The following is a 72,089-nucleotide window of genomic DNA, read 5'->3' as shown; positions in this document are numbered from 1 at the left end:
AAGAGAAGAATGCCTTGAAAAGCAGAATTGGCCGAATAGAAAGAAAAAAAAGCATTCACTGAAGAGAACTCCTTAAAAAGTAGAATTGGCCATATGTAAAAGGGAGTACAAAAGCTCATTGAAGAAAATAATTCCTTAAAAATTAGAATTGGGCAAGTGGAAGCTAATGACTTTATGGGACATCAAGAAACCATAAAACAAAACCAAAAGGATGAAAAAATAGAAGAAAATGTGACATATCTCACTGGAAAAAACAACTGACCTGGAAAATAGATCCAAGAGAAAGAATTTAAGAGTTATTGGGTTACCTGAAAGCCATGATCAAAAAAGAGCCTAGACATCATCTTTCAAGAAATTATCAAGGAAAACTGCCCCAATATTCTAGAAATGGAGGGTAAAATAGAAATTGAAAGAATCCATCTGAAAGAAATCACAAAATGAAAACTTCCAGGAATATTATGGCCAAATTCCACAGCTACCGGGTCAAAAAGAAAATATTGTAAGTAGCCAAAAAGAAACAATTCATGGGGCCATAGTCAGGATAGCACAAGATTTAGCAATTTCTACATTAAAAGATCAGAGGGCTTGGAATATGATATTTGGGAGGGCAAAGGAGGTAGGATTACAACCAAGAATCACCTACTCAGAAAAACTGGGTATAATCCTTCAGGGGGAAAAATGGATATTCAATGAAATTGAGGACTTTCAAGCATTTCTGATGAAAAGACCAGAGCTAAATAAAAAAAATTTTTTTGCAAGATTCAAAGGAAGCATAAAAAGGTAAACAGAAAAGAGAAATCATAAGAGATTCAATAAGGTTAAACTGTTTACATACCTACATGGGAAAATGATGTTTGTAACTCCTAAAAACTTCTCATTATTAGGGCAATTAGAAGGAGTATACATAGACAGAGGACACAAATGTGAGTTGAATATAATGGGATGATTATCCAAAAAAATTAAATTAAGGGGTGAGAAAGAAGAATGCACTGGGAGAAGGGGAAAGGGAGGGATAGAATGGGTTAAATTATCTGACATAAAAAGACTGAAAGAGATTTTACAGTGGAGGGGAGGATGGGGGAAGTGGTGGGGTTGGGGGGAGCAAGTGAACCTTACTCTCACTGGAAGTGGCTCAAAGATATATATATATATATATATATGGAGAGGAATACATAGTTGGTAATCATTACTGTGAAAAAAAATTTACAGCAAGTTTCTCTGATAAAGACCTCATTTCTCAAACATATAAAAACTGAGTCAAATTTATAGCAATAAGAGCTACTCCTCAATTGATAAATGGTCAAGGGATATGAATGGGCAATTTTCAGACAAAGCAATAAAAGCTATCTATAGTCATATGAAAAAATTCTCTAAATCACTATTGATTAGAGAAATGTAAATTAAAACAACTCTTAGCTGCCACCACAGACCTATAAGATTGGCTAATATGACAGAAAAGGAAAATGACAAATGTTGGAAGGGGATGTGGGAAAATTAAAATACTAATGCACTGTTGGTGAAGTTGTATACTGATACAACCCTTCTGGAAAGCAATTTGGAACTATGCCCAAAGGGCAACCAAGCTTTGCATACCCTTTGAGCCAGCAATACCACTTCTAGGTCTGTATCCCAAAAACATAAAAACCAAAAATATGTAGAAAAATATGTATAGCAGCTCTTCTAGTGGTGGCAAAGAATTGGAAATTAAGGGATGTCCATCAATTGGGAAATGGTTGAACAAGTTGCTGTATATGATTGTAATGTAATACTATTGTGCTATAAGAAATGACGAGCAGGATGCTCTCAGAAAAACCTGGAAAGACTTACATGAACTCATGCAAAATGCAACGAGCAGAACCAGAAAAACTTTGTATAAAGTAACAGCGATATTTTTTCACTTCTTCTTTTAAAATTATTTATTTTTCCCAGTTACGTGTAAAAACAATTAACATTCATTTCTAAATTGAGTTCCAAATTCTCTCCCTTCCTCCATCCCCACCCACCTCACTGGGAAGGCAAGCAATTCGATATAGGTTATCCATGTGTAGTCATGCAAAAAATATCCATTATCGTCATGTTGTGAAAGAAAACATAGACAAAAAAACCTCAAGAAAAATAAAGTAAAAAAGTACTCTTCGATCTGTATTTAGACACCATTATTTCTTTCTCTGGGAATGGATAGCATTTTTCATCTTAAGTCCTTCAGAATTGTCTTAGATCATTGTATTGCTGAGAATAGCTAAGTCATTCACAGCTGATCATCTTGCAGTAACAGCAATATTGCATAATGATCTATTGTAAATAACTTAGCTATTCTCAGCAATACAATGATCTAAGACAACTCTGAAGGACTTAGGATGAAAAGTGCTATCCATTTCCAGAGAAAGAACTGGTGGAGCCTGAATGCAGATAGAAGATATTTTTTCTTTACTTTCTTTGTTGGGGGGGGTGGAGGAGAAATATTTTTGTCTGTGTTTTCTTTCATGGCATGGTTTACATGGAAATGTGTTTTACATGACTATGCATGTATAACCTATTTCGAATTGCTTGCTTTCTCAGTGGGAGGAGGGGGAGGGAGGGAGAGAATTTGGATCTCAAAATTTGAAAAAGAAGAATGTTAAAAATTGTTTTTACATGTAACTGGGGGAAAAATATTAGATTTTTAAAAATTATTCAAAGATTGGTCTAAAAATATATAAAAATCTCAATGGATCTCAAATTTGTCCTGAAGAAGAGACTTTTAATTACTTCAAATTAAAGGCTTTAAGATTGCTTGTAGAAAATTATGCGCACTGACTTTTCTATTAAAACTTTCTTCTATGTATCTCTCGTTGTATTATTGCGCTTTTATGTGGTCTAATTAGCCAAAAGGAAAAAGAATACAAATAGCAAAAACCATTCTGAGGAGCTTTTCTGAGTCTTCAGAAAGAAAGTCTCTTTCTGCCTTTCTAACTCTGGCCAACTTATAGAGACAGACAAGAGATACAGATAAGAAGGAAGGGAATCTTTGTTCCCAATGTATGGCATTGTAAAATTAATTAGAGACTAAATTTGTTTTCTCTACTATAAATTTCCCAACTGTGGCTTGAATGTTTCTACAAATGCTGAAATGGGGCAGCTAGGTGGCACAGTAGATAGAGTGCCAGGCCTGGAGTGAGGAAGACCTGAATTCAAATTTGGCCTCAGACACTTACTAGCTGTGTGACCCCGTTTGCCTCAGCTTCCTCATCTGCAAAATGAGCTGGAGAAGGAAATGGCAAAGCACTCCAGTATTTTTGCCAAGAAAATCCCATACAGGGTCATGAAGAGTTAGACACGACTGAACATCACTAAACAACAGCAAATAAATGCTGAAGTGTCTTTGTGAGTTTTGGGGCACCACTCTGCAGAATTTGTTTTAAGGAAAAATAAGAATAAAACTCTGTGAAAGTTACACAGAAACAACATTTAGACATCTTTATCACTCTTTCCCCAGGGAGTGACTGATTTTAGTTTTAGTGCAAGGGGAAAAGGTGATTTCTCTGATTAGAGAGAGAGAAATGAAACTAGTATGAAAGTAGTATCAGTAAAGTTCCAAATTGGGATGGGGGGAGATAGATTTGCAGTTTCCAGTTTAAATTTATCTGGCACTTAAGAACTGCCTGTTATTAACTCTTTTCTAGAAACATGTTTAAATCAGGGAGCAACTTAAAAGTAAGTAAAGTTTAATTTGGAAAAATGTTTTGTGTTACCACTGTACTTCTTCTGTGAATGATATAACAGAAATTAATTATTTAGGTAAACTAGTGGCAAAATCACCAAAAGGTGTTGGAATAGACGATGCATTGGTAAGCTTTTAAGAACCCCAAATGCAACAGTTTTGCAATTAGTTGGTTTTGTGTAGTAAAAACTTGTGCTGAATTGTAAGGGAAAAATTCAGTGGACTGAAGTTAAGTTCTACAGATAGCCTGGGAAATGAAGACTAAAGGATTCAAGCAAATAGAAGAAAGTAAAAGAGGTGTTTTATCAGAATATAAAAAGGAAAAAATAAAGATACAGTTCTGAAGGGCTTTAATCACAGTCCATTAGAGGATTTTATAAAAATAAGTAAGAGAGAAAGTTCAAGCAAGTAGGGATGAGAGAAGAATGGGTAGAAAGTTAAAGAAAGTTGGAGTCTGCACTAACAGTGTGAATGGAGGGTTTGAAAGCAAATGGGGCTTTGGAATTTTGGAAAGAGATGTTTGAGGGAGGTTTTGATCTTGTTGAGATAAGGATATGGGAAACTTTAGTTATTCTTTATTATACGGAAAATATAGAAATATGTTGCAATATTGAAGTGTTTGAGGATAGCATCCTCTTTCTTTTTCAATAAGTAGTTTTTTCTGCCTACTTGCCCTGTCCTCTTTGACCTTCCTGGAATACAAGTGAAAGGTTTCAGGGAAAGTTGGGGCTGCATTAAGAACACAAAGGAATTAATTTGGCTCTTTGGGTGATTTAAAAAACAAATAAAGAAAAATTTATGGGGAGAAGGGAGTGCCACCACAAATTTTTTGAACATGAGCTAACTGAAAACAAGCCCTTGGGAAAACTGAGATTCAAATGTTACCACTAGTGATTATAAATCTGGATTTGATTTGGTTGAAATTTTGTTCTGAAATTAAATCATTATGTGGTCTTACAGTGAGATATATTGTCTTATTAGGATCATTGTGGTAAGTCAGAACTTAATACAAACCAAAATCCGGTCTCAGAAATTTATTAGCTGTGTGACCTTAAGCAATTTACTTCATCTCTGTTTGCCTCAGTTTCCTAATCTGTAAAGAAAATACTAATAATAGCACTCACCCCCCAGGATTGTTGTGAGGATCACATAATTGCAAAGTGCTTGTTATTATTATTATTACTTAATTGAATGTAATTACTCCATACTGGATTACTCCATACTTAGTTTTAGATATGATTGATATAGAATACCAAAAGGGATAAAGTAAATGATTTTCTATGTAAGATAATTTGGAAATGCATTTAACTGAACTGATTTCACCTGCCTGGCAAATTTGTTTCATGTTTTAAATACATGATATCATATGTGCTATTATTGTATTTCTAAGATGTTTTCTTATATTATGTAATTTGGGAAAAGTAACTTCCCTTTTCATTTGAATGCTGTTAGATATGAATTTCACTCTTAACGAATGTGGTAAAAATGAAAACTGTTAAATATTTAGTTGAGTATATTTTGCTTTAAAATGGATAATAATAACGTTACTAGTTAAGAAAAAAAATATATGGCAAAGATGTCTCAAGTTATGCTTATCTGTGAGGTTCCTTGGGACTTTCTACTTGGACAAGGTCATAAAATCTTACCACCCTTCTAATCAAGCATTGTAACAGTCTAAAGTACTGAAGTTTGAGGTACGCGGACCACACCCAGCCAAGGTGGGAAGCTTACTAGTTTCCTTATAGTAAAGAGTGATTTTTCTCTGATAGATTATTTGGCTATCACTTAGGAAAATTATGAGATTGTACCTGTTAATAAATAATCCGTATTAAAGTTATATCTCTGAACCAACTTAGTAACAATAGATCTTAGATTCAAAGATTTCAAACTTGCCTTAGGGGTTAACAAGCAACACAGATTTGAGGCTTACTGACTCCTCTGGGGTGCAGAGTCAACTATGATATATTCATTGTGTGAGTGAAACTCTGGAATGGAATTATTCTTAAATTATAAATGAAGGATAAATAAGATATCCTTATATGTGCTAATTGTTTACTGCTGTAATATGAAAAAAACCCTATGTGGCCCTGCAGTGGATTAGAGTGCTGGGCCTGGAGTCAGAAAGACCTGAGTTCAAATTTCACCTCAGATACTTCCTAGCTGTGTGACCCTAGGCAAGTTACTTAACCCTCTTTGCCTCAGTTTCCTTATTTGTAAAATGAGCTGGAGAAGGAAATGGCAAAACAAATTCTAAATTGCAAAGCAAATGCCGAGAAAACCCTAAGTGGGGTCATGAAGAGTCAGACACAACTGAAACAACTGAACAACAAAAGCTGCGATAAATGAAACTTTGCTATTTGAGGTAAAATCTCTTGGAATTGTAATTTGATATTGTTCTAAGTTTTGATTTCAGGTATGGTTGTCTGAACTGTCATTAAGCCAACAATGCATCATTTAATTCTGCCTTTCAAGGCATTCTTCTCCTCATTGGCTTTTTAGAGCTCTTTTGCCATTTTGGTTAGTCTATTCTTTAAGGTATTAGTTTCTTCAGTATTTTTTGGGTCCCCTTTAGCAAGTCGTTGACTTGTTTTTCATGGTTTTCTTGCATCACTCTCATTTCTCGTCCCAATTTTTTCTCTACTTCTCTTACTTGCTTTTCCAAATCCTTTTTGAGCTCTTCCATGGCTTCAGACCAATTCATATTTTTCTTGGAGACTTTTGTTGTAGGCTCTTTGACTTTGTTGACTTCTTCTGGCTGTATGTTTTAGTCTTCTTTGTCACCGAAAAAGGAATCTAGAGTTTGAGTTTGAGTCTGAGTTGGTTTTCACTGCCTATTCATGTTCCCAGCCAACTACTTGACCCTTGAGCTTTTTGTCAGGGTATGACTGCTTGTAGAGAGTACTTTGTCCCAAGCTTTAGGGTCCAAGCACTGACTGCTGTTTTCAGAGCTACTTCTACTCCACCGTCACCCTAGGCTTTGTCACACCAGTGCTCCTCCTTCCCCAAGAACCCGCCAACCAGGATTGCAATCCAGATCCAAGCAGGGCACAGCAAGAGAACTTGCCTCTGTGCCCACAAAGCACTCCTTGCACTCCTGCTCTGATCCACTGCTAGATTCCTCCCACCATGTGAGCCAGTGACTCGGGAAGCAGCTGACACTGGCAGCTTCCTGCTGCTGCTACCGCCACAGCTGCACCACCTCCTCCACCCCCAGAACTGGCAGCTGGACTGCTCTCACCTCAATCCCACAGTATCCCACTAACCCACTCTTTGGCATTTGTGGGTTGAGAAGTCTGGTAACTGCCACAGCTCAACGACTGACGGCCCTAAGGCCTGTTCTGCCCTGCTGACTCCCAGTCTGGTCTGTCTTGGCACAGACCACCCTGGGCTGCACTCCCCTCCTAGCACCATGCGATAGACCCTTCCCAGTGACCATCCAGGCTCTCCGGGGCTGGAGACCTGTTTCCCTCTGCTATTTCGTGGGTTCTGAAGCTCTAGAATTTGTTCAGAGCCATTTTTTACAGGTGTTGGGAGGGATTTGGGGGAGAGCTTAAGCAAGTCCCTGCTTTCCAGCTGCCATCTTGGCTCTACCCCCAATAGTCCATCATTTAAAGGGAATGCCATGTACTGCCCAAACAAAGTGTGATCCTGAATTACTACAGATGGATATCTAGAAAAATTGAGTAAAAGTTGAGGGGATGACCTTGGCATAGGCTGAGGTAAGATCCTCTTGATTCAGTTTCCCATTGAACTCTTTCTGGTTAATTCCGGTTAATTCTGAGCCTACTTTTTTTTTCTTTCTTTTTTTTATTTAATATATTTAGTTTTTGGCATTGATTTTCACAAGAGTTTGAATTACAAATTTTCTCCCCATTTCTACCCTTCCCCCCACCCCAAGATGGCATATATTCTGGTTGCCCTGTTCCCCAGTCAGCCCTCTCCTCTATCACCCCACTTCCCTCCCATCCCCTTTTCCCTTCCTTTCTTGTAGGGCAAGATAAATTTCTATGCCCCATTGCCTGTGTATCTTATTTTCTAGTTGCATGCAAAAACTTTTTTTGGTTTGTTTGTTTTTGAACGTCTGTTTTTAAAACTTTGAGTTCCAAATTCTCTCCCCTCTTCCCTTCCTACCCACCCTCCCTAAGAAGTCAAGCAATTCAACATAGGCCACATGCATATCATTATGTATAACCCTTCCACAATACTCAAGTTGTGAAAGACTAACTATATTTTGCTCCTTCCTAACCTATCCCCCTTTATTGAATTTTCTCCTTTGGCCCTGTCCCTTTTTGAAAGTGTTTGTTTTTGATTACCTCCACCCCCATCTGCCCTCTCTTCTATCATCTCCCCTTTTTTATTTTCTTCCTCCTTTTTTCCTGTGGGGTAAGACACCCAATTGAGTATGTATGGTATTCCCTCCTCAGGTCAAATCTGATGAGAGCAAGATTCACTCATTCCCCCTCACCTGCCTTCTCTTCTCTTCCTACAGAACTGTTTTTTCTTGCCACTTTTATGCGAGATAATTTACCCCATTCTATCTCTCTCTATCTCCCTCTCTCAATATATTCCTCTCTTATCCCTTAATTTGATTTTATTTCTTTTAGATATCTTCCCTTCCTTCAACTCACCCTGTGCCCCCCCTCTATATACATACACATACATATATACATACATATACACTCACATATACATATATATATACATAAAGATATATATACATATATGCATATTCCATTCAGCTACCCTAATACTGAGGTCTCATGAATCATACACATCATCTTTCCATGTAGGAATGTAAACAAAACAGTTCAACTTTAGTAAGTCCCTTACAATTTCTTTTTCTTGTTCTTTTTCTTGATTACCTTTTCATGCTTCTCTTGATTCTTGTGTTTGAAAGTCAAATTTTCTATTCAGCTCTTCTCTTTTCACTAAGAAACCTTGAAAGTCCTCTATTTTATCAGTTTTTCTGGGTAGGTGATTCTTGGTTTTAATCCTAGCTCCACTGACCTCCAGAATATCGTATTCCAAGCCTTTTGATCTCTTAATGTAGAAGGTGCTAGATCTGGGATTATTCTGATTGTGTTTCCACAATACTCAAATTGTTTCTTTCTGGCTGCCTGAATTATTTTCTCCTTGATCTGGGAGCTCTGGAATTTGGCGACAATATTCCTAGGAGATTTCTTTTTGGGATCTATTTGAGGAGGCGATTGGTGGATTCTTTCAATTTCTATTTTGCCCTGCGGCTCTAGAATATCAGGGCAGTTCTCCTTGATAATTTCTTGAAAGATGATATCTAGGATCTTTTTTTGATCATGGCTTTCAGGTAGTCCAATAATTTTTAAATTATCTCTCCTAGATCTATTTTTCAGGTCAGTGGTTTTTCCAATGAGATATTTCACATTGTCTTTCAATTTTTCATTCCTTTGGTTCTGTTTTATAATATCTTGATTTCTCAGCAAGTCACTAGTTTCTACTTGCTCCAATCTCATTTTTAAGGTAGTATTTTCTTCAGTGGTCTTTTGGACCTCCTTTTCCATTTGGCTAATTCTGCCGTTCAAGGCATTCTTCTCCTCATTGGCTTTTTGGAGCTCTTTTGCCATTTGAGTTAGTCTATTTTTTAAGGTGTTATTTTCTTCAGTATATTTTTCAGTATTTTTTGGGGTCTCCTTTAGCAAGTCATTGACTTGTTTTTCATGGTTTTCTCGCATCCTTCTCATTTGTCTTCCCAATTTTTCCTCTACTTCTCTAACTTGCTTTTCCAAATCCTTTTTGAGCTCTTCCATGGCCTGAGACCAGTTCATGTTTTTCTTGGAGGCTTTTGTTGTAGGCTCTTTGACTTTGTTGACTTCTTCTGGCTGTATGTTTTGGTCTTCTTTGTCACCAAAGAAAGATTCCAAAGTCTGAGACTGAATCTGGGTGCGTTTTCGCTGCCTGGCCATGTTCCCAGGCAACTAACTTGACCCTTGAGTTTTTCGGCAGGGTATGACTGCTTGTAGAGTAAAGAGAACTATGTTCCACGCTTGGGGGGATGTGCCAGCCCTGCCACACCAGCACTCCTCCTTCCCCAAGAACCCCCAACCCAGACTGGACTTAGATCTTCAGCAGGCTCTTCACTCCTGCTCCGATCTGCCACTTAATTCCTACCACCAGGTGGGCCTGGGGCCAGAAGCAACTGCAGCTGTACTTCTGTAGCTGCCCCACCTCCGTGGCCCTGGGGCGGAAGCTTAACCGGGAACTCCTTCCACTCCCGCAGCTTTTCCCACTAACCTTCTCTGTTGTCTTTGGTGTTTGTAGGTTGAGAAGTCTTGTAACTGCTGCAGCTCACTGATTCAGGGCGCTAGGGCACACTCGGCCCAGCTCCTGGTCTGGTTGGTCTGTGCCACCCATTCTGGGCTCTGCTCCGCTCCGCTCCCAGCTCCGTGCAGGATAGACCTCACCCAGAGACCATCCAGGCTGTCCTGCGCTGGAACCCTGCTTCCCTCTGCTGTTTTGTGGGTTCTGCAGTTCTAGAATTGGTTCAGAGCCATTTTTTATAGGTTTTTGGAGAGACTTGGAGGGGAGCTCACGCTAGTCCCTGCTTTCCAGCCGCCATCTTGGCTCCACCCCCTTGAGCCTACTTTTGATACTCTGTGAATAAATGTGGAACTTGCTGCATGATTGGCTGTCAAATATGACTCTAGCCTTGAATCAAACAGAGCTAAGAGAGTTGTTCCCCTGTGACAGCTTATGTCAAGTCAGTCTTTGCCCCCTGAAGGGACAGTTTTGATATCATCATAACCATGTCCCTCTTTTTCCTTTCCTAGTAAATTTCTACGATCAGAGCAGGTGAACTATAGAGTTTGGTATTGTACTAAGTTGTACTGGCAGATTCTAGCAGAATTACCTAGGAATTTCTGCAAGTGACTTGAAACCAGAGAAGAAGAAGATCTACAAGGAGGAGACCCCTCAGAGTCACCTTGAGAACAAGACTTGTTCCAGAATGTCCAAGGGAAGATGTTTCCAGGGACCAGACAACTACCTGGAACATCTGGGACCCAAGATGAAATGTGCTAATTAAATGGACATTGGGAGTAGGTGACCAAGTTACAAAGAGACTTGATGTTATTTCATGGTGTTTATGTTTGCTGAGTTTTCTTGGTTACCTTGGTGACATGTAAATCTCCCCTCTCAAATTAGTTCATGACGAGCCCTCTAAGTAGTTTGATCTGTAGCCTGACTTACTTTACCTGTAGAGTCTATTTAACAAGGTGTGTATTTCCTGAGGGGTGTATATATATATAAGCATCATGACTCTACTTGTACTGTTTGTGCATCTCAGATCCCACTTTTTGGTGCCCCTTAAAGGAGACTCTCATTCCATTTAGAAGACCCTAATAAAGCATTTAAATACATGATCCTAGGAGGTTGAGAACCCCAGGATCAATAAGGGGAATGTTACATTAAAAATTAACATTAATGACTCCATTTTGCTTTTGTCCACCATTTAGTGAAGTTAATTTTAAACTCCATGTAAGTCATCTGACTTAGGTTTCACAAGAGTATTCCTTCTCCCCACTGTCACCTGACTTAAAGAATATCACAAGAATACCCCTCTCCCTCTCACTTCCTGTTTCAACAATTTGGCTAGCAGCTGTTGTGGGTGTGAAGGACCAACACAATCCCAGCAATAAAAATGCTGCAAGCACAGGTTCTTTTGATCTGCTTTACTAAGGAAAGCAAAGTTAAGGGGTTAACAACCTTACTTTAATCCAAAATACAACTATCATTCACTCAGCTCAGGGGGAAAAGCCAGCACCCTGAGCTTCAGAGCAAATACAAACAGAGCAAATAAACACAAATCAACAGACAGATTTCCGTCTGACAAAATCACAATATACAGTTACCAGAGAAGCATCAACATCTGAGTTTTCTCCAAAGCCAGGGAGCTCATAACAATGGTGGCTCAGAGTCACGCGCCACTCATGCTGTGGCTCAGAGTTCCAAAAGAGAAAGCCAGCCTCTGGGTTTATATATCTTGTTCAGGGTCAAAGGTGAGTCACACAAGCGACTCACCCATGTGACCTAAAATCGTCACAAAAATGCAACTTAAACCCATGTGGTCTAAAAGCCTCTAATGTCACAAACATGTCACTCAAGCCCATGTAAACTAGGCTTTCCCTTGAGGCAAGGAGGTCATCAAGGACTCCTAATTTAATCAAGGAAACAAAGGCCAAACTCTTCAAGGGCACTTGGTTGAATAAGTGCTAAGAGCCCATCTTGATTGCCAATGCACTTCTGTATCTCCCAACCCCCCTCCACCAATGAGAAAGCAGAAGTCTCAATCCCTATAATCTTGTGTTTCCTGTTTTTCAGTCCTTCAACACTGTATATTAACCGTGAGAAACCAAGTTTCTGGGTCCTTGGCAACCAAGAGCCTTGAACCTGGCTTGTTTTTCAACTGCATACATTGTAAAATAAATTGTTGGCTGGATATTAATAACTCCATTTCTTTATTGCATAGTAAAAATTGATAGGTTCAGAGTGCTGATTGAAGCCCCCCACTTTTTTTCTCTTTCTTTATTTTTCTTGTTTTTTTTCACATCCTGGCTAATGAGGAAATATGTTTTGCATGATTTCTGTATATATAATGGGTATCATATGGCTTGCCTTCTCAATGGGTAAGGGAGAGGGTACAGGGAAGGAAAGAATTTGAAATTTGTAATTTAACAAAAAGAAAAAAATTAAAGAAAAACCAGGGAAAGGAATGAGCAGTTATATGGCACCTATTATACATTTGATCGTCACAAGTCTCAGAGGTAAATGAGCCAAATAGAGGTGAAATGACTGGCCCAGGGTCACATAGGTAGGAAATGTCTATAGTTGGATTTGAATTCAGGTCTGCCTGGCTGCAGGCCCAGCTCTGTTCACAGGGCTACCAGCTGCCTCAGCAAGGGGCAACAGAGGTGAGAACGGCTGGCATTGAGGACAGTCAAGTTGTTGGACTTAGTGTTGAGGGAAAAGGGGAGAAGTCTTAGCCAATCAGAGCTCAGCCTCAAGCTCTAGCTTATTCCCCGGTGGGGCAGAGCCTGCTCTAGGTCATGACCCCATATGGGATCACCCACAGTAAGAAGCACTGAAGGGGTCAAGTGTGGAAAACGTTTCAGAAGCCCTGTAGAGCGCCACCTTTCACCATCTAGAGGGACTCCAGGGGCGGGGCTAGGGGAAGTTCGACCAAGAGCCATACGGGGTCGACCAAGGACAAGTGGAGGGGCTGGCAGGAACAGTATCACTTGCTGAGTGGCGTTTCTTAGAGAAGGTAGGAAGGTGGTTGCTTGGGGGGGTGGGGGGGAAGGAGGGGGGAAGGGTGTGTGGTGAGGGAGGGGTCTGAAAGCACATTCTAGCCTTAGTTCTGCTGGGATAGAGGGGCTGCCCGACGACAGCAGATCTTACCGTTGAGGATCGACTTTTCTCTCCACATTCTGAGGCCTCTCCCGCCTTCCGGGAGCTGCCAGCCTCGAGACCGCCATGGAGACCCTGATCCCCGTGATCAACAAGCTACAAGAGATCTTCAACACAGTGGGCACGGAAGCCATCCACCTCCCGCAGATCGTGGCCATTGGCTCCCAGGTGCTGCCCGCTCTCTTGCCCTGGGAATGGGGTGGTGGGGGTCGGGGAGGGCCGTGGGCCTAGTTCCTCCCTCCCTCCCCTCCCCCTCGGGCCTAGCTACCGCTGTCACTGCTCTAGGCTCTTCTTTCTACCCTCCTCCCCCAGCCTCGTCGGGGCGGACCAGGCTACTCCTTGGCCCCTCCCACCTTGCTCCTCGAGCTCCTCCCCGCCTTTTTCATAGCCCTGGATTTTCCTGTTCACCTTCTCCCCCTCACCCTCACTGGCTGGTCCCTTGAGGTGGCAGCCATAACTGGCTAAGCCCTCAGGTGGGTCTCTGAGGGTGACAGTACCGGAAAGTGCGCCCCCATCTGGTGGGCCTCAGCCACGTTTAGCCCTGTATGGGATGAAGCACCTGCTGGGTTGGGTATTAGCAGGGAGGCCCAGGGGCCTGCTTTCATATGCAGGCAGGCCAGGGAAAGGCATTCCAACCGCCCCAGCCCCCAGCCCCATTGAGAAGGTTCTGAGGGTGTTGGGAGCCTCCCTTCTTTGGAAAGGCCAGGAATAGCCACAGTAGAGTTGCTGTAGGATCCCAGATTCAGACTCGCTAGAAGGGGTCTGAAAGGCTACCTAAACCAACCTCACTTTACAGATGAGGAAACTGAGGCCCAGGGAGACTTGTCCAAAGTAGCAGAAGGACGACTTGAACCCTGACCTCCTGAATCCAAATCCAGTGGTTTTTTTCTGCTGTACCCTACTGCAGCCCTATATTTAACTTGAGATTGTCAAGCCAGGGGTGACTTGGCTGGGGCTAGGCCTAGAGTGGAAGCTGACAATGGGAGGCGCAGGGAATGCTACCTCCCAAAAGCTCTTGAGCCATCTCCTCTACCCCCTGTGTTATTACAGAGCAGTGGAAAGAGCTCTGTTCTGGAAAGCATTGTGGGCCGAGACTTCCTTCCAAGGGGTTCTGGGATCGTGACTCGTAGGCCCCTGATCCTCCAGCTGGTTCACGTAGCTTCCCTGGAAGAACGGAAGAGAGCAGCAACCTCAGAGACATGTGAGGATAAGGAAAATGGACATGGAGGGAACAAGGTGGGGGGGCGGTGCACAGAGCAGAACCACAGCTACCTCCTGGCTTGAAGACTTGGCCAGGCCAGAACATAGCTACTGAATGTGACCTGCACCCAAGCCTTATAGGCTCATAGCTTTAAAGCTGGAAAACACCTTATTGACCTTCCAGGCCAACCTGCTCAATTTACAGATGAGGAAATGAGGCCCAGATTTGCCTGAGGCCCCAAAGATGGCGTCATAGAGCTGGGATTTGAACACAGGTCTCTAACTCCAAATGCAGCATTCTTTCTACTCCACCAAAGTAGTGCTGTGTCTTGGAATAGGTGATAGAAATGGCTCTGCCCTGGGCAAGTGTCCCTTCATCCCCGCCTATCACCTCCCCTTAAGAGGTGATTGGTTATGACAAGGGAGGTGACCTTCCCCTTCTTCCTGTTCCCACAGGTATCCAAGAAGAGGAATGGGCCACTTTCATACATTGCAAACATAAGGTAATCCAGCCCACTCCAGTCCAGCCTATTTGTAAAACTGTATCATTGGTGGGAATCTTCCTCTCCTTCCTATGGACATCACTCTTTCCTGGCTCACCCATAAGCCCGCTTGGCTACGTGGAAGTCTGGGAGTAATGCTGCCCTTGCCCTAGTGTTGTCTGGGGGCAGAGGACATGATCTGTGTTGAGTGACTTGTAACTCAAAACCTCTCTTTCCTCTGCAGTCATTTACGGATTTTAATAAAGTCCGACAGGAAATTTCTGATGAGACAGATCGGGTCACTGGTACTAATAAGGTAAATGCAGGAGGCACATGGCCCCTTCCCTGTTTCCCTATCCTGCCCCTTTCCAAGCCTAGTGGCTCTGACCTTGACTCTTTATCTTCCAGGGGATCAGTCCTGAGCCTATGCACCTGAAAATCTTTTCCTCTAAAGTCCTCAATTTGACTCTGGTTGACTTGCCTGGAATCACCAAAGTATGTTCTTTCCTTAAATCCTGTACTTCGGGGTAGACTGGCTCTCACCTTCTCTTCTGTTGTCCAGCCCTTTCATGATAGTTCATGATGGATTAGACACAAGGCCCTGTGTCAAGTGGGGTGGGCGATGCCCAAAGGGATCAAGCAGTTTAACAGAGGAGCTGAGGCACACATTACGTCCTTCTCCAGTCTTGTAAGGAGATCTCTGCTCTTTGCTTCCTTCTAAGATTTCAGTTGGGGTGGGGGAGGGAGAAGGAGTCTGAGCATCCAAAGAGACATTTCAGAGTCCATTCACTATCACTCCAGCTTTACTCAGAGGAGAGTCCCATTCAGGTCCTAAATCAGAGCCTGGTTAGTCCTGCAAATGAAAACAGATTAGAAAAAGCAGATTGGCAGAAGGGGGAGGGGAAAGGGTCCTGTAAGAAGCAAGTGACCCTGTGACAGCATGGGAGAGGGATTCAAAGGCAGACAATGGAGAAAGCACAGTAACTTCATATAAATACTCCACTGTGTAGAGGCCAACAGATCTAAGGGCCCCACTGCTTCATGTTCATGATGCTTATGATGGATCATCAAGAAAAAAGAAACATTGAACACAGATTTTTCCTATTTAATAGTGCAGGGAACTATTTCATAGAAAATTAAAATTAAACGGGCATTAACTTTTGTACTAGACACACAGTATGAGGAGAGCTGCAACACAGACCCTGTTCTCAAGGGCCTTAAGAGTCCAACAGGGAGAGAACAGACATGCACACAAATTACTCAGATGTAAGGGAGAGTGAAACCTGCACGAAGGAGAGATGTCATCAAAACTCTGAACCACATGCCAAGGGATCTACTGTTGTAGATCCTAAAGTGGTATAGACGACCAATAGTGTTTTGCTAAAATGTTTAACAACTAGCTCTCTGAAAATGCACAACACTTATAAATTGAAATTGCGTTATGAACATTTTCGCTATCAGTTTCTTAAGTCTAGACAATCAACAAAACAATCCAGCCCTCTTTTGTAGCCTTTGTGGATTTCTTGAGGTGTTAGTGCTCACATTGAAAACTTAGCCATCTACTCTCACCAACCAGTAAGAGTGAGCGCTAGCACAACCCTGATGGTTACTGTGTTGCTTTTGCTGGGCAAGCCAGGGAAAGGATATGTGGAGGAAGTGGCAGCTGGCCTTAATCCTATAATATTGAAGCAGAAATGGGGGAGTCTTCCCATCGGGCACAACCAGAGCTGGGGGGAGAGAATATTCCACTTTGGCTAGGATACGCAAAGGGGAATATGAGGCAAAGATAGAAAAGTAGCTTGGAGCAAGATTGTGGAGGGAGTTTATAATTACTGAATTCTTATGTGAATATTGAATTACTGAATTCAGTAAGAAATGGGGAGCCACTGAAGATTCTGGGTTGGAGACTAAAGTCTTTTCCAGGTCTCAGTACATGATCCTATGATCAGAGTGGTGTTTTCAGAAGATTGAGAAATCGTATGAAGGCTAGATTGTAGTGGGGAGAACTTGAAGGGGTTGATGACCAGCAATTCTAATAGTCTAGGCCAGAAGGGATGGTGGCTTGAAGAGGACAACTATGGTGGTTGTGGTGGCAATGGAGAGATTGCTGAAGCAAAATGGCCAGGACTTGGCAGCTTGGCAGGCTATAGGGAATAAGGGAAAAGGAAAAGTCAGGGAGGATTCTGAGTTTATGGGTCTAGGTGACGAGGATGCTGGGATCATCAACAGAAATGGGATGGGGCAGAAAGATGGGAGGCAAATTTTGGAAGATTAGTTCCATTTTGGAAATGTTGAGTTTGGGGGGTGAGCAAAATTCAGGTAGAGATGAAATCTAAGAAGTTAGGAGAGATGTGGTTGTCGTCTGCATAGAAGTTAAGCTTGAAGCCATAGGAATTAAATAACCTCCCCAGGGGGAGAAATGGGAACAAAAGACTCGGGACACAAGCCACAATTAAGGGATGAGGGGACAAACCAGCCAGGGAAGCAAAGATCAGAGGTGAAAAGAGAATCATGAGATTGTAGTGGTGGGGAAGCCAAGGCTGAAAGGGCTAGAGGGAAGGTGGGCAGCAGTCAGTCATGGTGAATGTGAAGTGGCAAACCAAGAAAAGAAGGCACTTAAAAGAAGCATTTATTAAGCACTTATTCTACTCTTTAATCCTTCTAGACTACTTCACTTGGGGATCTCATCAGTTCCCATGGATTTAATTACCATCTTTATGCTGATGATTCTCCCATCTACCTTTCCTGCCCGAAGCTCTCTACTGACTTCCAGTCTCACATCTCCAAACTGCCTTTCAGACATCTTGAACTAGATGTCCAGTAGACATCTTAAATATGTCCCAAATGGAACTGTTGTCTTTCCCTCTAAACCCTGCCCCACCCCCACCTTCCATGTACTGTAGAGGGCAACACCATCCTCCCTGTCCTTCAAGCTCACAACCTAGGAGGCATCCTGGACTCCTCACTCTCTTACCCCACATTTTCAAGCTCTTGCCAAGGCCTTTAATTTTCACTTTTGCAACAGCTCTTGAATACTCCTCCTTCTTTCCTCTGCAACTGACACCATACTGATGCAGGCCTCATCACCTCATACCTGGACTATTGCAGTAACCGCTGGGGGCAGGGGGGGGGGGTGGTATGCCTGCCTCTAGGCTCTTCTCACTCCAGCCACTAAAGTGCCTTTCCTAAAACAAATGTCTGACCATGTCATTCCCCCTACTCAGTAAACTACAATGGCTCCACCTCCAGGAGAAAATTTGGAATGTTCTGTATGGCATTCAAAGTCCTTCCTAACCTAGCCCCTCCTACCTTTCCAGTCTCTTTATACCTTCCTCCCTGACATTTACTCTTTGATCCAGTGACACTGGCTTCCTGGCTGGTCCATGAACAAGCCCCTCCATCTCTGGCTCCAGGCATTTTGTCTGGCTGTCTCTCATAGCTGGAACACTCTCCCTCCTCTGCTCTGCCTGCTCACCTCTCTGGCTTCCTTTAAGTCCCAACTAAAACTCTACCTTCTACAGGAAGTCTTCCACATCTCCTCTTAATTCCAGTGCCTTTCATCTGTTAATTATCTCCTATTTATCCTGTATCTAGGTTGCTTTATATATATTTGTTCGCATGTTGTCTTTCCCACTTAACAAATGTTTATTGATTGATTGGAGTAGAGATGACAGAGGTCTTCCTAGAGTGGCCTCAACAATGCCTTACTTGGTGGCTATTCAGCATTGTTTAATTCTTTTCTCTCTGTCTCTCCCCCTCCCCCTAAAATGAAAAAGTTCCAGAACTGGCAGATCATTCTGTTTGACTCTGAGACTAAGTATTACCTCTTAATCTTTCATAGATGCCATTGCCCTTGCCTGGCTGGTCATGGCTGTCCCTGATTGGGGATGGGGCTCCTAGCTGTTGATGGGGAGCAGGGCTTCCAAAGGCAGCTGGTTTTCTCTGATCCTTATCTCTTGTTAGGTCCCTGTGGGGGACCAGCCCCCTAACATCGAGGCACTGGTCAGGGACATGATCCTGTCCTACATCAGCAGTCCCACTTGTCTCATCCTGGCTGTCACTGCTGCCAACACAGACATGACCACTTCTGAATCCTTGAAACTTGCCCGGGATGTGGATCCTGAAGGTACAGCACTGGGAGTACTTGGGTATGTATGTGGAGGAGAGCTAGTGACAGAAAGAATATTCTACTAGCAAGGGAAGAGACCTGGCTCGGCTAGTAAGTTTACATGGTCTTGGGCAAGGCACTTGACCAACTTGGGTTTACTTCCTTTATAAACATTGACTACCTATGGCCCCTTTCAGCTTTCTGATTCAAGGCCTCACCCTGAGCCTGGGATTTTCCTTTCCTAGACATCAGTATCATTATCAGGAAAGGATACCAAGGAAGGGTGCCAGTGCCATTTTCCCATTTAGGGCTGCCTACTCCTATCTTTGGGACTAAGAACTATGCTCACCCTCCCATTCCCCTGTTGTACACATTTACTGAACACCTCACGAGACCTGTCCTGGCCTCAGTAGATAGCAAGTGATGTGAGAGCAACTTTTATGTCCAGAGGACATTTAGCTCTCCCCACCCAGCTCATGAGTGGGACAGAAGACCCATTCCCCCTTAAATTGTTAAAGTAGCCTCTGGAAGTTGGGCCTAGAGGTCTCAAGCTGTTCTTGTCCCTTCCCCACTTCTTAGGTCGCAGGACCTTGGCAGTGATCACTAAGCTGGACCTCATGGATGCTGGGACAGATGCACTGGATGTGCTGATGGGCCGAGTCATCCCGGTGAAGCTGGGCATTATTGGAGTGGTGAATCGGTGAGTAGAGCTCTTTCAATCCTCCTTCTTAAGAAGCACCAGGCAGCAATAGGTTGGATGAGCGTAGAGGAGACTAGAGCTAGGATAAGGGAATGGAGTGAGACAGAAAATCACTGGCTAAAAAACAACTGGGGTTTATATTCGATGAGTAGAGTTCACTTCATTCTACAAAGTCAAAAGCAGTGAGGGTAGTCTCTAAAATTAGAAGCAATGGGAGCAAAAAATTACAAAGGATAGAGTTGAGGAGGTACATAGATTCTTTCTTTTAAAATATTTTAACAATAGCTTTGATTTTTACATCATAGTCATTTTCTTTATATATATATATTTGTTTTTTCATTCACTTCCATAAGATTTTAAGTTCCAAATTTTCTCCCCATCTCTCCCCTTGCCCCACCCCAAGATGGCACGTAATTTGATATAGGTTCTACACATATATTTATATTGAATGTATGTTCACATTAGTCATGTGAAATTGAAGAATTGGAAACCACAAGATAGAAGTAACAAAAAAAGGGAGCAAATAATATGCTTCAATCTGCATTCAGACTCCATAGTTCTTTTTCTGGATATGGACAGCATTTTCCATCATGAGTCCTTTGGAGTTGTCTTGGATCGTTGCATTGCTAAACAGAGATAAGTCTGTCAAAGTTAGTCATCTCACATTGTGGCTCTTACAGTGTTCTCCTGGTTCTGCTCACTACACTCAGCATCAGTACATTCAAGTCTTTCCAGGTTTTTCTGAAGTCTGCCTGCTCATCATTTCTTATAGCACAATAGGATTCCATTATATTCAGATCCCACAACTTGTTCAGCCACTCCCCACCTGATGGGCATCCCCTCAATTTCCAATTCTTGGCCAGCACAAAAAGAGCTGCTCTAAATATTTTTGTACATATGGGTCCTTTTCCCATTTGTATGATCTCTTTGGGATACAGACCTAGAAGTGGTATTGCTGGGTCCAAGGGTATGTAAATTTTTATAGCCCTTTGGGCATAGTTCCAGATTGCTCTCCAGAATGGTTGGATCACTTCACAATTCCACTAACAATGCATTAGTGTTACAATTTTCCCACATCTTCTCCAGCATTTATAACTTTCCTGTTTTGTCATGTTAGCTAATGTGATAGGTGTGATGTGGTATCTCAGAGTTGTTTTCTTGTTTTTTGGAGGAGGGTAGGTGGGGAAGTTGGGGATAGGTGACTTGCCCAAGGTCACGTAGCTAGTAGGTGCGTCAAGTGTCTGAGGCTGGATTTGAACTCAGGTCCTCCTGACTCCAGGGCTGGTGCTCTACTCACTGCTCAAAGTTGTTTTGATTTGCATTTCTGTAACCAGTAGTGATTTAGAGCATTTTTCATATGACTATAGATAGCTTTAATTTCTTTGTCTGAAAACTGCTTGTTCATATCCTTTGACCATTTATCAATTGGGGAATGACTTGTATTCTTATAAATTTGACTCAGTTCTCTATATATTTTAGAAATGAGGCCTTTATCAGAGACACTGGTTGTAAAAATTCTTTCCCAGTTTTCTGCTTTCATCCTAATCTTGGTTGCATTGGCTTTGTTTGTGCAAAAATTTTCAATTTAATGTAGTCATAATTATCCATTTTGCATTTCATAATGTTTTCTATCTCTTCTTTGGTCATAAATTCTTCCCTTCTCCATAGATCTGAGAGGTAAACTATTCCTTGCTCTCCCAGTTTGCTTGTAGTATCAGCCTTTATATCTAAAATGTGTACCCATTTTGACTTTATTTTGTATACAGTGTAAGATGTTGGTCTATCCCTAGTTTCTGCCCTACTATTTTCCAGTTTTCACAGCTCAATAGTGCTCAATAAAGCTCAAGAACTCAAATAGCGAGTTCTTATCCCAGAAGCTGGAATCTTTGGGTTTATCAAACATTGACTATAGTCTTGTGTACCTAGCCTATTCCATTGATCCACCACTCTTTTTCTTGGCCACATCATAGTCATTTTCAAATCTCAGGTGAACCCTTCCTTGAAACAAGAAAGAGCTAATCAAAAAGCAACCAGCATGTGAGAATGTGTCCACCATTCTGTGTTCTCCTTCTGTTGAAAGGGGGGCTGCTCATTTCCTTCTCTTCTTTGGGTCCAAGATTGGTCATTACAGTTACTCCTCCTTTGGCTTTATTCTGTTGCCTTTATATGATTATAGTCACTTTCAGGCTCCTGGTTCTGCTTGCTTCACATTTCATTTAAGTCTTCCCAACTTCTCTGGATTCCTCATATTATGGATTGATTCCACCATCATTTAGTATGATACTATAACATTCCATGACAATTTGTTCAGCCATTCTCCAACCCATGAACACCTACTTCTGTTTCCAGTTTTTTGTTGCCAAAAAAGGTGCAGCTTTGACTATATTATGACTTTGGAATTAGTGGTAGGCTTCTATGGGGCATGTACTCAAGAATGGGATTGATGTCATAGCATATGAACAGTTTGTTATTGCCTTCCAGAAGGGTTGAACCAATTTACAGCTCCACCACAACTATATTAGTGTGCCTACTTTCCTGCAGCCCCTTCAGCTTCAACTTTTTTCCTTTTATCATCTTTAACAGTTTGGTGTAAAGTAAAACCTTAGAGTTGCTCAGCCTGCATTTCTATTATTAGTCATTTTGAACCATCCCCATCTTTCACATGGTTATTGACTATGGGTATGTAAACTTTGCCCTCACCACAGCAGGAAAGTCATAGGCCTCTTGCTGGGCACAGTCCACCTCTTCCTTCCATCCACTAGCCTAGCTACTTCCCTTTTGGTTGCTGTCAGCTGTTGCCACTCACTGACCAGGGGTGCGCTTATTTCCTTACCAAGGACTAGTGCAGTCTCCAGGCGCTTTCCCTATCTCCCTACCTAGATAAGTGAGCACATAATCCAGTCCTTGGAGGTTTTCCTAAGCTTTTTGCCATCAGTAAGAATCAGAACAGACCAAAAGGGCCCTCCTAGACCATCTCACTTCTTTTTGTCACTCTGACACAATAGAGAAAAGGTCATTAGTAGTTGCGTGAGGCAAAATTGACCCAGAAAAGAAATGAGGCAATGTACTTTCTTCCTCTTCTTGGCAAGGTAAGAGACCATCCATGCAGAATGATGCATTTGATGTCACCACTAGAGTTTTCTTTTTTCAAAGGAAGACTCATTGCTACAGGTGATGATATCTATAAATGAATATAATCTAACAACAAAAGATGTCAGTAAAATGGAATTCTTTTAAAAATTCATTAGTAGCTCTAGAAAAAGGCATCTTTCTAAAGAGTCATGTATTCTGTAGATGTATTAGGCTCCTATTATTTTTACAGTTGCTTCTCCAATTCATAATCTTGTCTCTCTACTCTCTGCCCTGACCATTCCTTAACTTCTGTGACTTCAGGGATCACTACTATGCCTGTAACTCCCAAATCTCTATCTCCAACTCTTAGTTATTTCCCAAGTTCCAGACCTTCCTCTGTAGCTGCCTATAAGACATCTCCCTCTGGGTGGCCCACTGTTGCCTCATGTCCCAAACTCATTTTCTTTCTTCAAAACCTCTTCTTTTCTCTGATACCACTATTTCTGTTGGTGGTACCACCATTCACCCCATTTCCCATATTCAAAATTTGGCCATTATCTTTGATACTTTCACTCCTCAAAACCCACATCAATCAAGCAAACAAATATTTATTGGGTTCTTAGTAAATGCTGGGGAGAAATAGACAAATAGTTTTTACACCCAGTGGAGTACGTATGTGTATACATATATGTATATATATACATACATACACATACAAAACATAGAGGAGGCAGTGGGGAGCAAAGGAAAGCATGTTGTATTTGGGGCCAGATTACTTGGGTTCAGTTCTTAGCTCAACTGTCTCCTACTGGTTTGATATTAAGAAAGTAATTTCTTTTTCTGAGCCTGCCTCAGTTTCCTCATCTGCAAAATGGGGTGTGGGGTTAAACTAGATGACCCCAAGGTTCCTTCTAGCTCTAGGATACTATTTCTAGATGAGAGGTAACCTTGGAGAAGAAGGCACTAATAGCTGGGAAGTTCCAGGAAAGGCCCCTTGTAGAAAGTGACATTTGAACTGAACCTTGAAGAAGTTTGGGGATCATAAGAGGTGGAGATGAGGAGAAAGAACAAAGAAAGGCAAAAACAGTACCTGCCCTGAAGGAGCTCACAGTCTAATGAAGGAGACAACATGTAAATAACTAGGTATGTACAAGATACAGAGTGGATAGAAGGTAATCTCAGATGACATTAGCAGGGGGCAGAGTGATGGATGGGGTGGTAGGAGGAACCAGGAAAGGCCTCCTACTGAAGGTGGGATTTGAGCTGAGTGTTAAAGGAAGCCAGGAGAAACTTAAAGAGGCAGAGGTGACAAGGGTCAACATTCCAGGCATGGGGGCTAGCCATTGCAAGGGCCTAGAAATCAAAGATTGAATGGGGAGTTGGGGAGCAGCAAGTCTCAGCCAGCTTGACTAGAAAATAGCATGTGGGGAGTAACAGTGAAATATGCCTGGAAATGTAAATTGGAGCATGATGGTGAAGGACTTTAAATGACAGTGGAATTTGTATTTAATATGAAAGGATTAAGTGAGGTGAAATCCCTTTGGCAGCTGTTTAAAGCATAGGTGGGAGTGGGGAGAATTGTAATAGAGGCCATTGAAGTATTCTAGGGGGCAGGGAGAAGTGATTGAGGGCCTGAACTGGTGTGACCCTTGAATGAAGTAAAGGGGATGGATGTAAAAGATGTTAGGCCACTAGAATCTTTGCAGCTGATTTTAATGTGGGAGATGAGGAAAGAACAAAGGATCACACCAACTGAGGTTTTGACCCTGATTGATGAGAGTGGTGCCATCAAGAGAAACTAGAAAGTTTGGAGGAAGAGTCTATTCATTTGATCAATCAACAAGCATTTTTTAAAAATTTATTTTGAGTTCAAATTCTCTCACTCCTTCCAGCCCTCTCTCTACCCTTTGAGAAGACAAGCAATACAATTCCCATTATACAGGTGATGTCATGAAAAACACATTTCCATGTTAGTCATGTTATTAAAAAATATGCTTCGGTCTGTACTCCAAGTCCATCAGTTCTCTCTGTTTTCATCATGGGTCCTTTGGAATGTCTTGAATCATTGTCTTGATCAGAGTAGTTAGAGTCTTTCATGATTGATCATTCTTACAATATTGTTGTTACTGTGTATACTCTTCTCCTGGTTCTGCTCACTTCATTTTACATCAGTTCGTGTAAGTCTTTCTAGGTTTTTCTGAAATCATCCTACTCATCATTTCTTATAGCACAGCAGTGTTCCATCACAGTCATATACCACAACTTATTCAGTCATTCCTCAAATGATGGGCATCTCCTCAGTTTCCAATTCTTTGCTACCACAAAAAAGAGCTACTATAAATATTTTTATACAGATAGGTCCTTTTTCTTTGATCTCTTTGGGATTGCTAGGTCAAAGGGTATACACAGTTTGATAGCTCTTTGGATGTAGCTCCAAATTGTTCTGCAGACTGGTTAGACCAATTCACAACTCCACCAACAGTGTCCCATTTTTTCCACATCCCTTCCAACATTTGTCAGTTTCATTCTTTGTCATGTTAGCCAAATCTGGTAGGTGTGAGGTGGTACCTCAGAGTTGTTGTGATTTGCGTTTCTCTAGTGAGTAGTGATTTAGAACGTTATTCCATATGATTATTGATAGTTTTGATTTCTTCTTCTGAAAACTGCCTGCTCACATCCTTTAACCATTTATCAAGTGGGGAATGGCTCCTATTTTTATAAATTTGTCTCAGTTCCCTGTAATTGAGAAATGAGGCTTTTATCAGAGAAGCGCTATAAATTTTTCCCCCAGTTTCATGTTTCCCTACCAATTTTGGCTGCATTGGTTTTGTTTGTGCAAACCCTTTTTAATTTCATGTTAGCAAAATTACCTGTTTTACCTCCTATGATCCCTGCTTTTATTGGTCATAGATCCAACAGGTAATTTTTTTCCATGCTCTCCTACTTTGCTTATATTGCCCTTTAATATCTAAATCATGTACCCACTTTGAGTTTATCTTGATACACAATGCAAGATGTTGGTCTGGGACTAAATTCTCCCTGACTGCTTTCCAGTTTTCCTAGAAGTTTTTCTCAAATAGTGAGTTCTTGCCCCAGTAGCTTAGATCATTGGGTTTATGAAACACTAGGTGGCAGTGCTTTGTTTCCTTCTGTATATTTTGTACCTAGACTATTCAATCGATCTATCACTCTATTTCTTAGCTAGTACCAGATTGCTTTGATGATTACAACTTTGTAGTATAGTTTGAGATCTGGTATTGCTAGGCCATCTTTCTTCATAATTTTTTTTCATTGATTCCCTTGATTTTCTTGACCTTTTTTTCTTCCAGATAAATTTTATTATTTTTTTCTAGCTCTATAAAATAATTCTTTGGTAATTTGATTCATAGGACACTGAATAAGTAAATTAATTTAAAGAGCATTGTCATTTTTATTATATTGGCTTGTTCTACTCATCAGCACTTAATATTTCTCCAGTTGTTTCGATCTGTCTTTAATTGTGTGAAAAGTGTTTTGTAATTGTATTCATATAGTCCATGGCTGTGTGTTGGCAGGTAGACTCCCAAGTATTTTTTGAATTGTTTTCTCATTGCCTATTCTTATTCCTTCAATTTCTTTTTCCTGTCTTAATATGATAGCTAGCTTTTCTAGTACAATATTTAATAATAATGATGGTAATGGACATCCTTGCTTCACCCCTGATCTTATTGGAAAGTTTTCTAGTTTACCTCTACTACATATAATGCTCACTGTTGATTTTAGATAAACACTACTTATCATTTTAAGAAAAGCTCCATTTATTCCTATGCCTGCTAATATTTTTAACAGAATTGATGTATTTTATCAAAAGCCTTTTCTGTATCTGTTGATATAATCACATGAGTTTGTTATTGATAGAGTCAAATATGCTTATAGTTTTCCTAATATTATACCAACCCTGCATTCCTGGTATAAATCCCCCCTGGTCATAGTATATGATCTTTGTGATACATTGTTATAAGGTCTCCTTGCTATTTTTTTATTTAAAATTTTTGCATCAATATTAATTAGGGAAATTGGTTTATGGTTTTCTTTCTCTGCTTTTGCTCTCCTTGATTTAGGTATCAAAACTACATTTGTGTCATAAAACGAATTTGGTAGGACTCCTTCTTTATGTATTTTTTCAAATAGTTTATATAGTATTGGAATTAATTGTTCTTTAAATATTTGGTAGGATTCACTTGTGAACCCATCTGGTCCTGGGAATTTTTCTTTAGGGAGCTCCTTTATGGCTTGTTTAATTTTTTTTCTAAAATAGAGTTATGTAAGTATTCTATTCCCTCTTTTGTTAATCTGGGCAATTTATATTTTTGTAAATATTCATCTATTTAATTTTTAAGTTAATTTATTTATTTATTTTTCCCCAGTTGCATGTAAAGACAATTTTTAACATTTGTTTATAAAACTTGGAATTCAAAATTCTCTCCTTTGCTCCCTCCCCACTCTCCCCTCATTGAGAAGGCAAGCAGTTCAATATAGTTCAATATGTGTAGTCATGCAAAACATCTGTAATAGTCATGTAGTGAAAGAAAACAGACAAAAAATCTCAAGAAAAATAAAGTTAAAAAAAGTATGCTTCAATCTGTATTCAGACACCATCACTTCTTTCTCTGAGGACGGATAGCATTTTTCATCATCAGTCCTTCAGAATTCTCTTAGATCATTACATTGCTGAGAATAGCTAAGTCATTCACAGCTGATCATTGAACAATATTGCTGTTACTTTGTACACAGTACATTTCACTTTGCAATGGCCCATGCAAGTCTTTCCAGGTTTTTCTGAGAGCATCCTGCCCATCATTTCTTTTTTTAAATTAATTTATTTACTTTTAGTTTTCAACATTCACTTCCACGAGATTTTGAGTTCTAAATGTTCTCCTTCTCCCTCCCCTCCACCCCACCCCAAGACATCATGCAATCTGATATAGGCTCTACTTATTTTTTAGAGGGGGGAAGGCAGGGAAATTGGGGTTAAGTGACTTGCCCAAGGTCATACAGCTAGTGTCAGGTATCTGAGGCCAGATTTGAACTCAGGTCCTCCTGACTCCAGGGCCAGTGCTCTATTCACTGTGCCATCTAGCTGCCCTTTATAGGTTTTACTTATGCATTCATATTTAAAATATTTTCACATTAGTCATGATGTAAAGAAGAACTAGAACTAATGGGAGGAATCACAAGAAAGAAGAAACAAAACAAAACAAAAGGAGAGCGAATAGTATGCTTCCATCTGCATTCAGACTCCAAAGTTCTTTCTCTGAATATGGATAGCATTTTCCATCCTGAGTCTTTTTGAGTTGTCTTAGAGCCTTGCATTACTGAGAAGCTGCTCATCCTTTCTTATAGTACAATAGTATTCCATCATTATCATGTACCACAACTTGGTCAGCCATTCCCAAGTTGATGGGCTTCCCCTCAATTTCTAATTCTTTACCCCCAGAAAAGAGCTGCTATAAATATTTTTGTACATATAGGTCCTTTTCCTTTTTGTTTTTTATCTCTTTTAGGATACAGACCTAGTAGTGGTTTTACTAAGTCAAAGGGTGTATGTGGTTTTATAGCCTTTTGGGCGTAGTTCCAAATTACTCTACAGAATGGTTGAATCAGTTCACAGCTCTACCAGTAATGCATTAATGTCTCATTTTTCCCACATCCCCTCCAACATTTGTTACTTATCTTTTCTGTCCTATTAGACAATCTCATAGATGTGAGGTAGCACCTCAGAATTATTTTAATTTGCATTTCTCCAATCAATAGTGATCTAAAGTATTTTTCATATGGCTATAAATAGCTTTGATTACTTCATCTGAAAATTGATCATATCTTTTGATCTTGTATCAGTTGAGGAGTGGATCTTGTTTTTATAAATTTGACCCAGTTCTCTATATTTTTGAGAAATGATGCCTTTATCAGAGAAATTTGCTTCAAAAATTTTTTTCACAGTTACTATTGCTAACTGTATTTTCCTCTATCCTCCCCTCCACCCTGGTCATTCTATTCTCTCTCTCCTTTCGCCCTGTCCCTCTTCAAAAGTGTTTTGCTTTTGACTACCTCCTCCCCCAATCTGCCCTCCCTTCTATCACCCACACCCCTTCTCTTATTCCCTTCCCCTCCTACTTTATAGGTTATACATGTGTAGTCATGCAAAACATCCATAATAGTCATGTTGTGAAAGAAAACAGACAAAAAACTCAAGAAAAATAAAGTTTAAAAAAGTATGCTTCAATCTGTATTCAGACACCATCACTTCTTTCTCTGAGCATGGAGCAAGATAGACTTCTATACCCAATTGAGTGTGTATGTTATTCTCCCCCTTCAGCTAGTTTTGATGAGAGTAAGGTTCACTCACTCCCCTCACCTACCCCCTCTTTCCCTCCACTGTAAAAGCTTTTTCTTGCCTCTTTTATGTGAGATAATTTACCCCATACTACCTTTCCCTTTCTCCTAGTACATTCCTCTCTCTCACCCCTTAATTTTATTTTTTTAGACATCATCCCTTCATATTCAATTCACACCTGTGCTTTCTGTATATATATACTCCTTCTAACTACCCTAATAATGAGAAAGGTCTTATGAGTTACAAGTATCACTTGCCTATGTAGGAATGTAAACAGTTTAACCTTATTAAGTCCGTTATGATTTCCCTTTCCTGTTTACCTTTTTATGCTTTTCTTGGGTCTTGTATTTGAAAGTCAGATTTTCTGTTCAGCTTTGATCTTTTCAGCAAGAATACTTGAAAGTCCTTTATCTCATTGCATTTCCATTTTTTTCCCTGAAGGATTATGCTCATTTTTGCCGGGAGGTGATTCTTAGTTGTAATCCTAGCTCCTTTGCCCTCCAGAATATCATATTCCAAGCCCTCTGATCCTTTAAGATAGAAGCTGCTAAATCTTGTGTTATCCTGACTGCGGCTCCACCATACTTGAATTGTTTCTGGCTCCTTACAGTATTTTATACTTGATTTGGGAACTCTGGAATTTGTCTATAACATTCCTGGCAGTTTTCATTTTGGGATCTCTTTCAGGAAGTGATCGGCAGATGCTTTCTATTACTATTTTACCCTCTGGTTTTAGAATATTAGGGCAGTTTTCCTTGATAATTTCTTGAAAGATGATGTTGGTTCTTTTTTGATCATGCCTTGAAAGTAGTCCAATAATTTTTAAATTATCCCTCCTGGATCTATTTTCCAGGTCAGTTGTTTTTCCAATGACATATTTCACATTGTCTTCCATTTTTTTCATTCTTTTGGTTTTATTTTATTGTTTCTTGATTTCTCATAAAGTCATTAGCTTCCATTTACTCCATTCTAGTTTTTAAGGAATTGTTTTCTTCAGTGAGCTTTTGAACCCCCTTTTCCATTTGGCCAATTCTGCTTTTTAAGGTATTCTTCTCCCCATTGGTTTTTTGGACCTCTTTTACCATTTGGCCTAGTCTGTTTTAAGGTGTCATTTTCTTCAATATTTTTTGTGTGTCTCCTTTACCAAGCCGTTGACTCGTTTTTCATGATTTTATTACATCACTCTTGTGTCTCTTCCCAATTTTTCCTCTACCTCTCTTATTTATTTTCAGAATCTTTTTTGAGCTCTTCCATGGCCTGCAACCAATTCATATTTTTATTGGAGGCTTTGGATGTAGGAGCTTTGACTTTATTGTCTTCTTCTGAGTGTGGGTTTTGATCTTCCTTGTCACCGTAATAACTTCCTATAGTCAGAGGTTTTTTTTTCTGTTGTTTGCTCATTTTCCCAGGCTATTACTTGACTTTTAACTGTTTATTAAAATAGGGCTCTGCTTCCAGGGTGGAGGGAATACTGTCCCAAGATTCAGGGATTTTGTGCAGCTGTTTTCAGTTCCTCCAAGGTGGTGTGATCTGAGGAGAAGTGTTTACTTCTCTCCTGGCCTGTGCTCTGGTCTGTGAGCAACCACAAGCACTCTTTCTGCCCTGGGACTGTGAGGAGGGTCCCCCCTCCACTGCGGCTGCATGCTCTACTATGCTAGTGCTCCTTCTCACCCTAGAACTGCCACCCAGAACTGGGACCCAGATTTGAGCATTGGCAAAACAACAGAATCCTGCCTCAGTGCTAGCAAAAAGGCCCCTGTAATCTCCCTCTGACCAGTTGTTTACTTGACTCATCCCTTACTGTCTGTGGACTGAGAGCTCCAGAAGCAGCCACTACCACTGCTGATTCATTCACTTCCAAGGTCCTGCTCCTGGTGTGCTGGGGTCAGGGCTGTGCTGGCACAGCCTGCTCTGGACTGTGCTTCGCTCATACTCAGTCCTTTCATGCTGACCTTCTAAGTTGTCTTTGGTGTCTGTGGGCTGAGAGGTCTGGAAACTGCCACTGCTGCCAGTGATTGATTGATTTGTCTCACTAGAATTTAATAAAGGTAAACTCAGGTGCAGAAATCTGAGCCTTATCAGTTTATTAGCAGGGTGCAAACCTTTTAATAAAGTGAGCCAAATGGATACCTCAGTTAGGCCAATGAGCCAAAGAAGGAGGCAAAGTTCCTCCTTATAAGCATAGAACAAAGAACAGAACTGGGTAGGTGAGGAAAATAATACAATTGGTTATAAGATCAGCAACATCATGGGGGTGAGGACAACATGATTGGTTACATTAGGAATAGCAGGCTCTTCTCACACTCATGTGGGGCTAGCAACCCCCCTTTCTGTCTTAGAGGAATGCTTGATTGATTTACGGGACCCATCTGCATTCTGAGGCTATTGATAGGGATAAGAGACTCCCTGGATCCTGTGAGGGAGAGAGTACCCTCCTTAATTGTGCAAGGACTGGCAAGGACAGACAGTATATCTCTTAGAGCTACCTCAGGACTTAAAGATAACACCAGATGCCTAGGATCTGAAGGCATTGTAGATAACAGTTTTTCCCATTAATTATAGCTTTAAACTAACTCATTGGAAAGCTAAACAACTGTGACTAAAGAATGTTCATTGTTTGAGTCCACTTGCAAGATTAAAGATAGTGGACCAGACTTCTTGGTATCCACCTGTATCCCTCAAGGATAATAGATTTCCTTGATTAGTGGGAGAACTGCCTTTTTAAACTTCATTCATTATAGGCCAGCTCAATTTCTGAACTAAATGCAGAGACAAAGAACCATGACTTAGGCAGTTCTAGAACAAAATCCATTAAGTGTAAATAGGATCAATAAACAAAAGATACAGAATCAATTGAATTTCTTCAGATTTTATGTTGGAGTTGGGCACCCCTTACCTCTGGGGTATGGGAGGAGCTTATATCCCAAGCAAGCTTCAGGCTCTTATGTCCTGCTGTTTTCACAGCTGGCTGTAGAGGCTTGTAAGGTTTTGATGCTTCCAAGTTAGTATGATCCAAGGAGAGGTCTAGTCACTGCTCCCCCCATCTGTGCTCTGGTCCTTACCCAGGTGGGGCCCCTGCTCTCTTGTGACCACAACTTCTCTCCTCCCTGGACCTGTGACTCATACCCAGGCAGCACTCTTCTCTACCCTGGAACTGTGGCCTGAAGCTGCATAATTGGCCATGGAGTTGCCAAATGGCACCTAGTCCTGCACCCATTGCCAGCACAGGGGTGCCCTGGAATCTCTTCCTGACCAGGTGTTTGATCCCCTTACCATCTCTGGGCAGTGAGAGCTCCTAGTTCTGCTGGCATTGCTGCTAGGCTACCCTTTCTGCCAGCCCCCACCCCAATGTAGACCTCTCTTTCTCTCTTCATGTATTGCCCTAGGCTTGAAAAATGCCTCACTGACTTTTTGTTGGTTATGTCACTTTAGAATTCTATTTGATGGTTTTTTTTAATTTATTTTTTATTTTTGGTTTACAACACTCAGTTCCACAAGTTTTTTGAGTTCCAACTCCCTCCCTCTCCTCCCTTCTACCCCGCAAGATGGCATGTAATCCAATATAGGTTCTACATTATTCTACCTTCACATTAAACTTATTTACACCATAGTCAAGTTGCAAAGAAGAATTATAACCAATGGAATGAATCATGAGAAAGAAGAAACAAAACCAAAAAAGAAGAAAAAAAGAATTCTACTTGATGCATTATTTTAAATTTGTTTAGAGGGGAATGTTGGGAGAGTACAGCTGGAATGCTCCCTCTATTCTGCCATCTTGGCTCTACCCCATTCAACAATCATCAGAAATCTCCCTTGTGAGTGCTGGAGTTGCAAAAACAAAGAAATAATCCCTACTCCTAAGGGGCTTACATTCTAACCAGGAAGACAGCAAGTATATAAATACGTGCGTACAAAATAAACATAAAAAGAATAAATACAAAATAGTTAAATACGAGGCATTTTGGGGTAGGGGTGGGAGGCGGGGGAATGGAAGCCATTGGAAGAATCCAGAAAGGCTCCATATAGAAGATGGTGCTTGAGCTGAGGTTTAAAGGAAGTAAGAAGTCCTAAGAGATGGAGATGAGGAAAAGCACTCCAGACATGCAAAGGCACATAGGCCAGAGAGAACAGAGAGAAGGCCATTTTGGTTGGATCAGAGAGTAGGAAGGGATATAATGTACATTGAGCCCTGAAAGATAGTTGGAACCAGGTTGTAAAGGGTTTTAAAAGCTAGACAGGAGTTTATATTTTATCCTAAAGGCAATAGGAAGACACTGGTGTTGATTGAGTCTAGAGGAGTGACGTGGTCAAATTTGCATTTAAGGAAAATCACTTTGGCAGCTGGGGAGAGACTTGAGCCAAGGAGACCTATTAGGAGGCAATTGCAATAATCTAAGTGAGAGATAAGGGCCTGAGCCAGGGTGGTAGCTGTGTAAGGAAAAAGAAAGGGTCCATGTGAGAGATATGATTGGATCTGTGGAGTGAGGGGCCAAGGACAATGCCAAAGTTCTGAACTTGGGAGACTGGAAGAATGAAACAAGGGAGTTTCAAAGAGGGTAAGGTTGAGGGGAAAGAGTGAATTCTCTTGTGGACTTGCTAAGTTTGAGATGTCTCTGGGACATCAGCTTGAAATATTTTCTAGGCAATGAAGTTGAGGGGACTGAGGCTGGATATATCGATTTGGAAGACATCTCCATAGAGGTGATAGTTAAACATATGGGAGAGGATGAGATCACTGAGTAAGAGTCTTTGGGGAAATAGTTATTGGGGATGTGATAAAGATGATGAGCCAGAGAGGGAGACTGAAGTAGGATAGGGTAGTTATCACCAAAACCCAGAGAGGGGAGAGAATATCCAGAAGGGGGTGGTCAAACACAATGGAAGAATGCAGATGATGAAGAGACAACTTCTTGTTGACTGTCTAAGAGCTTTTGGTTTAATGGAGGAAAGTGTAGCCCAAAAGACTCTCCACCACCAGTGGGTCTCCCATGTGTATAGCTACATTATCTATGAGTCAATGAGAAAGGGAAACAGAGATAGAACTGACTGATTATTAAGAGCAAGCAGGACATTAAGCACTACCCTTCCTCTTGCTTACCCTAAGCAGCATTTTTTGGCTCTAACAAATGCAAGTCAATGGGATGGAGGTCTGGGGGCTCTTCTGGCCTACCTGAGAGGTTCACTTAGCAAAGCACAGTTGCCAAAAGACAGTTACCCTTTTGGGAATTCCAGGATTTTTAAAATAGAATGGCAATCTTTACAATTCACAGAGTTCTTCCTTCACAATAATGCTATAGGATATGTAGTATGAGTACTGTCACATTTTCCTGAGCATGCTGTTTTCACTGAAGGCTAGCACATAAAAATTGTGTTTGTTGGGCCTTAAATATAGTGAACTTCAGCCTCTACCAGTGTCGATTGGCACCTTCTCTCTGGCTTGTAGTCTCCAAGAGTTGCCTAGAGCACTGAGAGATCACACGTCGTGACCAGAAGCACACAGCCTGGACGTGTGTGAGAGACCTGAGGAGGTCATCTGTCCCTGCACTGGGCCATGCTGCTTCTCTGGCTCTTCCATAGCTGAAATGATTATTATATTTCAACTAGAGCCAACAACTAGATGACAAACAACACACTCTCGCTTTCAAGCTCACAATCTAATTGGAGGTGGGGAAGTGATACACGTACGTAAGTATACTAAAAGGTAAAATTTGATCAGGGCAAAGGGTAGCTCCAGACAAAGTGCTTTGAGAAGGTGGCATCTGAGCTGGCCTCTCAGGAAGTAGAGGGAATAGTAGAGGGAACATGTCCTTTCCAGGCATGGGAGTTAGTGATGTGCAAATACATGGAGATGGGAGAGTTCCAGATGAGCTTGGGAAACAGCCTCTAAGTTTACTTTGGATATAAAGGACATGAAGGGGAAGAGAATGAAGTAGTTTTGGAAAGGGGCATTGGAGCTAGAGGGCCTTCAATTCAGCCTGAGGACTTTGATTCTGTAGACACTAAGGAGCCACTTGAAGGGTTCAACCCTTCGGTGGCATAACATCAGAGGTCCAAATGACTACAGAGAAGTAACAGAAGCTGGGTGTGCTTTAAGCACAGGTCAGAGTTTGATACTTGCCCCAGGCATTTGATGTCCAATGTAGAGTCCAGATGAAAATGAGATACTTTATATGTGATGAGGCCTCCACTTAGTCCTGTTTGCTGGTGGAATCAAGTTCTGGAATATTACTGAGTCTAAATGAATTCCATGATAATTCACAAATTTGACTTGATACGTTCCCCACAGTTAAGTGGATGAAAAATGCCTACTGTTTAAACTATGATCTGTGGTCCATGGAATTAGTCCATCAGTGGATGTATACCTTGGAAAGACCCTGTAGATGGGCATTGAGCTGAGTCCTGAATTGACCAGGAAGAGAAGAGATGGCAGGATGACATTTGGGAATAGTCCAGTATGGTGGGTGATTTCTCATTCCCTCCTCTGCCAAGTTGCTTCTCCTTGAAACAAAATCCCATCTTTTTTGACATTGGAGTCATTTAAAAAAATAAGACAAGATATTTTCTTGTTGCTTTTTTGGTATACCATAATTTGATATATAATTACTCCTCCTCCCTTATAACAAAGAAGCCAAATCAAGCCAGTATTTTAGCTGTTGCTGGCCACATGTGTCTCATTGCACACCTATAGCCCATCACTTCTCTAGCATGTTTTAATGCCAGTGCTTTTGAATCATTGCTGATTATTGCATCAGTTAGAGTTCTTATGCCTTTCCATGGTGCTCCCCTTCACTTAATTTCAGTTGTTGTATAGACTGTTGGCTTGGTTCTGCTTACTTTGTTCCATAGTATTCACCCGCTACCAGTATTGTTCTGGTGATACTATATGGCTGCAGGTCTTCCAAAGGGTAGAAAATGCAGAGCAGCTGCAAATAGATTGTAGAATATTGCAAACCATAAATCATTTATCTACATGAAGTGGCATTAAAGTTATCCCCTACAAGGTGTATGATCAGAAAAAGTCAGTCCTATAGCTTGAACATAGAAGATAACCAATGCATAGCCATGGTGCTATACTGGGACCAGTGTAAATGTCATGGGATCATCAATTTTGATCTTGAAGGAACCTTAGAAGTGATGGAGTCTACACATCACACCTACCAGATTGGCTAACATGACAAAACGGGAAGTGATAAATGCTGGAGAAGATGTGGGAAAGTTGGAACACTAATTCATTGTTGGTGGAGCTGTGAGCTGATCCAACCATTCTGGAGAGCAATTTGGAACCATGCCCAAAGGGCTATAAAATGTGCATACCCTTTGACCCAGCAATAGCACTTCTAGGGCTATATCCCAGAGATCATAAAAATGGGAAAAGGACCCACATGGACAAAAATATTTGTAGCAGTTCTTTTTGTGGTAGCCAAGAACCAGAAATTCAGGGGATGCCCATCAATTGGGGAAAGGCTGAACAAGTTGTGGTATATGAATATAATGGAATACTATTGTGATGAGCAGGCAGACTTTGGGAAAACCTGGAAAGACTTACATGAACTGATGCTGAGTGAAGTGAGCAGAACCAAGAGAACATTGTACACAGTAACAGCCACACTGTGAGAGGACTGATTTTGATAGACTTAGCCCTTCTCAGCAATGCAAGGACCTACAACAGTTCCAAAGGGCTCCTGATGGAAAATGCCATCCACATCTAGAGAAAGAACTATGGAGCCAGAATGCAGAGGGAAGCAGACTCTTTTCTCTTTTGTTTTGTTTTGTTTTTATTTTGTTTCTCATGGTTTCTCCCATTCGTTATAATTCTTCTATGCAACATAACTAATGTGAAAATGTGTTAATAGCAATGTATGTGTGTAGAGTACATATCAGATTGCAGGCTGTCTTGGGGAGGGAGGGGGAGAAAATTTAAAACTTATCGAAGTGAATGTTGGAAACTAAAATAAATAAATTGAATATTAAAAAAAGAAGTGATGGGGTCTGACTCCCTCATTTTACAGATAAGGAAATTGAGACACAGAGTTCCTTCCTTTCCTTCTGGAAAGTTCCCAGAAAATTGTTTAGACCTCCTGAGGATTTTATAGGAGGATATTTGCAAGTTTAATGAGATAAGAAGGGATGAATGACTTGCAATCTATAGACATTAAGTTGCCTACATCAATAAAATTGTATTAGAAAAAAATATTCACTAATGTGTCACCCACCTACTAGATCATAAGCTCCATGATGGTTGGGAATATGTCTTATCTAAACTTTGTACATCTCCCCCTCAGGTGATGTACCGTACACACTGAGTGCTTAACAAATCTTTTTTGAGTTGAACTGAGGGTTCACTCTCCCTAAGAGTCTCTAGGCAGTCACACTGCCAGAGACAGAGACAGGTGGTCTTTATTTTATCTATTTATTTATTTATTTATTTTGCAGGGCGGTGGGGGGGGAGGCTGGATAATTGGGGTTAAGTGACTTGCCCAAGGTCACACAGCTAGTAAATGTGTCAAGTGTCTGAGGCAGGATTTGAACTCAGGTACTCCTGACTCCAGGGCCGGTGCTCTACTCACTGCACCACCTAGCTGCCCCTACAGGTAGTCTGAACAGTCTGTCTTTCCTGAATCAAATCTCGGATTTTCCAAGTAGATGATGATATCATCTACAAGTAGAAGTCATCTTGCTTCCTTTCTGCTGATGTTCATGGCTTTATTTTCTTTCCCTGGTCTTATTGCTGTTACTGGCATTTCTAGGATGATATCAAGAATAGTAGGGAGAAGGGTCCATGCTTGCTTTACCCTTGCCTTTATTTTAAAGACTTCTAATAAATCTCCATTTGCAAACAATGCTAGCTTTGGGTTTGGGATATTTTATTGTTTTACAAAAAAGACCCTTGCAAGCTAATGCTTTTAAGGTTTTTAACATAAATGAGTGCTTTTGGTATGACCATGTGGTTTTTTGTTTATATGATTACATACATTGTTTCCTAATGTTGAATTGTCCTTGAATTTCTGGTCTAGGGAGCAGGGCATGAGTCTGAACCTTGACCCTCTCCACAGGAGCCAGCTTGACATCAACACACACAAGAACATCAGTGATTCCCTACAGGATGAGCAGAGCTTCCTGCAGAAGAAATACCCAGCTGTGGCCAACCGGAATGGCACCCGCTTTCTTACTAAGACACTCAACAGGTGCCGCTAGGGCTGGTTGGGGCATGTTGGTGATAGAGCTGAAGAGTGCCTGGGAGTCACCTGGGGTTGATCTCTATGCTGTCTCCCTCAGGCTTCTGATGCACCACATCCAAGATTGCCTGCCTAAGCTGAAGACGCGTGTGAGTGTGCTGACAGACCAATGCCAGTCAGTGCTACAGAGCTATGGGCAGCCTGTTAAAGACCAGAATGCCATTCTGCTGCAGATCATCACCAAATTTGCCACTGAATACTGCAACATCATTGAAGGCACAGCAAAGAACATTGAGACCTCAGAGCTGTGAGCTCAGGGAAGGGTTGGGAGGTTGGGGAGTTGGAGGGAGGGAGGGAGCAAAAGATAAAAATAGAGAAGGGTTATTGAGACTGGCAACTTCTTAGGCCCAACATCCTGGAATTTAGATAAGGCCCAGAGAGCTTAGGGCCAGTTATTTGGAAGTTGGGCAATAACCCTGGATGAAGTAAAACAATAATCATCTATCCAGCAAACTGTTTCCTCCATACTTCATAGAAAACCCCAAATGGGGTCATGAAGAGTTGGATATGTGAAATGACTAAACAACAGATACTTCATAGTGGGGGAGAAGGGTTGTTGGGGGAGTTTCGGTTTGGTTTTAGTCTGTCAGACCACTCTCCCCCAATGCAGGTTGGCACCTTCTAGCAATGTCTAGTCTTAAAAAGTTGCCTGGGTCACTCTTATATACAAGGTCTAGAATGCTCATTGGCATTCTCCAAAAAGCCCAAACAGCAGTTAGTAGGTCAACAAGGATTTTATTAAGTATTTACTATATGCTAGACATTGTGCTAAATGCTCAGTAAACAAACAAATGAAAAAGACAAAAAAAAACCAGTTCCTGCCCTCAAAGAGCTCCTGTTCTGATTGGGGAGGGGAAGGAGAAATCTAGAAATAATTAGGTATGTACAAAGTATATATAGATTAGATGGAAGGCAAACTGAAAAGGAAGGCATTAGCAGGTAGGGAGACTGAGAAAGGCCTTCTCAAGAGGTAGGATGTGAGTGGAGTCTTGAAGGAAGCCAGGGAAAGTTTAGACACAAGGTTTTCTCTCCTCATGTCTTTGTGACCCCATGGACCATAGCACACCAGTGCTGTCCATGGGGTTTTCTTGGCAAAGATACTGGAGTGGTTGGACATTTCCTTCTCCAGGGGATTAAGCAAACAGGGCAAAAAGACTTTCCCAGGGTCACACAGCTAGTAAGTGTCTGAGGCCAGGTTTGAACTTGGGTCTTCCTGACTCCAGGCACAGTGCTCTATTCACTGTAGCACCACCTAGCTGCTTTCCTGATGCCTTATGGAATCCAGCAAATGTTAGGAGCTGGAAAAGCTCCTTAAGGAGCATCTAGGCCAGCACACTAAGGCTCAGGCAGAGCAAACAACTTGCCTGAGATTTCACAGTGAATTATAAGTAGAAATAAGACCTAGAATCTTGACAGCCAATCCCTTGTCTGGTGCTTTTTACTATTTCTCTATTTCTGTGTCTGACTTTGGTCTGAGGCAAGGGTGATAGGGGATATCTAGGGGTTGGGAATGTCCATGAGTGAAGCACCTCCCTGATGCCTAACCTCTGGCCTCCCCCCCCCCCCCCGCCAGCTGTGGTGGTGCTCGCATGTGCTACATCTTTCACGAGACCTTTGGCCGAACTCTGGAATCCATTGATCCTCTGGCTGGACTAACCATGTTGGACATCTTGACTGCCATCCGAAATGCCACGGTAGCAGATCCCTCCTTCACAGCCACTTTCCCCATTTTCATCCATTCTCCCCTAGCTTGGTGCCTATAGTTGGCCCTGCTTCTATTTATCTGTCTCACTTTTGGGGGAAAATAGCTGTTTAATCAAAGTGTGTGGTCAGCCAAAGAAATCCAAGCATAGTGTTGTGAAGAGATTTGCCCAAGTTATGTAGCTGGTAAAAGTGGCTGAGCAGGGATTTGAACCCAAGTCCACTTGCTCCTCTGCGGCAGCCATGTTGCTCTGATCAGACCCTCTCTGGGGACTCTTCTTTGAGAAGAGCCTTGACTGCTTGCAGTCAAGCAGTCTTCTTTTGAACGGCTTTTATTGGGGCAGACCTTGGGCTTTGGGGGGAGAGGGAGGAGAGATTGAATTCTTGGAAACAGGGAGGAGGGGAGTGTCAGTCTGGGCATTAGAAACCCTCTAGTGCTATGAATCATTTGGTGTGAACCATCCACCATTTATTAACTCCAAGCCAACCAGTCACTGTGCTAGGCCCTGGGGGTAAACAGACAGAGAAGGAAACCAAGTCTATTGTCCAGGACACCAGAAAGGAATGACACTCGTTTCTTCTTGGGGCCCTTTAACATGGCTCAAAAGGAGTTCCAAAAGAGGAATGCTCCAGTGAGCCAAGCCAAGGCCAACTCAGGGAATCTGTGTGGAGCCTCTGGAGTTGCCTTGGCTCACTGAGAGAAGTTACAAATTCGATTCATCATCTTTGTGTCATGGCAATCACTGTAACCTAAACTCTGTAGGATAATAGAAGTAGTTCACATTTATACAATAGTAGGAGGTTTGCAAAGCATTTATCATGGGGGGGGGCACAGTAAGGGAGGCAGCAGTCTTGACAGTTAAGTTTAGATGGAGTGGGAGAAGTGGATGACCCCTGTAAGACAAGAGGTAGTAGTGATTGAATGACCTTCATTTGGAGCTTTGGCCTTCCAAGCTATACCTTATTAGAAGGTAGGGGAGAAGAAGGGAATGACTCAGAGTGGACAGTTTGAGATCAGGTGAAAGAATTAGAGGTAAGTCTTGCCTTACCCTCATATTGCCAATAGGGTGAGCCAGAAAGAGGAGGAACCAAGTTGCACTCCTTGTCTGGTTCTGTCTGACTCCCATAAGCATTTAAATATGCTGGAGACAAGCTGAAAGAGATGCCAAAGCCCCAATTCCCTGCCCGCCCCTAGGACCCTACTCTTCTGCCCTCCCACTCCACCTTCTCTGACAGAGAATGGGCCTAGAGAGCCCCCACTAGCGGGCTGGGTTCAGCTGGAGTCACTCCTGTGGGAGGGCTGAGCTGGGGCTCCCCATGCTTCCCTCTCTACCCTGGGCCCTCACAAGCTGGGGCTCCTCATGCTTCCCTCTCTACCCTGGGCGCTCGCGAGCTGGGGCTCCTCATGCTTCCCTCTCTACCCGGGGACCTCACGAGCTGGGATTCCCTGTGCTTCCCTCCTTAACCAGGGGCCTCGCCCAGCACTCTTCATCCCAGAGGTCTCCTTTGAGCTGCTAGTAAAGAGGCAGATTAAGAGACTGGAGGAGCCAAGCCTTCGCTGTGTGGAGCTGGTGCATGAGGAGCTTCAGAGGATCATCCAGCTCTGTTCTACTTACAATACCCAGGTGGGGGGAGAAGGGTCTGGGCACCTGCTTGCATACACATGCACACACTTGTGCACACCCATGCATGTGCATGCCTTCTCCAAGGTCCACCAGCCAGTAAGGGGAAGAGCCAAGACAAGGAGCCAGGTGTCTTGACTGTGCTCAGGGAAGGTGGGGCATGGAGGGCAGAGGCAGCCTTCCTACCAGAGCCCAAGACTGATGAGCTCTACCCTTCTCAGGAGCTGCTGCGCTTTCCCAAGCTACATGAGGCCATCGTGGAGGTAGTAACCAGTGTCCTGAGGAAGAGATTACCAATAACCAATGAAATGGTAATGACCAAGGCACGCTCTGGGACACAACTGCCATGAGGGGGAAATGGAACCCACTTTGACCGGGTCCAGAGGACACACTGAGTGGAAAACATCCAACCTGCACGACCTGCCAATGCCCTGAGCAAGTCGTTGGCAGGGGTGATTAGAGGATGAAATGGGAAGGGAGAAAGAAGGAATAGAGAAAGGCAGGATCTTGTATAAAGGTGGAGCTGGGAACTAAAGGAAAAAACCCACCTGAGCCTCTGCCCAAGACTATTTCCAGTGTAAGTCCCACTAATCCTGGCAAATACACTGCACCCAGCAAGTAATCAACTGAAGGAATACCCAGGAGACTGCACTCATACTGGCTAAATCTATGGACATAGACCCAAAGCAGCCTTAGAAGGAGGCCAGATATGACATGGACAGGGAATTATTTTCAAACCCCAGAATAAGGTGATGAGAGACTGATGAAGAGAGGACTCGTAGGGGAGTCTAGTCTTCACCAACTCGACAATGACTTCCCCCCACCCCCAGCTACTTGAAATGACTTGTGCCTATTTTTACAGCCTGACAAATAGATAGAAACAGGGAAGAGGAGGAGGAGTGAGACAGGACAGGTAAGATGACTTCATTACCTTCCTTTGCAGGTTCACAACCTCGTGGCCATTGAACTAGCCTACATCAACACCAAGCACCCAGATTTTGTTGATATGACTTTTGTCTCAGCTTCCATCCATACCAGCAAGGTACTTGAATAAGGTCACCTAGATCTGGCTTCAACAAACCCTCATCTATTCCCTGAACTTATTCCCCAAGCGATTTTCCTCCCTGCTGTCCAAGTGAAATCAGGTGACAGTGACCATCTAAAGCAGCCTTGTGGCATGCTAGATAGAGGGCTGAAGTTGAAGTCAGAGGATCAGAGTTCAGCTCCTGACTCTGGACCTATTTTCTCCTCTAAGATGAAGGGGGATAAGATTCGATGACCTCTAAAGAATGGCCCTTCCACTTCTAAAAATCTTTGAGCCTATAAAGAGGAGTTGGCCCCAAAGGGCAGCTGGGAGAGGGAGGGTCATTCTGCCTAATTTGCTTTGCTTTGGTTGGGGGTTGGTTATGGGATCCCCATACTTGGATGATTTGATGAAGCCTCTGACTCCCTCCCTGGATCTCCCCTTTGGTTGGTATGTAAGATTCTTCTTATATCCCATTTCTGAGACTTGACTGTTTGTCTGCATGCAAATTATAGTTCCCTGATGCTTTCATTTAAAGACAAACTAAAAGGCTTAGTGATTCTTCAGTTTGGAAAAACAGGCCGGGAAGGTGAGAGGGATGGTGCAGTGCGTGATGGGAAGCCTATGGATGCATAAAAGTGGTTGAAAGGGTAAAATCACAGATTTGTTCACCAAACTCAATGCTAGAGCTAGAATAGAGGCCATTTTGTTGTAGTATCTTAAAGTCATTTCTTATGAACGATAACAAAACTATATTTTTATCGATAACTTTTGTTTTACTTCCCATTCGTTTCTGGCTATATCTCTACACATGCACAATTGCACATGTGCAGATGCACAATGATGTCTTCATTAAAAACAAGGAAAAAGTCTAACAAACGTGACAGTTAATGTGAACATTTTATATCCATAGTCCCTCAGCTCTCCAACAGAAGGAAAAGTGCATTTTCTCAACTCCTTGAGGACTTTGTTGTTGTTCAGTCACTTTCAGCTGTGTCTGACTCTTCCTGACCCCGTTTGGGGTTTTCTTGGCAAAGATACTGGAGTGGGTTACCATTTCCTTCTCCAGTTCATTTGACAGATGAGGAAACTGAGGCAAATAAGGTTAAATGACTTACCCAGGGTCACACAGCTAGTAAGTATCTGAAGCCAGCTTTGAACTCGGCAGAGGAGTCTTCCTGACTCTAGGCCTGGCACTCTATCCCCTACAATACCAGCTAACTGCCCTAAAAATGTTTTTTGTTGTTGTTCAACAGTCTTGCTCATTGTAATTATACAGTGTTCAGGTTCATGACGTTGTTATGTATGTCGCTTTCTTGTTTGTACATACTTTACTCTCATATAAGTCTCTGAATTCTTCATGTTCATCTTCCAGACATCGGTATCCTATTACATTAATATGCCACAAGGGATTTAGCCATTCTGCAATCATTGGGTACCAACTTAAGTTCTAGTTCTTTGCTACCACAAAATGTGCAAATGAATATTTTGGTGTATGTGCTATTTTGCTTTGTTTCTTTGACCTCCTTGGAAGTCTAGTAGTGGTATCTTTCAGTCCATGATTCCAGAATGCTTAGACCAATTCATAGCCACACCAACCACGTATTAGTATGTAGTTTGCCTGTCTTCCCATAGCCCTTTGAATTTTGACTATACTCATCTTTGCCAGTTTGCTAAATGTGAGTGGAAACCTCAGTTGTTTGGATTTGCATCTTTCTATGAGTGATTTGGAGATACCTTGCATGTTGTTCAGTCATTTCAGTTGTGTGTGACTCTTCATGGCCCCTTTTGAGGTTTTCTTGGCAGAGATACTAGAGTGGTTTGCCATTTCCTTGTCCGGCTCATTTTGCAGATGAGGAAACTGAGGTAAACAGGGTGAAATAACTTGCCCAGGGTCACACATCTAGTAAGTGTCTGAGGCCAGATTTGAACCTAGGTAGATGAGTCTTCCTGACTCCAAGCCCAGTGCTCTATCCCCTGCTGCACCACCTAGCTGCCATGTTTATCTTGACCATCAGATGTTTATCAGAGGAAATTGATACAAAGAGTTTTTCCCAGTCTTGTTTCCCTTATTCTAGCTGTATTTAAGTAGAGCAGGGGTTCTCAAATTTAAGGTCTGTGAACTTGGGGTTTTTTAGAATTTTCATAACTTTGTTTCAATGTAATTTGTTTCCTTTGCAATCCTATGTATTTTATGCACCTAAAAAAAATCCTGAGAAGGGATGCCTCCTATTTCCCAGCCTGCCTGCCTGTCTGCCAAAGGGGCCATGACAGAAAACAGGTTTAAGAGCCCCCAAAGTCGAACATCTTTGGGGCTTCCCAGAGGCGATGTCAGATGCTGACCTAAACTGTTGGTTTTCTTTTTTGCTAAACTGCTTTTCAGTTTTCCCAGTATTATTTGTCCAATGAGGTATCCTTTCAAAAGTCATTTAGATCCTGAGTTTCTATCAATTTTGAGCATTTCTGATTCCTGCTTATCTGTTGTGTTCCTTGTACCTACTTTTCTGTTTGGAACCAGTACCACCTCATCTGGATGACGGCTGCTTTAGAGGATCATTGGAAGTATGCAGATGCTATGTTCCTTTCATCCCTGTTCTTTTTACTGTTTGCCTGGAGATTCTAGGCTTTGTAGCCATCCAGTTAAATTATATGACTATTTTGTGTAGCTCTATAAAATAACTGGTTAGTAGTTTGGTATAGAATTGAATGTGTAAATTAACCTAGATGGTGTCATAGCACAACCATGAGCAATATATAGGCCTCCAATTATTTTAGTTTCCCTTCATATTTTTAAAAGTATTTTGTAATTTTATTTTTGTTCAATGTAGATTTTGGACTAAACTTTGGAGGGAGAAGCTTTAGAACATAGAAATAGCCACACCATCTTCTCAGCTCCTCCTTTCTGTGTCCTTTGCCATTACTTTTGTCATTCACACGAGTATATCCTCCTAGTAAAATCCCTAGATGCTTCATCATTGAATGAAGGTAGCCGCCCTAGCTTCTTGAAGGTTGTCCTCAGGGATTGAATGCTCTGGCAGACCCTGCCAAGCTGCACTAACTTCAATGTTGGTCCAGTGGCGGATGACATGACAGTTGCCTGAGGACTGGCCTAGTTCAGTTCATGGAGGTGGTCATTCCCAGGGGGACTGTGGTTTTTGGCCACAGCAACTCTTAAAGAGTTAGAGAAAGATAATGATCTGTATCAGGGAAGACAAAGCTCCAGACCCTGGAAATATTGCAGTCAGTTCATATGAATGTGTCTGGTCCTGGGATTCCATCCTCCTGGTGAAGAATCTCATACTGATTAATCCTTCCTCTGTGAATTACAGTCTAACAGTTTCCTGGGTTGTTCAAGTTAATGACTTGTTCAGAGTCACACATCTAGAATGTGTCAGAGGAAGGATTGAAAGCCAGATCTTCTTAGCTCCAAGGCCAGCTCTCTAGCCACTGTGCCTTGGCTGCCTCTGATATGCACATGTAAGTTTATGTATATATCTAGGTGTTTATATGTATACCTATATGTCAGTTTTGCCTCGTTTATATCCATGTATATGCTGAGACAACAGGTTTGACTTCCTCGGAAATCTTCAAGCAAAAGCTACTTATTGGGTACGTTGTTGAAAAGGATTCTTTTTTAAGTTTTTTAAATTCAGTTTTGCTTTCAGTTCCAAATTCTCTCCCTCCCACATCCCCTTCCCCCCATTGAAAAAGCAAGGAAAAAAACACATTACAAATGTTACAGTCAAGCAAAACAAATTCCTTCATTAGCCATGTCCATATGTATATATATATATATATATATAAATATGTGTGTATGTATTTTGTATATAATGCGCTGCTCTCTGAGTCCATCAGTTCTCTATCTGGAGGTGGGCAGCATGTTTCATCATGAGTCCTTTGGACTTGTGTGTGGGGGTGGGGGGGTCACGTTGATCCGAGTTACTGTGTCTTTCATAGTTGATGGTTATCTTTATAGTATTGCTGTGATTATATAAATTGTTCTCCTGGTTCTTCTCACTTCACTTTGTATCAGTTCATACAGGTTTTCCCAAGTTTTCTGAAATGATTTCTTATAGCATAATAATATTCCATCACAATCATGTACCGTAAGTTCTTCAGCCATTCCTCATTTGATGGGCATCTCCTCAATTTCCAGTTTTTTTACCACCACAGAAACAGCTGCTCTACATATTTGGCCATATGAGCCCTTTACCTTTTTCTTTGATCTCTTTGGGGTATAGACCTGGTAATGGTGTAACAGAGTCAAAGGGTGTGAACAATTTTATAGCCTTTTGGCCATAGTTTGTGGAAGAGAATCTTCAAGCCACCAAGGCCCCATCCAGTGCTGAAATAATATGATCTTTTGATTCTGTCTTCACTATATGTGATTTCAGATAAGTCCCAATTTATTTTCCTCATAATTGTCATTAATTCATGGCACCATAGTATGCCCTATTGGTCATGGTCTCAGGTTGGTCAGCCATTACCAGATTGTTGGACGTGTCAGATATTTCCAATTCTTTGCAACTACAAATAAGCCAGTGTAAATAATCTGTCAGACTGGGGACTGCTTTCTTTTTGAAGATATTCTTTGGGCATATTCTCAGTCATCTAATACATTGGATCTAAGAGGAGGATTTGGTTTTTGGACTCTCCTAATATTCTGTCCAGTTCAAGGTTAATTTGAAAGAAATCAAGTCATCCTATCTCTTTTGGAAGTGAGAAATAACAATATAGGCTACACCCAAGGGAGAGTATTAAGAACTATGTATAAGTTCAAAAAGGAATTTGGAAAATCTCAGATTGAGAGGCTATTCCCATTGTCATTCGGGGGAGGAGGATTCTTGCCTTGTCTTGTAATGATGGTATAAGAACCATGATAGCCTTCCCAGAATTCTAGGCTGAGGAGCTCACAGGACCAATGTTGGGGAGGACAGAGACTCTCTTAAGTGTGGGAAGGATTAGCAGATTATTCTAACCTGCAGAGCTATAGAAAATGCTAGTTTGCGAACCTGAAGAAGAATGGAGAGGGGTTTTGCCTAAGGGTTTTTCTTCCAAGGACATGAGGTGGGCATTTTTCATGTTCCTGCTCTACCCATCACGTTTATGAAATAAGGTTTCTCCATGTGCCCCACTCATGCTGCCCCTCTGGGCATTGGGCATCTTGAATATCACCATCCTGTCCTTTCCCTCCCCTCCACCCTGGACAGAGTGACACCTGCCAGGAGAGTGGTTCTAGGTGCTGGAAGAGTGAGAAAGTGGGGGATGAAACTGTTCCCGGGGAAATGGAGAATCCCAGATCATCTTCTCAGTTATGTGTCTCCTCTAGCACCAGCCGAATACATGCCATCAACCTGTTATATGCGGTGAGTGGCATTTGGTTTCAACTGGAACCTGGGAGGGTGGGCCTGACTTCTCTGGGGGTGGAAAGATCTGTTGGGGTTGAAATTCATTTCTACCATATGTGTGACTGAATAGCTCAGTCTATGGGACTGATGAGACCCAGGTCATAGGGTTCCATTCCTACAGTAGTTACTCTGTTTCATTCTGTCCTGTGACTCCAGACTGATCATCTGTGAGAGAGAAAAGCCCAGATAGAAGGGGACACAGACAGAGCTAGTACCATGCTTTCCTGTCTGATGTGGGTGATTCTGGGGCATAGAATATTTTTCAAAGGATTTTTTAACTACAAAGCTAAAGGAGAAGGGGAAATGAGAGTTCATAGGAATGACTAAAAAGGGAACTGCTCAGAATCTCTCATTCATCTTGTCCACCTTTGATAGCAGTTGCCTTTTAAATGAGTAGTTTTATGACAGTGACCCTCACACGCACTCGCAGAACTAGCCAGTAAGGTTTGCTTCAGAATTTGCCATCAGCAGAGGTCTTGAGATGTGTGGAGATAGAAGGGGCTGCTCTTTGTCTCCCCTATGCCTTCCAAGTATCTGGGCCGCTTTCGAAGCCTGTGTTCTCAGGCCAGGCTAGAGGGCTGCTGGTTCCCAGATGACCAGTGGGGATTGCAGCACCGAAGGGAGCTCACCAGCTTTGCTTTTTTACACAGAAAAGGTCCCATCTTATTGATGTTTTAGTTTTCCATTTTCTGGGAATTCTAGGGCAGTGAATGGCTAGACAGAATGGCTAGTATAGGATGAGAAGGCTTTTGGAGAAGATAATACATATGAATGCTAGTCTAGCTTCTGGGAAGAGGTTTTTATAAGGGAGATAAACTTCCTAAAGATCCTATTAAAGCCAAAGGGCCTCAATTTATCACTATAGCTATATATGAAGATGTACATGTATACATTTTCTAGTAAATTGTATCAATTTGATTAGCCACAAAGGAAAGGTGACATCTATAAAAATTTTAAATTGTGACTCTATCCCTCTGTACATTATGAAAAAAGACCATAGCTTCTACAAAGTAGACATTTTGGAAGCTGGAAGGATGGAGAAGAAAGAGAGATGAGCAACTTGAAATCACAATCCCCAAGTTCAAATTCCAGCTCTGCCACTTACTGCCTGTGTGACATCTTATAAATGCATTGTGGTAGTCATCAGCATAGCTGGGACTACCTCAGAAAGGACCCAAATACAGAAGCTCCAAAATCAAGCACAGATTTTTTTCATCATAAACTTTGCTAAGGTCTAGCTCAACTCTCATAAGTTAGAGTTCCTATTCCTTGCCTGTAACCTATGTAGGACGTCAGCTTTCCTTGGAGTTGCCTCTGGTAACAGAAGTAGAGCTCTCTACTCTTGGGTTTTCAAAGCCAAAGGTACTGTTCGGGGGCTGCCCACAAAGCACCTGGTTCCTTTCAGGAGATCTGGGAGCACAACAAAATGATAGGATCCCTGAATTGGAACTCTGTACCAATTCAGCTTCCTAGCTCATCCCCTTCCATGGAGTCTCTGACTCATCACTCACATAGACCTTGGAAACTATCTGCCAGAATCCCATGAATACTTTTGCCAGGATCAAAATCCCACATCAAGTATACTGGCCTTATTAATAAAATGACTAAATTACCCAGAAAAAATCTATATCCAGCACTAATAATAACAGACACCATTCCTAGTAGGGATCCAGGAGACTGCTTATACATTTTTACTAGACATTCCTAACCCTGTTTAGGGCAAAAGATTTTTTTTTTTAGAGAAAGGGAAATAGGCCAGTTTACTGACCTTTTCATTAGACCCTGGAATTCTAGGATCTGCCCTTTGTTGAGGTCATCACAAGTGACTTTGTGTATCCAGTAATACCATTTTGAAAGGTCATTCAGTGGTGACTGGGCTATAGAGAATCTCTTCAGGCTGCCCAGGCTCCCAACTACTTACTATTAGTGACAGTTGGGAGAAAGCATCCTAGGCAGTGCTCATTCATGCTCACTCTACAAGGAATATGGAATCACTTGGGAAGCTGAATTAGGCATTAGGAGGTTGTAAGACCATAGCCAAAGGTGGCCTTGTAGGCTCTTTCATCCAGTCTCTGATAGAAATGAATCTCTGATCTACTAGAGAGCACACCTTTTAAAAACACCTTCTTTCTGTTCTGAAAATGACCTGACAAGGTCATTGGATTTGACAACCAAAAGCGCGTTGGGAACTTTGGAGAGAGCAGCTTCAGTTGAAAGATGAGGTCAGGAGCGAAACTGTAGAACTGAGAATGAGAGGAAGACAAGTGGAGGCATCTCAATTGTAGATGGCCTTCTCAAAGACTTTGGCAGAAAAAGGGAGGAGAAGTATGAGATGATAGATTGTGTGAAGAATTTTGAAGATGGGGCATGTTTGGAGATGATAGGGAAGTGGCCAACAGATAGGGAGAGATTGACAAATGAGTAAGTGGGAATGATAGAGGAACCAGTCTGTGGGAGAAGACAGGACAGGATTGGATGACCTCTACATGTAGGAGAGTTTGCCTTGCCAGGAAGGGCCACCTCTTCATGTGAGACTAGTGGAGAAGATGATAATCACAAAAGGTTTCTGAGTGAGAGAGCTCTCAGAGAATGAGTGCAATGTTTACATTGAAATATCAGGCAAGGTTCTCAGCTGAGAGGATGGGGAGAGAGTCAGGGGAGGTTTGAGGAGGGATGAAAAGGTTTGGAAATGCTACTGTGGTGAGTGAGATAGTGAGCCACTTAGGAAGATATAAAAGGATTGCCTTGATGTAGTGAGGACCCAGTTGAGATTATGTAACATAAACCTATAATGGACCCCACTAATGGTTTCATGATTTTCTCTGGCTTCATTCAGCACCATTTGAGTAGAAACAAAGGTATCAGATGATGGGAGTAGTCCAAGGCTGAGACTTGGCAGGGCAAGATCAATGGTAGAGTAAAGGGGCTGGAGACTCAAGAGAAGAGTCAAGGTCAACTGCTTCACCAGGGAGTCAAGATGGGGAAGGGATACAAGTTTAGCCAGTGTAGATGTGATGACCTGGGAAAGAACTGAGGGGTGGAAGGATTGAAGATCATGGTGAGGATAAAGAATGTGGTTTGGGGTTGCAAAGCAGAGGGAGAGGTTGGAATGACAAGAGATTGTGATAGATAAAGGAATTTCAGAGTTCATGAGCATGAAAGTAGAATGTTTATATGTGGTGGCAAGATCTGATATAGCTCAGGTAGGGCAGAGGTAAATTGAGAAATTGGGCGGTTAAGGTGTTTGTGTATATGGTAGTAGTGTGAAATAAGGCTGGGAAGGTAGGATGGAACCAGTTGGTAGAGGACCATGAATGCCAGGATAAGGCATTTGCATTTTGTCCTTTGTAGGCAACAGGAAGTCACTGAAGGTTTTGGAATGCGATCATAATCTAATCAGACCTACACATGAGGAAAATTGCTTTGATATTCAGGTGAAAGAGGAAAGCAGGAGTCAGTAAAATAAGTTAGGACTATTTCAATGCTCTAGGCAAAAAGTAGTAAAGCCTTAATTTCTGGTGATTGGCAGAGTGAGTAGAAGATGGCAAGAGATACTGAGAAGGTGGAATTGACAAGGCTGAGAAACTAATCAGGGCAATGGAGAAAGGAAAGTGCCAAAGAGGACTTTAAAGTCCAAACCAGGGTGACCGAGAGAACAGCAACAGCATCAACAGAGATTGGGAAGTTGGGACGATGGAGTGGAGATATGGTCTGATAAATTTGTTTTAAAAAAAAAACAGCCAAGGGTCAGCCCTATCATCCATGCTGTAGCTAGGCAAACCTCTCTTCCTTCTCCTTTTGTTCTGGGAACTGCAATCAAATCATAACCTTTGCTTCTGTAAAAGGCAAGTCATACTTCTCTACGGTTCCCTTCACTGTCCCACAAATTTCCCCATTCTTTTCTGCTCACCATTCCCTTCTCTGTATTGTCTCCCCCATCAGGATGTAAAGTACCTTAGGCCTGGTATTGCCTTGTTTTTTACCTGCCCTGCAGCCCCTCCCGTCCCCCCGCCCCAGCTTAGTACATCACTTGGCACTTATTAATCATAATATGCCTAGTAAATGCTTTTCATTCACTCACTCACATGTATAGTGCTGTCAAATGCAGCCCCAGAAACCTTGGCTTCTGCCTATGCCTAATTGTGTAAGACTGGATTGTGATTTTTTTCTTACGTATTTGTGAAGTGAATTTAAAAGTCCAAATTGCAATTGATCACAGGTACCATCTCATGCTTCCCCCCAGGTTGGAGGAGTACAGGAAAGTTGTATTAGAGCATCTTTAGGAGTGATGGGGGAAACATACTCTTTCATCCAGCCATACTGCTACTAGGTCTGTACCCCCAAGAGATCAAAAGAAAAAGATGTATATGTACAAAAATATTTCTAGCAGCTCTTTCTGTGGTGGCAAAGAATTGGAAATTGAGGGCATGTCCATAAATTGGGGAATGGCTGAACAAGTTGCGGTTTATGAATGTGATGGAATACTATTGTGCTATAAGAAAAGATGAGGGGGATGGTTTCAGAAAAACCTGGGAAAACTTATCTGAACTAATGCAGAGTGAAATGAGTAGAACCAGGAGACCATTGTACACAGTAACCACAATATTGTATGATGATCAACTGTGAATGACTAAGCTACTTTGATCAACACTGTGACCCACCACAACTCCAAAGGACTCGTGATGAAACATGCTGCCCACCTCCAGAGAGCAAACTGATGGACTTGGGGGCCAGATCAAGGCATATTTTTTATATTTTCTGTATTTTTCTTGCAACATAGCTAATGTGTAAATATGTTTTGCACAACTTTGTCTATGTGATGGGTATCACATTTCTTACCTTCTGGATGGGTAGGGGAGGGAGTGGAGGGAGGGACAGAATTTAGAACTGAAAATAAAAATATAAAAAAGTAGTGAGAGGGGAATAACTTCTTGCTTTCCTCCCTCAAATAAAGGAAGATTATTTGTAGTTCTAATGCTGGAACTGGCACCATTACTCCAGAGACCCTGCCCAGAAGAATGAGATTCAGTGCAAGGAGAGAGTGGCCCCACCACCTTGGGCCATTGAGATAACACCCAGGCAGCCTCTGGGACACTGGTGCACAGAAGCTGTGTTTTAATTGTGTTTTAGGACATGTTTCCTCTTACTGGCACCCCTTTTTCCTCTTGTGTCCTCCTTTAGCCCATGCCAAGTGTGAGAAAACTGAGTCAAAGAGAACAACATGACTGTGAGGTAATCCGCAAACTGATCCAGTCCTACTTTCTTATTGTCCGGAAGAACATTCAAGACAGGTAGGTAGGAGTGTGTGTGCACGTGTGCATACATGTGTGTATGTGTGTGTAGGGGCTTCTACATCAGAGCTGCTCCCTTGACCCAACAACCTGGTCATGATTAAAGGTGGGAAGGAACCAGACTTTGATAGATCTCTAGTGGTTTATTTCCTAAAGCATGTTCTATCTATAATTACATTTAGCTTCATGACACCCTTGTTAGAAAAACAAAGGAACGACTGTCCTTCCATTTTACAAAAGAAGAAACTGAGGCTCAGAGAAGGCAAATTATCCATAGGGATCCAGGATTGGAACCCAGGTCACCTGACTTGCTAGGATTCTTTCAATTAAAAAAACCCAGGAAGAGAAATTCTTTCTAGGGTTCCTGTGGGCCATTTGCTCCCTGCTTTAAAGAGTATCCCCCATCCCTGTAGGACGTACTCCCAGCCAATACCTGTCTGGTTTCTGTCCTCCAATCCAGTGTCCCCAAAACAGTCATGCACTTCCTGGTGAACTATGTCAAGGATCACCTGCAGAGTGAGCTGGTGGGGCAGTTGTACAAGGCCCAGCTACTGGATGGGCTACTGACTGAGTCTGAAGACAGGGCCCAACAGCGAAATGAGGCAGCTTCCATGCTCAAGGTAACTAGCTACTAATGTTATATGAGACCTCTCCCCATCTCCCATCCTTAGGGAGTGTCTGGGGCTGCTAGTGATGCTGCCCCCACGGATTTTCTTTTCTTTCTTAGGCCCTACAGAAGGCCAACCAGACCATCTCTGAAATCCGAGAGATCCAGCTTTGGTGAATGGCGCTCACCATGCCTGCTGCCCAGAGTCCGCTGTAACCTTAGGGGTAGGGCTACCAGTTTATGTTTTTGCCGACCTCATTCCAGGCCCTGTTGCCTCCCCACACCTGTCTGGTCTGTACATTCTCATCATGATCCAGTTCACCCGGCCTTTTTGCTATGGCCCGTTTGACACCAAGAATCAAACTCCCAAGGATTGTTCTGAGGGTAGAAAATGAACATGGCTACTTGAGGGAGTTAGGAGAGAAGAATTATTAACATAGATAGCCTTCTTTCTCCTCCACCATCCCATCCTCATTCTGGGCATGGCTCCCTGTACATACCCACATGGTATGACCTAGTGTAATGAGCATGTCCATCCATCCTCTCTAATTTTCTTGGTAGCATAGAGAGTGGACAGGGTCAGGGGTGCAGATTTAACCCATTGAGCTGTTAGTGATTTCTTTGTGTCTCTTCCCCCCCCTTCCCCTTTTTGCTGAATGATGAGGATATCTTGGAAGGAAGCTGGGCAGGGGGCAGCAAGGCAAACTCTAGCCTTAGGTAAAGGAAGGGGGAGTACCACCATGGAGCAGGCCAAGCACCAGGATGCCACCACCATTTCCTCAAGACCAGGCTCAGGGTCCCCAGAGCAGGAAGGGAGAGCAGTTTTAAGAGTTTTTTGATAGAGGTCTGTAGTTTTCACCCAATAAAAATATTCAAGCACTAAGTGAACTCGTATTTGTTGCCGTGGGTTTGGAGGGATAGTGTGGTAATGAAGAGAAACGATGACAGTCACAGGTCCAACCTTACACCCATTTCTCTCTTCAGGGATTCTGAATCTTTGTTGTGTCATGGACTGTGCTTGGCAGTCTGCCCAAATCTCTGGACCCCTTCTCAGAATCATGTTTTAAAATGTACAAAATGAAAATACATGGAATTACAAAGGAAACCAATTATAGAAAAACAGTTTAAAAATAAGTTCACAGATTCCAGGTTCAGATCCCCTGATCTAACTAGAGCTTTAGTTTGTCATGCAAACACATCAGTTCCTCCACTTCCACTTCCTCCGACTCCCACTTTGGCTGACATGTATAGGAATGGCTTCTATGGCCAGAGCTTCTTCTAACCTTCTCATAAATATGTGTCCCTAAGCCTGGGCTGGGAGTTGTGGAGAATGCAGGAACAGAAGACTGATCTCTTTTTCCAAGTTCTCAGTGGAGCTGGATGGGGCAAAACCTAATCAAGGACTCTGTAATGGCAACCACACTGGCATACCCAGGATGGCTGCTAGTACAGGTTCTTAGATCGGCTTTACTAAGGAAAGCAACTTAAAAGGGTCAGTGATCTTCTTTAATTGCATAGAAAAAATACATAGAAGAGGAATAAAGACCAACAGACAGGGCTCTACTGCCTGAATCAAAGTTTTACATCCACCACTGAATTGAGAGAGCCTTTACCTCTGAGGAGTCAGGAAGCTCTGAACATAGGGCCACTCAGAGTCTTGACCAGGGAATCACATCTTTCTCATAAGCGAACCCCCAAAGCAAAAGCTTACCTCTCACAATATATACTCTTTCAGCTAATAGGCTCAGTGCCTAATTAGAAATTAACAAAAGGTGTGTAAGCCTTCCTACAAGTAAGCAAGCTTCCCTTAATGGGCTCCACATGAGGCCTTTTAATGGGCAGGGAAAATCTTATTCCCCGTTAACCTTACAGACTACAACCCAAACAACATTAAATTAGCACCCACGCCCCTGGCAGGTACTGTGCTAAGTGCTGGGGGATACAATTAATACAAAAGAAAAACAGCCCCTGCCCTCAACTAGCTTACCATCTAAGGGGGAAACTATACAAAAGGAAACAGGAAAAGGGGTGGAATGGGGAGGGACAGGATGGTGCAGGAGTATCTTGTTCCATGGAGTTGAAACTAGGCTGGGCAGCAGATGCAAAGGGGGAGTGAGGATTGGAGAGTTCAATTTCTGCCTTCTTTAAAGGTAAGGTGCTCCCTTGTATGAAGATGCTTCCCTCCCAAGTCAAAGACTCAGAGAGGCAGGGAGCTTGAGCAATTGAAAGGTCAATACCTGGGATGTGAGTATATATAAGACTGGCTGCTGGGGGTGCTTCCTTGCTCCCTACCAGAGACCTTGCCCGGACCACCCTGGCAAGTCAAGTCAAGAAGCATCTACTGTGTGCCAGGCCCTGATACTATGGTACCAGAAGAACGTATGCACGTAATTGGCATGCTCATGATATTCTTGGTGGAGGGTGGACCAAAAACCAAACCTCTGATACAAAGCAACCCCTAGGGAAATGTTAAAAGGCTGAAATTTGACATATCATCATTTCAAATTAGAGTGTAATACAGTTATTAATAAATAAGACATATTTTTTAAAAAGCAAATATACATGAAAACTACAAAGCAGTATGTGGAACAGCAATTTAGTCAAAGATGACATAAGTAAAACAATATCAAAAGGGTAATATAGATTCTCCACTGAAGTCTTCCTCCTATACCTCATCAAGGCCTAGAGATGATCCTGGCAGGTCCCACCGAGCTAGAAAAAATATTAAGACTAGAGCCAGTACTAGACTGTGTCTACTGTCCAAGGCCCATCCTAGCTGATCCCCAAGGCCCATCTCCAGGTAGACCTCAGGGGAGTGAATTCTTGGTTGGTCACAACAACTCCAGAAGATCAAGTTGACCTGTCACAGATGTACATAGACGTACCCATGTACACTGGAGCAATTAGGACTGACACGTGAAATCCCAGGTCTCGAAAGGATTGATGTCTTATGTATCCAAACCTTTCCAGTGTTGACACATTGGGGCCCAGCTCTAAATACCTAAATTATATTCTAATCCTCTACCTCATCTGTGAGCTCAGTGATGTTGGTCTTCCTCCCAACAATGAGGATCACGGTCAGGACATGTCTTCTGGTGACTTTGCCACAGGATTCAACCCAAGAATGCTGATTTTAAAAAGAGGGGTAAGAAAATGAATTAAGTCTGCACGTAATCCCAGCTGTGCCTGCTAAGTGACCAGCCCAAATAAGAGAGTGCCTAACTTACAAACCACATGAACTTGAAACTTTGGACTTTTTCCATGAGAAACTGGTTAGATTAATTAGCAAGCACTTATTAATCTGTGTTGAAGGAGAAGGAAAAGAATTCTTTCCATAATAAGCAACATGCACTCAAACCCAAATCCAACATTCCATGTATGAGAAAGTCCCAGATGAGTACAGTTGGGGCCTCTCAGACTCAAGTGCATGAGACCACTCAAGCTGCCAGAAGACATACTGACAAAACACGTCTAGATGGAGATGAAGGAGCAGCATCCTGAAAAGCCTCCTTTTGACCAATGTCTCACAAGGGCCTTGTTTCGTTCCTATCTTAGATATGCTTGCAATAACATACCAGAAAAGGAAATTAAAGGAATATCGATTGCTATCAAAGAAGGTAATGTGTTTTGTTTTCACATGATAGTACATCTAGAAATCTTAAAGAATTCCATAAATCAACAAGCATATATTAAGTGCCAGTGATGTGCCCTGTATTATACAAAGTGCTAGGAGTACAGAGGCAAAAGCAAAACAGGCTTTGCTCAGAAAGAGCTTATCTTCTATCATGGGAGGCAGTACGTGTCCATTCTCCGGAGCTACTCTCCATTCCTCCACTTACACTGACAGGTCGCCACTTGTCCCCTCAGTTGTGAGAGTTTGGGGAGGGGGAGATATCTTTCTAATGTTATAATTCAGCCCCAGGGAGCATGCGTACTGCCGTGATTTGGGGTAGATTGTCAGGTAGACTTAATTAATTAGCTTTTAGAAAGGTATTGTACTGAAGTAAAGTAAGAACAGTTGGTATAAAACATCCCCCAAATGTCTGCGACATTCTACCAGTTCATAGAGTCCAGGGGAAAGTAAGCACAAGCTTAGCACACATATGGGAAAGGGGATAGCAGCTCATGAAAGTCCTTAAGACGGTCTCCTTAGGTATAGTACCACTTTTCTGCTGAGCTCTCTAGACTCTCGAATCTCTGTCCAAGCTATCCTTGGCTCCCAACACACTCATCTGCTGATCTGGGAACACAGCTAGAAGATGAGCAGTCCTTCTTTCATCAAAGGCAGGGAATCCTGAGGCCTGAGGCTGCGCTCCTCTCCTTCCCCAATCAATTTCCGTGCTTGAATTCCCTTGCTAGGTGACTGCCTACCTGCATTTGTGTAGGCTGTAATTAAGTTTTCTCAGTCAATCCAAGCATACTTCCTGGGCAAGTCACTCCAGTTACCAAGGCCTTTTTTTTAGCGTAGTCCAAAGCCTATGATCGATTGAATGAGATGTCTTCACATGTGGTTACGGGATCAGGACACAGCATTTTATTTTTTTTTCCTTTCTTATTTTATATTTTTTTTTCAGTTTTATTTTTTTATTTTTTATTTTTTTTAATTTATTTATTTGACATATTTAGTTTTCAGCATTGATTTTCACAATAGTTTGAATTACAAATTTTCTCCCCATTTCTACCCTCCCCCCCCCACTCCAAGATGGCGTATATTCTGGTTGCCCTGTTCCCCAGTCAGCTCTCCCCTCTATCACCCCCCCCCCTCCCCTCTCATCCCCTTTTCCCTTCCTTTCTTGTAGGGCAAGATAAATTTCTACGCCCCATTGCCTGTGTATCTTATTTTTTAATTGCATGCAAAAACTTTTTTTTTTTGTTTTTGAACATCTAATTTTAAACCTTTGAGTTCCAAATTCTCTCCCCTCTTCCCTTTCCACCCACCCTCCCTAAGAAGTCGAGCAATTCAACCTAGGCCACATGTGTATCATTATGTATAACCCTTCCACAATACTCATGTTGTGAAAGACTAACTACCTTTTGCTCCTTCCCAACCCATCCCGCTTTATTGAATTTTCTCCCTTGACCCTGTCTCCTTTCCAAAGTGTTTGTTTTTGATTACCTTCCCCCTCATCTGCCTTCCCCTCCATCATTCCCCCCCTTTTATTTTTTTTTTATCTTCCTCCCTCTTCTTTCCTGTGGGGTAAGATACACAACTGAGTGTGTATGGTATTCCCTCCTCAGGCCAAATCTGATGAGCGCAAGGTTCACTCATTCCCCCCTCACCTGCCCTCTCCCCTCCTCCCACAAAACTGCTTCCTCTTGCCACCTTTATGTGAGATAATCCATCCCATTCTATCTCTCCCTATCTCCCTCTCTCAGTATGATGCTCTCTCATCCCTTAATTTCATTTTATTTCTTTTAGATATCTTCCCTTCATCTTCAACTCACCCTGTGTCACACATATATATACACATAGATATATACATACATACACATTCACTTATATATATACATAAACATATATATATATATGCATATTCCCTTCAGCTACCCTAATACTGAGGTCTCATGAATCATACTTGTCATCTTTCCATGTAGGAATGTAAACAAAACAGTTCAACTTTAGGACACAGCATTTTATCAGTTATTTTTTAAAAGGATATTTTGACTGATTTATTCAGTCATCTCCTCCATGTACATACACATCCTTACCAGTAAATACAAAATATATCTATAACTCAGGTGTAGACTGAGTATGCCCTTATACATATCCCATGAGACTCTTGGAACACTGCAGTAGTGTAAGCAGCCCACACAGCCTCTTGTGCTGCCTTCTACAAGCTACAGAAAAACAGGTTGTCAACTTAATCAGCAAGGGAGTACTGTATAGTGTATAATTTGCCCACCAGATGGCACTATACTCTAGACACCAACCCAGTGTTCTAGCTTAGTGGCCTCCGAATTGGAGGCTGTGTGGCCTAATTCCAAAGGGTGTATGAACAACAACTATAGCCAATCATGGTGATGGAGTGATGGGACCTGGACCCCAAAAGGCAAAGACCATGTCTCTGGAAACAACCCCGTATGTCAGTGGGCCCCTGTGGGAAATTCTTTTCTTCTTGCAGGCACATACAGACCTGACCCTGCAATTCCTCACATAAATGTTATTAGTACAGACTCAGGGGTGTTGGCCCAAGGACTCTTTCCCTGGTGCCTGATACTCCGAGGACCGTGCCTCTGGCAACCCTCTGTACTATAAACAGAACTATTTTGTCCCTTCAACAAAGCTATCTCTGTTGACTCTCTGAATTTTCCTATGTATTCCAGCAGCCCAGACCACTGGCACCTGCACCCAAGGCACCTGGACTTCTCACATATCCCTTTGAAAACTGACCACTCCTTAATCCTACCCCTCCCACCTAATCAGCATACTTGGCACACCATTCACTGAACTTTTGCATATAAGCTTTAGCATTATCCTCATTAGTTTGTAGGTTCCCTGAGAACTTCCCCCCCTCCCCTTCTATAAGTGTCCCAATAAACTTTGTCACTTGACTAGAGGATGGTTTGAGTGTATGAATTCATTCCAGGTGACACTGCCCTGTACCCTGACATTTTGGGGTTCCCAGCACCCCTAAACTGCATCAGTGGGACTTGTCTCCAATAGAACCATACATATGCTTGTCCCCAAAACTTCTCCATTTAACTCCACCATTCAGTACTCCCTGACTCAATCCCCTCCATCCCTGACCCTGTGTAATGATAATTAAGGTGGGACTTTTTTTACTGTTTTCTTTTTTAGAATTCTAAAGTAATCAAGTGCCTTTGATTAAGTCTTGCTAGGTGTGAAGCCCCAAGCCCACACTCTTTTGCTAACTAGGTGTAAAGCCACAAGCCCACACCCTTTTGCTTATTAGGTGTGAAGCCTTCAGGCCCTAAAAGGGTATATATACTCAGAGGTTAACATTTTGCTTTGGGGCTCTCACTCACTGGAAGAGTGTCTATGATTTGACCAGACTAGACTCTGGGTAGCTGCTGAAGCCCCCCCAGCTTTGAAAATCCAGATGTTGGTGCCTCTCTGGGAACTATTGTGATTTGGGCACACAGATAAGAGGCCTGTCTGTTAATTCTCTCTGTGTTATTTGCTCTGTTTGTATAATGTATGCTTATAATTTCTGTTTGTATTTTCTCTGAAATTCAGGGTGCTGGCTTTTCCTCCTGAACTAAGTGAATGATATATGTATGTTTGATTAGAGCGAGATTATTAACCCCTTAAAGTTGCTTTCCCTGGAAAACCAGATCAAAGGACCTGTGCTGGCAGCCCTTCTGTGTGCTGGTGTTATTGGCCTTACACAGCCACAGTAGTGGCAAGTAGCATTGTTGTTACACCCTGTATGCTCCCAGTCAGTTCCCTGCAAAGCTGAACTTTGCCTCTCAGGTCTCTCAGTTACCCATAGCAGCTGCTATGTTGCCATTGAGAAAATTCTGCCTGGGCCAGTGCCCTCTGGTGATGGGTTCTGTTCGAAGGGCAGTGAGTGTACCACCACCTACCCCCTCCTAGTTCACTCCCTCCTTTTTTCACCTGGACTGTTAGAATAGCCTCCAAATTGGGCACACAGCCTCAAGGTTTACCCTTTTCTAGTCCATCCTTTGTACAAATGCGGAAGGGATTTTCCTAAAGAGTAGGTCTGGCCATGTCACTTCTCTACTTAATAAGTTCCAGTGACTCCCTGGTGTCTCTAGAATCAGATATTATTTCATTTTTATTTCATCCTTTTAAATTTCCCTTTTTGTGTGTTTATAACACATAGTACATTATATGTATAATATGTATATACATACATGTGTATACATATACAGGCATATAATTTATATATATATGTAAATATATGCATATTGAGGCAGATGCTCAAACATTTTGCCGATAGGGTCTGGTACACAATCAAAAAGTACAGAGACCCAATTTGGAACTATGCCCAAAGGGCCATAAAAATGTTCACACCCTTTGACCCAGCAATACCACTTCTAGGGTTGTATCCCAAAGAGATCACACAAGCGGGAAAAGGACCCATATGTACAAAAATATTTACAGGGGCTCTTTTTGTAGTAGCAAAGAATTAGAAATCAAGGGGATGCCCATCAATTGGGGAATGGCTGAACAAGTTGTGGTATATGAATGTAATGGAATACTATTGTGCTATAAGAAACGGGGAAGATATGAACTTCAGAATAACCTGAAAAAACCTACATGACATAATTCTGAGTAAGCGGAGCAGAACTAGGAGAACATTATATACAACCACAGATATATGGATTCTGTGATGACTAACCTTGATAGACCTCATTCTTCTCAGCAATACAAGGTTCAAAGACAACTCCAGAGGACTCATGATGGAGAGAGCTATCTATATCCAGAGAAAGAACTATGGAGACTGAATGCAGATTGAGGCAAACTGTTTGCTCTCCTTTTTTTATTCTTTTGCTTCTTTTTTTCTCTTTCTCTTTCGTTTTTGTTTTGGTTTTGGTTTTTGGTTTTTGGTTTTGTTTCTTCTTTCTGCTGATTCATTCCATTGGTCATAATTCTTCTTTACAACTTGACTATTGTGTAAATAAGTTCAATGCAAAGTTATATGTAGAAGATATATCGGATTCCATGCTGTCTTGGGCAGGGTGGGGGAAGAAAATCTGGAACTCAAAATCATGTGGAACTGAGTGTTGTAAACTAAAAACAAAAATCTTAAATAATAAAAAAATAAAGTTCTCCAAAAAGGAAAAAAAAAGAAATAATGCTTACATCAACAACAAAAATGTTCAGAGACCACTGTTCTAGTGGTGCTTCAACCCATGTGCAGATTCCCTCCAGTGTACATGCCTGCTGAGCCTCCCACCTTGTCAAACTTGTTGTTCCATTGTTTTTCAGTCTTGTCTGCCTCTTTGTGACTGGCAAAGATGCTGGAGCAGTTTGCCATTTCCTTCTACAGCTCATTTTACAGATGAAGAAACTGAAGCAAATGGGGTTAAGTGACTTGCCCAGGGTTGCACAGTTAGTACCTGTCTGAGGCCACATTTGAACTCAGGAAAATGAGTCTTCCTGACTGCAGGCCTGGCACTCTATCCACTGAGCCACCTAGCAATGTGTCTTCAAATGGCTGGGCAAAATGTAAGTCTTCACTGGCTAGGTTCTGAATTCTAGCCCAGAAGCAGATATAAAATATTGCTTTGGATCACTAAAATGACAAAAACCATAGTTCTACAAACCCCTTCCTACCTCTACATTCTGTATTTGGATTACATAGGCAATCAGTTTTCAAAAGCCCCAGAGTTTATTTAACATGATTATGATCGTGCCCCTGCATAGGTGCTATAGGGGTTAACCATATCCCAGAATCTTTTCCCATAACCACAGGTTATAGAACCCACTTATAGGGGTTAACCATATCCCAGAATCTTTTCCCATAACCACAGGTTATAGAAAGGGGAGGATGGAAAGGGCGTCCTGGTGTCCAGGACTCAGCTTCAGGTCCAGATCCTGGACTCAGGTGAAGGAAGAAGTGAGGTAGAGTGCTAGAAGTCAGATGAATCTGGCCTTCTCTGCTGCCAGCAAGATTTCTGGAAGCTGCCTGCTTTGACCATCCAATCCAGACTCTCTCCATGGAATCCCCAACTGGCTGTTGTCTGGGTCTGCTCTAACTCCCGGTCTGATTTCAGCCTTCCCTCAGCTTCTTCGACCTTCCACAAGTTCTCAGTTCCAAGAGCAAAGTAGTCCTACAATATCTCTCCCCTTCTTAATCTAATGGAATGTCTAGCAGGCTCTCCCTAGCACATGGGATAGAAAGGGAGATCTTGTTCCCTTTCTCTTTTCGTGTGGCTTTGTTGTGTTATGATCATGAGATCAAGGAAGAAGAGGAGGAGGCGGAGGAGAGAGAGGAAGGCTAGGCAATTGGCATATTATTCCTCCTAATCCCCCAAGTTACCTGGGCCCTGGAGCACAATAATTAGGGGCAGATAAGAGGCTTAGCATAAGTACTTGAAGGGCAATATGTAAATAAAAGTAATGGGGGTTGGGCAAAGAGTTTGGTACGATTAAACCCACAGAAATCATCAACACATATACTGCCAATGAAGACTGAGAAGGGACTAATAATAACATAAGAAATAGCATTTCCAATAAAAACAAATACTTAACGTAGCTGTTAACTCTGCTAGTGTGGGTTTTCCTAATACCATGTGATAATCATTTAATATCAATTTAGTAACTTCAATAAGGGCCAGAGCCTGAACTAATAATCAACTAGAAGAAGAGCCTGGACCTAAGCTTCTTTGTTCTCTGAGTAAACTCAGAGAATACCTCTTCCTATGTCAACAAGGCCAGATCGGGCTGACTCTTTCCTCTGTCTATGGCCATTAAGGATGAGACCCTTAACCCCAGAAACTATCTTGAATAATGTGACTTTTTTCTTATCTTAATATCTTATGGGCATATACTATGTTATGGCATGTTAATGGTAAATTAAACACAGAGATCCTGTGTTGTAATTTCAATTGACACTTTGTCAATTCTCTTATCTTATTGTATTTACAACCTATTCAATTAAGGAAAATCCTTTTCTTTTATCATGGTTAAACATACATGGAGATCATAAAATTGAGTAACACAGACATGCTGAGTTGAGACTAAAAATGTATTTAAACTTTCTCATTCTTTTGTTCAGACAGTCAGAACTTATGCTCTGGCTCTTTGTACGTACAAGTAAGCTAGCATATCACCTAGCTTGTTTGCCTCCTTTAACCAAACTTTCAGGTCGACACATGATAAAGTGCAGCCCATCCATAGCCTAAAAAATGGGTGGTTTTCACTTCTAGGTCTGTATCCCAAAGAGATCATAAAAATGAGAAAAGGACCCACATGTACAAAAATATTTATAGCAGCTCTTTTTGTGGTGGCAAAGAGTTGGAAGTTGAGGGGATGCCCATCAGGCGGGGAATGGCTGAAAGAGTTGTGGTATATGATTGTGATGGAATAGTACTGTGCTGTAAGAAATGATGAACAGGAGGACTTCAGAAAAACCTCGAAAGACTTATATGAACTGATGCTGAATGAAGTGAGCAGAACCAGGAGAACACTGCACACAGTAACAACCATATTGTGCAATGACTGACTTTGATAGACTTAGCTCTTCTCAGCAATACAAGGACCTAAAACAACTCCAAAAGACTCACGATGGAAAATGTTATCCACATCCAGAGAAAGAACTTTGGAGCCTGAATGCAGATAGAAGCATACTATTTGCTCTCCTTTTCTTTTATTGTTTTGTTTCTTCTTTCTTATGGTTCTTCTAATTCTTTACATCATGACTAATGTGATAAGAATGCATAAGTAGAGCCTATATCATATTGTACTCTGTCAAGGAGAGGGAGGAGGAGAAAATTTGAAAGTCAAAATCTTATGGAAGTGAATGTTGAAAACTAAAAATAAATGAATTAATTAAAATTAAAAAAAAAAGAAATAGGTTTTCCAGAGATGCTCTGGCCAAAAAAATGCATCAGCCTTGGGCAACCTGGGGATGAACCTCTTTAAATGTGGCTAGGCTGGTTTTCTGCATACGATTGTCACTAAGTCAACAAGCATTTGCTATGTACTGGCCACTGGACTAAGCCCAGGAATACAAAGAAAGGTAACAAACACACTCTCAAATGCGTGTTCATTACCTGCCCTGATGAACATATCCCTCTCATGATACAGTGGAAAAAGCACTGGTTCTGGAGCCCATCTTTGGACCTTAATTTCCTCATCTGGAAACTTTTAGTCTATGATCCTCTGTGGGAGCTTTAGGGAAGTGCACTTTTTGGGAGACAGAGGTAAGAGAAGTTACCTGCTCCTATTTTGATACCATTACCACAGCCTGTCCCATTGACCACTAATTTCATATATTGTTCCTTAGAGAAGATACTACTGCTTTATGAGTTCTTTCAAATCAGGAGGAGGAACATGGGACTGGATCTCTGGGCTCTCTTCCATCACTAATGTGCCATTATCTTATCATCCTGATCTAATGCTTCCTTTGGCACTGCATAGACTGAAAGTGGACTGATCTTATCATCATGATATGTAACAAACAATTCCTGAGCAGTAAGTGCCTGAGTGATATCCTATTCTGGCTGGGGAGACAGAGATACCCACTAATGCTCACAGACAAGGAGGCCAGTGGGGACTCTTGAAAAAACTTCATTTCACTTCACCCCTACCATCCCTTCCTCTTACTCATAGGATAAGAGAATTTCTGGCTCAATTTTATTACCACCATTTCCTTAAGATGAGTAGGTCACATAACTAGCTAGAGTCTGCAAAATCAAGCTGAGACATCAGGTATAGCCCTGGTGTTAACTAGTTAGTTCCTGCTCTATAAATTCCAGCTTGGGATACATCAACGGTACATAGTTCGTTCTAAGGAAAGACAAACAAAATTAGGCTGTATGCGCATGTTTATTTCTCTCAAAGTGGGCAAACATGCGTGTGCCCATGCATGGGAGTTCATTGGAAATGAGCTTACCTTGGGGTCAGGTTGCACTGGTTATATATACTGTCAACCATTTACCAAAAGTTTGGTCCAAAGAACAAACAGAATGGGGATCCCCCTTACCAAAGATTTGTTCAAGAACAAACAGAATGTAGTTCACCTTACCAAAAGTTGGACCAAGGAACGAATAGAATCAGGCTGTACATATGCCATAATGTGCTTCTTTATTCTCATTAAGCCAGAGAATCATGCATGCATGGAGTCAGAAAATAATTCTGAACTCAGAGGTAAACAAGCTGAAGGAGACCTTTATAGACTTAGACCAATCCCAACTCAGGATGCCTGTGTCAACGAAAATTACAGTCTCCATGATGTGGATACAAACGGTACCCTAGGGGTTAAAAGGAATATTAAAGGTTGCTTTCCAGTGCTTTGTGAGGCCCCTCTTGTTGCTACAGTAAAGGTCCATGAGCTTTCACATAAATAAAAGCTTTCCCATGGCTAAAGAGAATGCTGTCTAAGTGAATTCTTTCACACTCAGTCATTCTCCTGAATTTGACCTCAACATAAAATGGTGCCAAAACCTGGGAGTCCAAATATTAATTAGACTCCACTGATCTTCTCCTAGCCACCGGGATAAGAGGTAAGTGCCCTTTACTTTGTTCTCTTCCCCAGATCTTTCTGCTCCTACTGTTTCCCTGGCTGCAAAACCCCTGGAGTGCCCATGATGGGGTGCTTGGGTGCCTGTGCCTGGACCCCAGTTCCAAAATCACATCCAGTTCTAAAATCACATCTCTCCCTAGCTTCAAAACATTGGCCCTGGCAGTTCCTCTCCAGTTCAAGGGCAGCATGCCTTAGCAAAACACTTATCTCTCCTCCTGATACTGTGGCCAGATGCACATATAGAATTTATTGGTCAGACTCCTTATGTACATGATAATTGGCTATGCTCTGGGCTATAACAATATTTACTGCTTGCCGACCTTACTGATATGTGTCCTAGACATAGTCAAATGTATGCTCCCTTACGTTCATCTTGTCTAACAAGACATTTAATGAGAGCCACCTGGATATTCCCAGTCAGCCCTGACTGTTAGTTGACCGAGTTTCACAGTCAAAACCACACCTCCTCCTAGCCCTGCCTTGGGCTATTTCCCAGTGAACTCTGGGTAATATGCCTGTGCAGTAGATACAAAAAGTGCATGTTCCTTTAAGAACTGACCACCCCTTAACCACTCCCTAATCCCACCCCAAAACACCTAATTGACATGTTTTACCCCCAAATCTTGTATATAAACTTTCCCTGTAGCCCTGTAAGATTGCAGGTTCCCTAAGAACTGCCCACTGCAAAGCATAATAAATCTTTGCCACCTTGACTTAAAGAATGTTTGAAATCATGAATTCATTCCGTACAGCCCTGACCCTCTCCAGTGCTCGGGTACTTGAGGGGAACTCTTCCTCAATGATGCCATCTGGGAACTTTAGTTTTGGGATTCCTGAGTCCCTGGGTTTTTCTCCCTCAACACCCAGACGCTGCCAGCAGACATCTGAAGCTCCACTGTCTTCTGGGAAGTCAGTCAGATCCTTGTATAAGGGGATAACCTTGTGCTGGGTTGGTCATATTTTTTTTCTCCCCCTCTGTCTTGCAATGATGAGACTAGAGGTGAGAGGCTGCTAGGAGACTGCTAGAATGGGAAATTGGGGGGAGATCTTAAGTAAAAGTGCTTACTGTTGCATTGTAACATAGCCTGGCCTCAATATAATCTAGAAAAGTGATTTGTGAAGGGGATCTCTAAGCAAGACAAGCTTAGTAAGAAATTTGGTCTCCAAAACTCAAATAAAAGGTACTTTGCTCTACTTGAATGGACTTTTACCTTGTGTTGTTCCCCTCCCTGGTGGGATGTTGGGGGAGGTGTGTAGGTGGGCCTCTGGTTTTCTTTAGGAGTCACTGTACTCAGGTTTCAGGGTCTCTGTGCCCTGTGCTGTTAACTTAAAACTTTATATGCATTTTCTAGTATGTGCAGCTCAAAATTCCAGGGAGGATGGTAAAGGAAAGCTGGAATGTTTAGGGCAGCTCTTTATCTGATAAGTCTCAAAGGTAAAAGGGACAAGGAACTCCAGCGCTTTGAGGAAGTAAAAAGTTATTAGGAGATGAGAATTGTTACAATGTGTCTTCAAAAAATGTGAATTTATTAATAGTAATCTTTTCCTTTAAAATGCTAAGAGTATTGGGCCTTCAAAATTAAAATATTACTACTAGTGATTATGACTCCAGATCTGATTTGCTCATCCAACTAAATTAAGGTCACCTGATTGGTAATTAATTGGTTTTGTTTCAAGTTTTAAATACATGACAATTGCCTATGGTGTGGTTATATTTCTAAATTTTCTTATATTGTGTAACACAGTCAACAATTGTATCACCTGTGTTGTTAGAAAAGCAATTTCTCTTATATTCTAGATGTTGTTAGATTAAGAATGGGACTGTCAGATTATGAGGTTGTTAACTAAGACAAGGATTTTTGGAACCATCTAATCATAAATTCTTATCAACCCTGTGCAAAGTTTTCTCTGTTGTGGAATTCCTACTGAGTAAATTTTTAAAGGCCTGGCAAACTTTGTTATTGTGATAAGGTTGAGAGAGGAATATATTGGGAGCAGAAAGGGAGAGCTAGAATAGGGTAAATTATCCCACATAAAAGAGGCAAGAAAAAACTGTTACAATGGAGGTGAAGAGGGGGGAGGTGAAAGGGAATGAATCAATATTACTCTCATCAGATTTGGCTTAAGGAAGGAATAGCATACACACTCAATTGGGTATCTTACCCTACAGGAAAGTAGGAGGAAAGGGGATGGGGGGGGGGATGATAGAACGGAGGGCAGATTGGAGGAGAGGGTAGTCAGAAGCAAACATTTTTGGAAAGGGACAGGGTCAAAGGAGAAAATAGAATAAATAGGGGGCGGGATAAGATGGAGGGAAGTAAAGTTAGTCCTTCACAATATAACCAGTATGGAAATGTTTTGCATAATTACACATGTATAACCTATTGAATTGCTTACCTTCTCAAGGAGGGTGGGTGGGGAGGGAAGAAGGGAGAGAATCTGGAACTCAAAGTTTTAAAAACAAATGTTAAAAATTGTTTTTACATGCAACTGGGAAATAAGATATACGGGCAATGGGGTATAAAAATCTATTTTGCCCCACAAGAAAGTAAGAGGGAAGGGGATAAAAGGGAGGGAAGACTGGGGGAAGGGGTAATCAGAATGCATGCCATCTTGGGGTGGGGGTAGGGGACAGATGGGGAGAAAATTTGGAACTCAAAGTCTTGTGGAAATGAATGTTGAAAACTAAAAATAAATAAATAAATTTTAAAAAGAAAAAAAGGGGGGCACTAGTCTTGTGAATGTCAGTCTGAAAGGTTCAATGCCCCAGGGGTGGATGTAGAAGTTAAAAGTTAGGACAGCTAAAAACATCTGAGCAGATTCTGGAAGTTTTGAGATTGATCATTAAGGAATTTTGAAACAACCTCCTTACAATCTAGTCACTCCCTCCCCCTGAGTCAAGACGGTATCTCATTTTGGGGATTGCAAACAGTCCCACATTTTCTTGTTAACCCATGTCTTCCCAGATCAATTTAGGAGAAGAGAGTTTTACCCTTCCACCCCCACCTACAAATTCACCTTCCCTCATCTGGTGAAAGGAAGGAGGGGGAGGGGCAGCAACTACAGCCTGCAAGTATCATCCAGGTTCAGCACACAGCCACAGCCATGTGGAAAGGGTGAAGGGGGATGGGTCAAGGTAAAGAAGTCAGCCAGTCAGCATCTGCACTAGGTAAGCCAGCCCATCCTTCTATCAATAATTTTTATATGATCCGGAAATGCAATTGTTGTCGTCTGAATTTTGTTTGTGTTACAGCTAAAACAATTTGGTTATCATTTATGAAATTTGTAAGACTGTTGATTATTGTTTTAATGCTAAAACCTAAAGCTGGTAATTGATTACTCTGTGTGTGTGTGTGTGTGTGTGTGTGTGTGTAGTTTTTTGTTTGTTTTTTGTTCCCTGCAATTATTATTATCATTGTGAAAGTTAGGCATAGGATCTTCCAGTCACTCTGAAACAGTAAGGAAATAAACACAACATCAAGGGTAATGGTGACCATGTGGGTCTGTACCACAAAGTACACAAGACTCTCCACATAGAAGGTAGAAGAAGTAAACCATTTATTCAGACACCAGAGAACCAGATCCCACAAGCCATTTATCCAATCTGAGTAGTGAAGCATTCAATACAGAATATCACAACATGGAGCATCACCATCCCAAAACCTCTCCCACCCCCTGCTGGGGTCTTCCCCAAAACAAACTCACAGTACAGCTAAGTCAGCCTGTTCAGTTCTATCACAACGGCGGCCATTAGCAGCCACCAGCAGCCATAACATCTTTCTCTCTCTCTCTCAGCATTTTCTGTGACATAATTTCCTTTTCCTGTTAGGAAGCTCCTCCCACTACATGTAACTTGGGCTTCCTGTGACATAAGCAGGTCACATGGCCTATTAATGTGTAGGAAAGATCTTCAAATCTAATTGCTACTACATTCTCCCACTTGGGACCATTTCTGGTCTGTAACATTCATGGGAGGACTGGGGTAGGATGGGGAGGGAAAAGGGCTTATCCCTGAGAACTGGACTAGGATGTCTGGGGGAAGGGGAGGCTTAACTCATGGCTTTAGAGGGGCCAGGGCTATTGATGCCCCAGCTGAAGACTAAAGACTGAAGGCAGTTGCTGAGAAGGAAGGACCAGGGCTTAATTTAAGGGCTGTTTGACCCAGAAGGCCTCTATATCTGCTTCCTGGCCTCTTGGCTCACCCTCTCTACTTCATGCATGAATCAGAGGCAAAGCTCATCACGCCATGGCAGGGCCATACACTGGACCAACACAGGCATCCCCACACTATTCTTCAGGCCCTTGTGGAGCCTCAGGTCCCAAATGTCCCCAAAGCAGCCCTGATACTTCTGCAGCTCCTTCTCATCCTCCTGGGTCACCATGGAGACAGAGACCACATCAGCAGGGAAATCCAGATAATTATTATTTAATTATTATTTGCCTGGGTAGTTGACCACTCAGAACCACATCCAAATTCAGCATTTTCCTCTGGGTGATGACACTGTGACGGTATTCCTCAATCTCGCAGTGTAAGTTCCAAAGCTCCTCAGCCCAGCCAACTGGGACTTCAAGCTACAGAGGAAGGTGGCCAGTCTTGAGAGAAAAGGCCAGAAGACAATGGACAACAGTCCTTTGATCCAATTAGGCATCCTGAGGATGATGGTCAGGTCCCCCAGGCATGGATCTACCGAGTCACAGTGTGTAGGCGTGTGTGTGTGTGTGTGTGTGTGTGTGTGTGTGTAAAGGTGAGGATGACGTAAAAGTCTCATCCAGATTGGTTTTCCCCATTCAGAGCAGTCCTCAAGGCTAATCAAAAGCACAGCCCATAACATCTCTAAAGGTAGATGGCATGGATAAGGCAGCCTTTTCTCAAAAGTCCCTGTCCATCCTCCTTAATTTTATAAGCTTGCCAAAGAGCTTGTTTGGGTTATGGAGTTCCTAAACAAGGA

At 42.0% G+C, this 72,089-nt stretch overlaps 1 protein-coding gene across 1 annotated transcript; it reads left to right on the top strand.

Moving 5' to 3' along the window:
• The first annotated feature begins 13,204 nt into the window (after positions 1–13,204).
• Positions 13,205–54,139, top strand: LOC118833147 (dynamin-1-like protein). The gene is made up of 16 exons (XM_036740550.1): positions 13,205–13,306; positions 14,189–14,339; positions 14,795–14,841; positions 15,065–15,136; positions 15,229–15,315; positions 18,784–18,946; positions 19,508–19,628; positions 38,127–38,258; positions 38,350–38,556; positions 39,883–40,003; positions 41,480–41,635; positions 41,854–41,943; positions 42,576–42,674; positions 53,246–53,355; positions 53,816–53,975; positions 54,083–54,139. The coding sequence occupies exons 1-16, from the start codon at positions 13,205–13,207 to the stop codon at positions 54,137–54,139; spliced, it is 1,875 nt and encodes a 624-aa protein (XP_036596445.1).
• Positions 54,140–72,089: the final 17,950 nt, after the last annotated feature.

Source organism: Trichosurus vulpecula (genome assembly GCF_011100635.1).
Source record: "Trichosurus vulpecula isolate mTriVul1 chromosome X unlocalized genomic scaffold, mTriVul1.pri SUPER_X_unloc_2, whole genome shotgun sequence".
NCBI classification, from domain to species: domain Eukaryota; kingdom Metazoa; phylum Chordata; class Mammalia; order Diprotodontia; family Phalangeridae; genus Trichosurus; species Trichosurus vulpecula.
Note: the sequence above shows the minus strand (reverse complement) of the source record. Positions and strands in the feature narration are given on the sequence as shown.

Bases quoted from the DNA above. Each gene is read 5' to 3' on its own strand.
- LOC118833147 (XM_036740550.1), top strand. From the start codon at position 13,205: ATGGAGACCCTGATCCCCGTGATCAACAAGCTACAAGAGATCTTCAAC. The intron at 15,316-18,783 runs GTATGTTCTTTC...ATCTCTTGTTAG, and splicing joins ACTTGCCTGGAATCACCAAA to GTCCCTGTGGGGGACCAGCC. The intron at 41,944-42,575 runs GTAATGACCAAG...CTTCCTTTGCAG, and splicing joins TACCAATAACCAATGAAATG to GTTCACAACCTCGTGGCCAT.